Source organism: Eupeodes corollae, chromosome 2 (genome assembly GCF_945859685.1).
Source record: "Eupeodes corollae chromosome 2, idEupCoro1.1, whole genome shotgun sequence".
NCBI lineage: Eukaryota > Metazoa > Arthropoda > Insecta > Diptera > Syrphidae > Eupeodes > Eupeodes corollae.
The window spans coordinates 43,605,837-43,666,046 of record NC_079148.1 but is presented as its reverse complement, the minus strand read 5'-3'; the positions used below and the strand labels follow the sequence as shown (position 1 = coordinate 43,666,046).

The window sequence follows — 60,210 nt, the reverse complement described above, 5'->3', positions numbered from 1 at the left end:
TTTGCAAGAGTTATTCTTCGTTTGATTTCAGCGCTGTTGTCGTTGTCTGTGTTAATAGCGGTGCCTAGGTAGACAAAGTCCTTAACTGCCTCAAAGTTATAGCTGTCCAAGGTGACGTTTTGTCCAAGGCGTCGTTGTTCTGTCCTTTTTCGATGACAGCATATACTTCGTATTGACCTCATTGACCACTAAACCCATCTTCTTCGCTTTCGTCGCAATGCTCAGAAACGCTCCACTAACATCACGCTTTGATCTTCCAACTATGTCAATATTATCTGTGTATCCGAGTAATTGGATGGACCTTTGGAAGATTGTGCCTTTAGTGTTGACGGTTGAGTTTTGCACAATTCTTTCCAGAAGGATGTTGAAGAAGTCGCATGACAGTGCATCGCCTTGTCTAAAACCTTTTTTGACATCAAATGCATCGGTGAGATCTTTTTCGACCTACACAAACGGATAAGTTTGACAGGGATGCCAAAACTTGACATTGCTCGGAAGAGCTCTTTCCTATAGATGCTGTCATACGCGGCTTTAAAATCGATAAAGAGATGGTGGGTATCGATTTGAAGTTTCTGGGTTTTTTCCAAGATCTGCTGTAGTGTGAATATTTGATCGATAGTGGACTTTCCTGGTCTGAAGCCACACTGATAAGGACCAATCAGGTTGTTGACGAACGGCTTTAGACGTTCACATAATACGGCAAAGAATGCTGAGATTCCACTCATCGGGCATGCTTTCATCCGACCATATTTTGCAAGTGAGTTGGTGCAAGCTCTCTACCAAGCCATTGCCTGCTGCTTTGAATAGTTCGGCAGCGATGCCGTCAGCCCCAGCAGCTTTGTTTGACTTCAGTTTAGATATAGCTATCTTCACTTTGTTGAGGTCCGGTAGACGGATTTGTTGATCTGCGTCGCCTTGGTTGAGTGGTTCTAACTCCCTTACAGCGGAATTCGGTTTGTCATCGCCGTTATATAATTTCGAGAAGTGGTCTTTAAATATTCTCAACATAGACTGCGGTTCTACTACGATGTTCCCCTGATCGTCTTTACAGGATTTGGTTCGTGGCTGGTACTCTTGGGAGGTTTTTTTTACCGCGCTTCTCATGCTCTCTTTTTGCCCATCTAAGAAGCCGATGTTCCTCTCTCCTCTTCTGCTCGTAGAGCTCGCTGCGTGCGCTTGCCGGCATTCGTCGTCAAAACAAGTCTTTCGGTGTGGTGGCCGTGTGAAATCTAGCACTTCAGAGGCAGCATTTCTGATGGCCTGCAAGGCAATGTTGCGACTTGTTTTCAATGCTTATTGCAGGCAGCATATTACTCCTTAAGAGGTTATTAGAGACTCGTTCGGAAAAGGACATGGCAATCTCTTGCGATTGTAGCCAATTACGTCGAAACTTCTCACAGTACTTCCTTGTTTTGGCTTGGATCGGGATGTCCGTAGCCGTATCTTGGCTAAAACGAGGTAGTGGTCTTAGCAAACTGATCTATTAAAAATGTGTTTTCTATTTAGCAGGATGGAGAATATTAAATTAACAGAAAACGTTTTCGCAAAACATTTGCGCACCATGGGCTGAAATATAAAAAAATAAAGCTAGATACTCTCTAAACCTTTTAAAACATCAACTAAAAACCAAAGGCCCTAGTTATTCTTTAATAAGTTTTTAAGCAACCATTACTTTTAATTTTTAAGTACTTAAAGAAAATAAGTAAGAAAAAAAATGTCTACAATTTATAGAGAAAAAAGCATTCCATTTTTATTCAATGTATTTATAGCACAAATATATTTTTTTAGGGTTTTTTTGTTATCGTCTTTGCAGAAAAGATTTAATATTTTTCTTATAACTTTTCATCGTTTTTTCTAATGCGTTATTTTTTCTTTAGTATATATATATTAAACCTATAACATTTATATTCTTAACAAATTACGTTTTTTTTCTTTTCTTTAGTATTTCACCTTTTTTTTGTATTTTTCAAATAATAGTTTTTTTTTAATTTTTCTTCAATATAATTTAAAACTTATATTTAAAGCTTGAAATTTTTTGATAAAAACAAAGATAGTTATATAAGATAGAGCACAGCAAAATATATATATATAGTTATATGTAAAATTTTTATCAGAAGTATCTATTAATGCATATTTAAATATGCAAAACCGTTTTGTTTTGTGTTTTTATTTTATGTTTTATTAAATACAAATTAGCTTTCATTTATTTTTATGCCTTATAAGAGTATACACGCCCATCAAAAATATTTTGATTATTTATTTTTCTTCATTTTTAATTTATTTAAGAGAATAGGTATATGATATTTCTTTTTTTGCTTATAATGATTGATGTATATTTTATGTTATGAAATTTTAATAAGGTGTTTATTGTTTTATAAGCAAATAAATAGATTTTTGTTTTAGTTTTTTTATATTATACTGATGTATAATTTATTTAAATAAGTAAGCTTAGTATTTATTGTTAACATTTAAGGTTGATTCCATCATTAGTGTTTGGATTTGCATATCATACAATATATTTGGTTTGTTTCATCAAATTATCAAAGATTATAATGGCTTGAAATTTAAGAGATACAAGTACCTACGTTATGGGAGAGCCTAAAAAAATGTTGGTTTAAGGAATTTGTTTGTCACGTCTACACTTTTTCAATATTTAAAGATCAGCTTTACGCCTCAATACTCTTAGAAACACTTATTCAAATTTTTTTAAAGACAAGCCTAAATTAAAATTTCAATCATCTTAGCTCGGAATCGTTAATTATTTTAAAATACCATAACTTTCTTCTCTTCTTCCTCGGGGTTTTTTTCTTATCCGTCCCTTTCCCACAAACAAAAAGCATGAATTAGAAATATTCATTCGCTTAATCTTGTACTAAAATTCGAAGATAATATGACTTATAAAGTAGATATTCTCTTTACAGCCGCACATCAATAATGTGAATTTCTTATGCTAGTCAGTTTTTTGTTTTTAAAGTTCACAACTTTAATATCGTTCCTTATTTTTCTACCACTGGTTTTGACACTGTGTTCAAACGTTGAATATATCAAAGTCATAATCTCTTAAGTTTGATCCACCAAAAATAACATTTTGTGTTTATAGACAATTTTTTCTTTGGTGAAAATGTTAACCCTCCTTTTTGGACAATTCCGATATTGGAACTTTTCTTAGTTCTAGACTTAAGGCAATGGTCATACCTAGTTCCATTATACGCAGCAGCTTTCTAGATTGCTCAATATTTGAATCATATATAAGCATATTCTTACAATCCACTTGATAATATAGCTGGACTAAAAAAAGCTTAATCACGTCCATTTCGAGCCTTTCAGATGAGTTTTTCAGTTATTATTAAAATATTTACTGAGACATGTAAAAGTTAAAAATTCTACATAAATACATATTTTTGAATCCCTTTCAAGTCTTTGCATTCTTATACAACTTCTTAAAGTATAATTAATGGTTGTTGTAAAATTTTAAGTTCCATCTTCAAGAATCAAGACTTTTATGAATTGCAGCCATTTTATTAGCAATATAAAAGAATGCAATAATGGAAGATTGCATTCTTTTGCGAAACATCTGCATTATTTAATAACCCTGGTATTTTATATTGATGCGTGCACAGTTTTAAAGGGACCACATTATAAACATTTCTTCAATAACTTAGTAAAATCACCATCTATAAGACACTCATCATCCCGGTTCTCATTTATGGCGCTGAGGCCTGGACCCTGTCAAAGAAAGATGAGAGCGTCTTAGGATGCTTCGAGAGAAAAATTCTTCGGATGATTTTTGGTCCCGTACGCATAGATGGAGAATGGAGGAGAAGATATAACGACGAACTGTACGGGCTGTACAGCGACACTGACCTAGTTAGCAGAATTAAAGTCCAACGGCTTATATGGCTAGGTCATGTAGAGCAGATGGACATCAACGCTCCAGCCCGGAAGGTCTTCGAATCCAATCCCGAGGGACGGCGCAGTAGAGGAAGACCGCGACTCAGGTGGCGCACCCAGGTGGGAGAGGACCTCAACCAACTTGGCGTATACGAAAAAGGAGACAGCTAGCTAGGGACCGAGCTGGCTGGAGACGCTTGTTGGTTGAGGCCCAGGTCCGCCCCGGACTGTAGCGCCACCTTAAGTAAGTAAGTAAGTCAATAACTTAGTTTTTGAAATTTCTTACTGTAAAATCTTCAAATCTTCTTAATTTTAGAATTTTTTCAAACAGTTGTTGAAAATTCGAAAAAATTGATGAAGAATTTGGTAAGTACTTGTATAAGAAAAATGTTAACAATAAAGTTCAACATTTACCGTGAAATATCATCCAATCTAACAACCAATCAGAAATCATCTGAAGCACAAAGTTCACTATGCCAAACGATTCTAGGAAAGATTTTGATAAAAGCTAAAGTAAGTTTCAAAGTTACCAAAAAAAAAACTGCTCCAATTTAGAAAAATATTTTGATTTAAAACTAATCTCTTACTAACTTATTCTCAACTCTTCACAAGACTATATAAGAAATACTTTTTTTTGTATATAGAAATTATGTGTTAAACACAAATATTACACAAATATAACACATATCATATATTATTACATTATTATATATTTTATACTCTTATTTCCTCGATCTTTCATTTTACATACATTATTTTTTATTTATTTTTTGTCTGTATTTGTATTCTAAAGCCTCGCTTTAAAATTGATTAACCTTAAGCTCATTACCCTGCAATTGAACTAAACGAAAAGCTTCACGTATTGTCGGTGTCATAAGAAGTTTCAAATTCTCCTCTGCCTCACCGGGCAATGATCTTAACAATTCCATAGAAGCAACAACAAGTTGTGCCAGAGCGGCCCGTTTGTAATTTGAGTCCTTGAAGATGCTTGTGGCCCGCTGTTGTTCGATTTCAGGTGAAATTTGTTCGGACTCCAATTTTTGGGGACGATTAGTGTCGAATGGATTTGTTCGTGATTTTGGTTGGAATTCACTGATTAAAGTTGTCATGGTCACACTGTCCTCCTCGGGCGACTTAATAGGTGAACTCTCAGCGGTTTCAGAGCGACTAGACGAACTTCCAGGATCGGCATCGTTCAGAGAGCTCTGTCGGGTGAGGAAAGGATTGAGAGACTTGGTTCGTTTCTCTTCCTTGAGACTTCCATTTTCGACATCATGCATTGTTGAGTTATTCAGATACAACTCACAGACCAGGTTCCAGGCGTCTTGTAGACAAAACAGATACCGCACAAAGTTCTCCTTCTTTTTGACGGTTGTTGTGTTGAGTCGGGAACACGACTCAAGTATAAAGTGCAAATCATCGGGTCCTAAATTATAGACCACAATATCGTTCAGATATGAATCGACTAATGCAATGTAATAGATCATCCACGAAGAGGTCATTTGTTTGTAAAGATTCGCAGCAAATTCAATGTTGGAAACCTTTTGCATAAGAAACTTTAGGCCAGGTCTTGAGTCGAACTCTAGGGAACTGGTCAAATACTGCTTAACGCAACGCAATAAAATTTCCTTAGAACGGAAATCCAAATCGTACTCAGAATTCGACGTTGTCGTTGAGTAATTGTCAAAGATGCAAGTTGATACGGCTTGAGGAACGCACTTTAATCGCGATAAAAGCAGCTTAGCGACTAACTGGAGAAGCATTTGGTTTGCCAAAAGGCCTACAACTAGATTCTTAAACGGTATTCGTATGACGAAATTATCGAGATTTGAATTGAAGCCATTGTTAAGTGGATAAAGGAGGAACGAGTAACTTCTGTCATCGGTTAGGTGCTTGTCCAGGTGAGTGCTGCCACGGGCTGATCCGGGCTCCCTTTGGTTATCGGACAGAAAAACTTGCTGTGCTAGAGAGTAGATCCTTGAGAGTTCATCAAGAGTGCTGTCTCGTCTTGCGGCTACTTTGACGTTGGCGCAGTCACCGTAGAAACTATTGGACTTCTCATGGAATGCAAAAGAAAGTTGCCTTAAGGGGGCGATGGTTACTGTGCAGGCTCTATGGATAGCTGAACAGGCTATCATCCACTGTGATTCATTAAAGAGAGTTCCGGTGGATAGGATTATGTGTTTTAAGCAAGAAACTCCCACCCTCGCTATGGTCTCTTGTGCTTGTGCTGAACACTCGATCAGAACTAGAAGCAACTGCTTCAGCGCTAACGTTGCTGACCCTGATATCTTCGTGGGAAAATCGTTCATGTTGCTTTCCTCACTCGACGAGTTTCCGCCCGCCTGATTTGGAGACCCATCTCCGTCACTAACCAACTTCAATTGCGAATACTTGAGATTATCAACCGGAAGAATCAGCGAAGTTACTCTTGTCTTCGGTACTCCACCTGTTTTCGTTTCTGATTTCTCAATGAACTCGACCACCAGATCTGTGGTCATGCAACAACAGTGCTTGAAGTTCTTTTCAATTGCCAGCCAGCTGGCTCCAGTCTTATTTATGTAACGTAACCAATCCTGAATCATCGGAATCAGCAGATGATTGATGCAATAGAAACCGAAGTCAATTCCAGGGCTTGTGGTTAGATTCTTGAAGAGTTTGAAGATCGTTTGCAAAATCGGTGCTTGGTGTGAATTCGGACAGACAATTAGTGAGTTTGTCAAGCCATCCAGCAGCAGGAACCACACCTTCAGAACTCCACTAGATTTATCCATTTCATCAATTTTCGTAATTGCATCCTTGTCAATGTGCAAGGATCTGTACGAAATCATATGTTGTTCGTTCTTCGTTTGCAGATAGTCATTCCCGAAGTATGTAAAGTTCTCCATGGAATTTGGTATATTAGCGTCTATGATGTGTGTATAAGAGATTCCCTTGATCTTATAAGTTGAATGGAAATTCGGACATTTTGGCATATTATACATGAAACCAAGAATCGAGGAACAGCGTTCGAGGAAGCGAAGAGTTTCGTGAAGGAATTCTATTGGGCGGAAATTGTTATCGTTGTCATCATTCGAATTATTGCTACCTCCGGAGATTTCTAAATACGAAAGGAGACATAGGATACAGTCTAGGCCAGCATTGGCGAAAACCAAAGTGTTGTCACTGTCGAGGAAAACACGGAATATATCGATGATGTTGCCCATGTTCAGCATACGGCTGCGGGCATTGCGGAGCGTTCCGAAGAGTGGGCGCCAGCCAGAACGGATTTCGGTACGATGAGCCTCAACAATCTCATAGAGACAAGCTACAATCTGGTCCTAAATGGAAAAAAAACAGTTATAAAAATAGTGCCCATATGACAAAAGTTGATTGACTTACCTGGACATCAACGTCACATGTGTCCATGCTTAAGAGATTTTCAAAGGGCTTCAATAGAGCCTCATTGAAATGAAAATGTGGCAATTCCGATTGCTCTACAAGCAAAGCTGTGATAATATCGTGAATATATTCAATGGATCGCTTGGAAATAACTCGGTCCTTGTGGCAAGCAGCCTAAAAACACAAACAATTACTCAGATATTTTTTGAGCCCTGTCGTCTCTACACTTACCTCCATCAAGTGCGGTCCCGTGATAGCCCAAACCTTCAGAATGTGCAACAACGGCCTTGAACTTCTAAAAACCTTTAACGTTACATCTCCAACTCTATGGAGCAGAAGTGACATGGGCAAGGAATCGATTTTCTTCCAGCCTTTGCTTGGCCACCAAACTCTACTGCCCTTACGAGTAGCTGTACTTTTGTAAAGCTGCTCCCTTGAAGCTCTACATAAGTTTTTCAAAAACTGACATAACGAAGGTAGACTTAATCGTTCTGCAGCGTCGCCAAAAAGATTTTCAGCTTGATGAGAAAGAGCACATAGAACTTTTGATGTATCCGATTGGCTAAGGAGAACTGTTTCGTTGGTCCCCGAGTAGACTTTCAAAATCGAAGTTACATTAGTATTGGGGCTCTGGAGGGGAGCTTGAAGGAAACTATAAACATCAACGCTGAAAGAAGAGAAGACAAATGTAATAAAACAATCCAAAGCGTTGAGAATTTAAACTACAAACCAAGTCTCATCATCGTCAATTGGAATTGAGGACAAATTTAATTTATCACTTCCAGGGGGAGGTGCCAGTTTCTCACCAGTCTCCATGTCTCTCCGGCTGGTGCCTGGAGATGTTGTTAATGGCGGATTCTGAAGACTGAATATGTCATGTTCTAGTTGGCTAACATGACGGCAAACCGCAAATACAGAGTGCCAGCAGTCAGGGCTGTAGGAGCCCAAGTTGAGACCACCAGTTAAGACAACATCCATGGACATGGCTTGACTGGCAGAAATTCGGGGACCCGATGTATGACACACATTCGAAGCCAGAAGATTAAGAATCTTTCCAGCTAAATGCTGAAGATTGAGTGAATTACTTAAAGTTGCAGCCTAGAAGAGAGAAAAAACCTTTAGCTTAAATTTCAAATACATTCTTTCAAAATGTATCTTACCGAATGAAGACCATCCAAGCACATAGCGTACAACGCCTCACCATTGCTTTTGTTTGTTTTATTGATCTTCACCCTCAAGGTTCGCTTTGATAGGGCCATAAGCTTGCTGGCGCTAGTTCCAGTTAAATCACCCAAACCCGAGCTCAGAACGATCACCATTGAGTCCCAACAACACGTCAGAAGCCTCCTGCAAAGCTTCTTCGCAGCTTCACGTCTATCATTTTGCTGTTCTTCATTATACTTCGACACTGATTGTAATCTCTGCCATTCAGACATCATTTGCGTTGAGCCCATGCCTCCAGCATCGCACAACATATCTACTAAAGCGCATCGAGTGCTCTCCAACTCATGTCGCTCTAAAGATTCCAAAGGATTCAACACAATAACCGACTGGTATAATTCACACAGCCAGGGGGTTGATAAATAAACTAAGACACCTGTATTCTGGACGGATGTGGCAAATTGTTGCTCTGACATTGGAATCAGGATCTCCTTTTCCAAATCATCATAGTGGCCAGCTCGAGTGAGCTGAAGACTCAACAAGAGAGCCGAGTATATTGCTAGATAAATTCCATCAGCATTGATTGCGGTCAAATTGTATTCAAAATCTGAATAGTTCATGCTGTTCTCCTGACAAACTGTTGAAGCAAATTCCTGCATAGCTTCGTCAACTTCAACACACGAACGCAAACGCAGGAGCTTCGGAACAAGATCTACTCGTAGAGCCTTGGCGAAATCACGGGCATGCTGACGATCGTTGTCAGTATCTCCACGAACTGGCATTACTGGAGCTTCCAAATGGGAGTACGGCCAACGGTTTTCAATTTTCGAGGAATTTTCGTCGCTCGACGATGAAGGTATATCGTCCTCGGGTCCTTCGGTGTCGCCGGAGCCATTTGAGACTGCGTCGTTTTCGGCATTATGTTCGTTGTCACTTTCCGAACCGGAAGAGTTTTCAAAAATCGTTTGCCGAAACTCAGCTATAGCATCACGATATTGTGCAGGGAGACGAGCCATTGACTGATAAGTCAGAGGACCTGAGTAGTCTGCGTCACGTAGATTCGGATGGCGGTTGTTAACTGTGTCAACGATCTGTTGAAAAAGTAGAATATCATGGGTTATAATTTGTTGAGCATGTGGAAAAGATTGTTAAAAAGATTCGTTTGAGAAAACTCAACTAAATAAACAGAGTAAAATTGAAACCAAAGTCAACTACAAAATAAAATTCCGAAATCACCTAACTCGTTCAAATTTAACCCACTAATGTTATGTTTAAACTAAATAATCTTTATATTTCAATTTTATTTTTGTATGGTTAAGCCATAACTCACCTGGTCACTGATTATATTTTCATTGATATCTCCAGAGCAAAGAGTTTGTAGACTGTCCAAAAGAGCTACCATGCATTCCACACTCGCTTGTAAACTTGCTTCTACTCCAGTTCCAGTGTGAGCCGCAAAGGCACATTCTTCCATTGCATCGATAATCCTTTAAAAATTATACAAATATTAAAAGAACTCCTTAACAAAAATTACTTTATAAATATTTGTAAAAAAGTAACAGAAACTTAGAAAAGTTCGATAATTACCGCCCTTAAGCACCTAGGATATTTTAACCGAATATTTTTTGAAAAATTTAATTATTTCCACTTACAATCTAAAAAGTGCCATTTCATCGCTACATCCTTGAGCTGTGTTCTTATCGAAATAAAGTATAACTGCTAAGTCAATCAAACGTTCAGGACTCTTGAAAATCTCCCTCACACACTTTAAAGGTTCAGTTCGATTCTGAGGAGCTGGCAAAAGTAACATTCTATGAAACAAAGCTTCCAACATTGGCCTTAAGGAGCCATGAGCTCCGGCAATTCGCAGTAACTGAATTCCGGTAAGATAAACACATCTAGCTTGTGGTCCATCAAGCCCTGGCCCGGTGAAAAATCCTCTTGCCTCATTTTCAATCAGATGAAGTGCATCTCTGTTAACGAAACATACATTATTGATTTATCAAGATCTTATTTAATACGAAATGAATTACTTATAAGTAAACTTTTTATCCAAATTTACTCTTCCCGGTGAGCCTAGAGCTGCGGCTAAAGTTGGACAAAACTTTTGCCATAGGAACGACGTAAAATGTGGATTTGCATGCACATTCCTTGGAAGGGCGGAACTCAATGTTAGAATACACTCTGTAAGGTATAGCGAGCCGCAAGCTTCATTCTTTTTCGGACTGCCAACACGAGGTTCAATAATTCGGCTACACAGCCATTGCATAACCGGTATAACCTCGTTATAAACAGCCGAAGCCTGTGAAATAGTCATAAGCCCAGCTGGAGCGGTTTTCTTAACCTCTTCGGCTTCGTCAATCAGAAACGCACAAAACGTCCGCAGACACTGGCTTGCGGCGGCTAGAGAAGCTGCCCTAATCGCTCTAGATCCAGCTTCCCAGCATTCGCCACACCTCGAGAGAATTTCTATCAGAAGCCGCCCATTAAGGGTGCACGTTGGTGAACAGGCCATCGCCAGAAACAGACGCAGGACATTAACCACCGTGTCCTCATTATTAACCCCGGGAGTGATGCTTGCTGTAGCTCGCAGAAGTTGAGCCGGCAACCAAACGCTGTCATCTTCAGGCTCAAGACCTATGTAGAATCTTTCATCTTTGATAATTCGCTGTGATGGAAAAGGGAGAAAGGATTCCATGAAATTAGGACATAAATGTAAGATCTAAGGAACATACATGCAATCCATTGAGACCCATTGTGATAAATTTAGGTCGTTTCGTATCCAGTGCCATCTGGAGTGCAGTGAAGCACACGGAACGCAGCTCATGTGATGGGTCTCGGTGTATGCCATGTTGGCGATACAATTTATCTAGAAAAAAAGGAAAGAATAAAATTAAGAACATTTTTACACTGCTGATGCCGTGCTGGCCGGATTAATCCCTTTTGTGTGTGTCCGGCCCTCAGAGAGTCCTTACCATAAGCTATCTGAGCCGTTTGCTTTAAAGTGTTATGTTTCGTCCCAGTTGATTCCTTGATTATCAGGAGGAATAAGTCCTCCATATTGCTTAGGATTATGTCCTCGTTCCTGCCTCCTTCTTCCTTCTGTGTCCTCTTAACGGGTTCTGGTTCTGCTTCCACTTCTGCGATGTCGAAGTGATGGGCTCTTTAGTTTGCGTTATACTGACTTGTTAACTATGTATTTCTTCAGTTTGTACTTATTCTACTCGTACTTTAAGGTAGCTATTTTGGTTCTTCCTAGGATTAGTTCATCTTCTGGAAAGGGTAAAGGGAACAAAGAAAGGATTAGTTAATGGTGGAAGATGATAGGCATAATGCGGATTGTTTTGTGGCTTCCATCTATCCCTCAGAGGCTCAGAGCTAACAACTGTATCTATGGTTGGTGGTTTCAATTTTCTACTTTATTTTTATTTTGTGTGGAATTTCTTAGAATATAAAGTACTAGTACAGTCTATAAGGTATAGGCAAAGATATTGTAGTTTCCAGGCCATGTAGCAGTAGAAGTTGTAGCAGCCGCAGATAGAATGACATCAAATCACACAATTTCATGGATGGTGGTGATGTTAATTAGCCTCAGCCCGATACCATAAGATGGAGATTGAGATTGAGATGGTGAGGAAAGATGTCGCCCAAGATGATGATGTAGTTTAGTTTATACATATATTCCTTCAAGGAAAAGAGCCTTACTCACTGTGATGATGATTCTGTGTGGGATGGATGGATAATCTCTCGTGGATTTTAATTAAAACCAACAAAAAAAAAAAAGACAAAAAACTTCTACAAGATGATGAAACAGTTTTAATGCGGTTTTAGGAGAAAAGTTGTAAGAGAGTGTTCCGGTCTTGGCTTCGAGGAATTTTGCGTGTTTTGCGGCATTGTATAAAAGCAGTAATTGAATTTAATGCATTACAAAGTTTCTCGCAAAAAGTATTTTATTTTAGGGAATGGTAAAATATATCTATCTATTCAAACTTATATTTCCTACAGCATTCAAGTGCGAAAGAACGATAAAACATTCGCTAATGGATATTTGAAATTTATTTGATTTAGGTAAAGAATAAGTTAGGGAATGGCTATGGTGGGAGGTTTCGGAGTAGGATATGGTTTAAGGTTTATTCATCAGATATACATAAATTGTTTTTGCTCGTTAAATACTATTGAGACGATAAATCTCATCTGCCGTCGTCACTGAAACATAGAAACTTGATTATTTAAGCGAATCAAAAATAAAGGAAAACTGAGTATAAAAAGTCTATGTCTAGACATTATGCCAGGTAATATCAAAATATTTTGTTTTATAATTTAATTAAAAGAAGTATGTTTGGATGTACTAAGATATCTATTCAACAAAATAAATTTAATTGGAGCATTTTTTATGTAAAAAAATAGAACTTAATGTGGATCTTTGAGTCTGGTTTTTGTATGAAAGGTCAAAGTGGGGATGATGTTTTTGTTTTTAGAAAAAGATTGTTTTTTCTTCTAAAAATAGATAGTAAGAACAACAAGTAGCACGAGTAAGAGATTCAATCTACCAATTCTACCCACACATTTCTTTTGACAGAAGCCAAAATGATATACCTAAATCACTATTTTTACATCTTTAAGGTTTTAAATTTCTTAGTTCTAAAAAATGACAAATGAAAATGGTCTTATTTCATTTTTAAGGTTAACGAAAGTTGCCTTAGTGGTGGTTATTTAAAATTAAATGTTGAAAGTCTTTTCATTAAATTATGCCTACTTACTGTTTTGTTTAAGGGCATTTTTAAGGGTGTGGTTTTTAAGAAAAAATAAAACACATATAATATAATGTTTGACATTTTATTTCAAAACGATTTTGGGCTAGCATCAATAAATTCCAACCAGGAGGCCCAATTTCCGACCCCTTTTTTCGTATGTTGCCACTTTCAGACCGTTTTCGATGTTTTACGAACTTGTCAAGGCATCGACTGTAGATATATTTTTTGAATGAATTTCAAAAAAATTAGTTTGGTGGTGTTTTTATAATATTAATTTAAAAAAAAGTAAAAGATTTGGTTGGCCCTTCTCTCGAACCAAAAAAAAACAATAAAACTATTTTTTTGTATACAAAATATTTTAAAATTAGTTTAAAGTTTTATAGAAATCCAATAGTTGGTTTTTAAGAATCTACACAAAATTTTTAAAAACTGGGGTTCGATTACGTTGGCTTTAAAATTATTTAATTCTTTGCTAAATATCGTTTACGTAAAATAATGTACTTAGAAAAATACAAATTTTTAACGTCCCTTAGGAAGTTATTGTGAACGGTCAGATTTTTCGAATTAAAAATGTTGACAATTCTTGACTTTTCAATAAATAAGAAAATTCATTTTTTTTCCAGAGAAGAACGTAATTATCCACGGAATTATCTTGTGAGGTACTACAGGCAAATATTTTAAATGTACTACAAGAAAATCACCCGGGAATGAGCCTTATGAAGTCCTTGGCACGAAGCTGAACAGGCGGTACGAGTTTGTAGTCAATGTCAATTTAATCGACTAAATCCTCCAAATGCTCCTCGACAGTTTATTCAAGAAGAAACTCTACATCTAGGTCTTATAAAGGCCACACATTTTTAATTGTCGTTAATGCGATGTCCAAATGGCTTGAGGTGAAGATAGTTAAATTAGTTAAGAAAAAATGATGCTTGCGATCCACGGGCTTCCCAAGAAAGTCATAACGAATAACAGTTCTGCATGTCTCTGAAGAGTTGAAAGCGTTTTATAGAAACAATGGAATACAATTCAATACAACAGCCCCTTATCACCTTCTGAGCAATGGCCAAACCGAACGAATAGCGCGGTATACACAGTCATCACTTTCAAAATTATCAGAAGAGGACATTAATGGGCAAAGAGTGGAATATCGAATTGAAATTGAACTTCCAGTCGTAGTTGAAAAAAAACTTCTCGCCACTGATCAAATCAAAAACCGAAGAAACCAATCATCGACCTGTTTCACCTAAAGAAACAACAAGATCCCCCACATACAATGAAGACTCACAAATTCCAACAAATACTACTAACGACTCAAAATCAGAAGCATCGTCGAACCAGCTTCTCCAATTCACTTGGAATCCTCACTATCCGCGTTTCCAGTAATCAACAAGTAACGAGATATGGTAGATTTTAAAGTGGCAACTTGCTAAATGGGTCTGAACACAAACTTTGTCGATATGTCAAGATATCATGATGACAGATGGAAAAATAATTTTTATTTTTCGATACCCAATTACAAAACAAGTGAATGATTTTAACTTCGAATAGAGAATTATAAAACATTGATATACTAAAAAGTATTTTATTTAAAATCGATCTACATTAGGTCCCTAGATTCTAAATGAAAGATTTTTAGAGAGATGTCGTACGTTCGTACGCTTGGGAAGCATTTTTCGTCGTCCATATCTCAAGAACCCTTAGAGATATCGACTTCAAATAAATATTGTTATACAGATAATGATGCAGAAAGATGCAGAAAGGACTTTCAAAAAAATTAACTGTGTGTTTTTTATACCATAGGAATAAAAAAAGTAAACAATTTGTTAAACTAGATAAGCATTAAGCAATAATGTTAGCGCCTTGAAACCGATAATGAAGGGTTTTTCTTATAAATCGAAAGAAATTGAAATGACAATTGTATACAAAAAATAAAAATATATAAAAAAACATTGCTAAAACTCGGTAAAAATGTATTTTCTTACCAAATATCTTTTCGAACATTAAAAAAACTGTGTTTGCAAACTAATTCCATCTTATAGAAAATATTGTCTTCGACTCAATAATTTTTGTATAAAAATCCAATAGTCAGTTTTTTCATAAAAATTAAAAACTTACAAAAATTAATACGCAAAAATGGTAAAAATTGATATTCGTTTCTCGATATCTCGTCAATAAATGAAGGCATTGACTTCATAATGATCTAATTCTGTGCTAAATTGTCAAAGTAAGAAATAATATTTATTTGTTTATATATGAAATGAAAACTTTTAGAAAATTCTATCAAAATTGATAAAAATTGGGTTTCGACTTCATTATATCCAAAATATTTGTATTTGTATCTAATTTTTTAGAAAAAAAAACTTTTGTAACAAAAAATGAAAACCAACAAAAACAACGCAAAAACTCATTAGAAATGGTTTTCGCCTCAAATATTATGAGAACAAGGAAAGATATTTACTAAAGATTTGTTTATCTGTCACAAAATATTGTGTCCAATATTTAGTTGAGCTTTTAGAAAAATCAACAGACGACCAAGTTATCAGTGTGGGTCACATCCAAGCCTCTTTTTGGTAATTGTTTTGAATCCGTATATGTACAAATATTAATATTTATGGTGAGAAAAATAAAAGCTCATATGAAGCTTCTTGATTAAAAAAGCTTTTTTCAAAATAATGTTTTTGATAGGACTATTTACAAAAATTTGCTTTTTTTTAATTCTATTAGAATTTGAAAAATCAGTTTTGAGTAACAAAAATTAATCTAGTAAAAGAATTTATTTAATTTTGTTTAAATGTTAAAAGCCAATATTATTGCTAAGAACTGAATGGGAAAAAATTCAAAATTAGTAACAATTTGGATGCTCATATTTTAAAAATCTACTTAATCCATTAGAGATTGAAGAACCAATATAATTCGCTGAAAATATCATAATCGTTGACTCTTTAGATGGGGATATCCCCTAAGAAGAAATTCACAGTGTTTTACATACTCGTAAAGCTAAGAATATCAAAGCCCCAGGGTATGATTAAGTTCCTTATGAATTTTTCAAAAACGCCCCAAACGATTTTTGGAAATTAGAGATTGAAGAACCAATACAATTCGCTGAAAATATCATAATCGTTGACTCTTTAGATGGTGATATCCCCTAAGAAGAAATTCACAGTGTTTTACATACTCGTAAAGCTAAGAATATCAAAGCCCCAGGGTATGATTAAGTTCCTTATGAATTTTTCAAAAACGCCCCAAACGATTTTTGGAAAATTTAGTAAGGACATATTCAAATATATTGCACACGGCTCAAATATCTGAAACTTTTAGAAAGTCAATTGTATTTCCAATCCACAAAAAAAGGGGACATAAGTAATTTGGAAAATTATAAGGGCATATCTTTCCTAAATGTGATTTCGAAGATATTTACAGAAATTATACTGAAAAGACTTGAGTTTTGGGTTAATGAAAACAAATTGTTGAACGAATTTCAAGCAGGTTTAGAGCAGGTTATTCAACAACGGATCACATTTTCTCCATCCAAAATATCGTAGATTATTACGCAGAAAATGGGAAAGAGCTGTATTCAATATTAATTGATTTCAAAGTTGCTTTCGATAGGATTGATCGAGGAGTATTGTTTTATAAATTAAATCTACTGGGGTTATCCTCTAAGATTTCTAAAGTACTAAGAAAACTTTACGAGAACATAATCTGCTGTATTTGACGGTGAACAAATATCAGAATGGTTTGAAACTAAAAGTGGAGTACGTCAAGGTTGTCTTTTATCCCCACTGTTGTTTGCTCTTTTAAAGTTATTATGTTTATAACAGGTCGTGGACAACACAGTAGAAATGAAAGGTGGTTTTTAAATGGTGAAAATATTGAAGTTGTGAATGAGTTTACTTACTTGGGAATGATTCTCACACCCCAACTCAACCCTAAGAAACTTGTTTAATAACACCAATTTTGCACATTGTGTCAAATTTAGAGTGTTTTATGCGGCTCTGAGAACTATAATGACATATGGATGTCAGGTATGGGGATATCAGCAGTATGATGAGGTTGAAAAACTGCAACGGCTCTTCTTAAAAAAACTATTTAGATCACCAAAATCAACACCTAATTACATGCTGCTGCTTGAAACAGGTTTTCCTCTAATTTTTATTTTCACCTTGAAAATGTACTTTCATTATGTAGCCAAAATACTTTCTTATGATGAAGTATACAAAAAAATATAAGTTGGTTCAGGAAATGGGAGGACATAACCAATAATATGGAAGTATGAGAGAAAAGATCAATTGTATTCTCGAAAAGCTAGATGACAAAATAAGACTGGAACTAATTGAGGAAGCAAACGGCTCCTCACGTAGATCTCTATATCCAAAGCTCAATTATAATCTGAATGAGCTCAACTATTTTACAGACAAAATGAGCTTATTTGAAATTTCTATCATTTGTCGCATTAAGGGAGAGCTTCTTGACTTAAATTACAAACCTTGTTTTAATGACCAATCAACTTTTTGGACTCTCTGTAATTTGCAAGAACAAGAACACTCTTATCACTTTTTATCAGTGTTCCCTATTCTAAAAGAAATAAGAATTGTATACTTAAAAAAGTCAATAATAAGCGAATCAAACTCTATAAGTATCTTAAATGGAAGCAACTGGAAACTTCTTGCCCAATATTGCATTGAAGCCCTAAATTACAGAAAAGATTTTATAGATTACTAAAAGAGTTAAATCCAAAAATGTACCTATTAAGTATTTTGGCGTACATATTGTACAAAATAAAACCCATTTTTGTATTGCAATTTATTAACTTCCCATAGGAAGTTATTGTAATGGGTCCGATTTGTCAAATTGATAATTTTGACATTTCTCGACGTTTCAAGGTCAATAGAGTCGAAATAAAAGATTTTTAGAAAGATGTCTGTGCGTGCGTGTGTACGTACGTTCGTACGTCCGTACGTCCGTACGTTCGCGACGTTTTTTTCCATAGCTCAAGAACCAGAAGAGATATCGACTCCAAATAAATTTTGTTATACAGATAATAAGGCAGAAAGATGCAGAAAGGGCTCTCAAGAAAATTGCGTGGGTGGTTTTTTTACCATAGTAGTTTAAAAAAAAGGTGAAAATTTTGGTTAACCCTAAATATCTTACGAACCAAAAACGTTAGAGACTTGAAGTAAATTTTATATAATAAACTGTAACGTGATCTCAAAGAAGTATATTTTTTGAAAAAAATCTATCTTACGGTTTTATTTAAAAATCCAAAAAACTGAAAAAAAAAAATTTGTCACCTCCAAAATTTTACGACTAAAATATAATTTCATCTCCAAAGCAATTTTGAGCAACGGAGAACAATGTTTTTGAAATCTGATAAAATTTTGAGAAAAATCGAATTGAAAGTTTTTTTTATAAAAAATAAAAATCTAAAAAAACATTACTCAAAGTTGGTAAAAATTGAATATCGATTCAAATATCTTTTCGAAACTTGAAATTTAGGCTTTAAACTTATTTTATCTTATAAGAAATATTGTTTTCAACATTCGATAAAATTTTGAAAAAAATCGAAATGACAGTTTTTTTACAAAAAAATAAAAACCTAAAAAAAAAAATAATAAAAATTATTAAAAATTCATTTTCGACTCAAAAATCTTTTCAAAACTTTGAGATATTGGCTTAAATTTACTTTTATCTTTTAAAAACTATTGTTGTCAACATTCAGTAAAATTTTGAATAAAATCGAATTGACAGTTTTTTTACAAAAAATTAAAAACCGAAAAAAAATAACAAAAGTTGGTAAAAATTGAATATCGACTCAAATATCTTTTCAAAACTTTGAGATATTGGCTTTAATTTACTTTTATCTTTCAAAAAATATTGTTGTCATCATTCAGTAAAATTTTGAATAAAATCGAATTTACAGTTTTTTTACAAAAAAATTAAAAACCGAAAAAAAATTAACAAAAGTTGGTAAAAATTGAATATCGACTCAAATATCTTTTCAAAACTTTGAGATATTGGCTTTAATTTACTTTTATCTTTAAAAAAATCTTGTTGTCAATATTCAGTTAAAGTTTGAAAAAAATCGAATTGACAGTTTTTCTACCAAAAATTTAAAACCGAAAAAAAATTAACAAAACTTGGTAAAAATTGAATATCGACTCAAATATTTTTTCAAAACTTTGAGATATTGGCTTTAATTTACTTTTATCTTTCAAAAAATATTGTTGTCAACATTCAGTAAAGTTTTGAATAAAATCGAATTGACAGTTTTTTTTACAAAAAATTAAAAACCGAAAAAAAAAATTAAAAAAACTTGGTAAAAATTGAATATCGACTCAAATATCTTTTCAAAACTTTAAGATATTGGCTTTAATTTACTTTTATCTTTCAAAAAATATTGTTGTCATCATTCAGTAAAATTTTGAATAAAATCGAATTGTCAGTTTTTTTACAAAAAATTAAAAACCGAAAAAAAAATTAACAAAAGTTGGTAAAAATTGAATATCGACTCAAATATCTTTTCAAAACTTTGAGATATTGGCTTTAATTTACTTTTATCTTTCAAAAAATCTTGTTGTCAACATTCAGTTAAAGTTTGAAAAAAATTACAAAAAATAAAAACCGAAAAAAAATTAACAAAACCTGGTAAAGAATGATTTTCTACTCAAATATCTTTTGAAAACTTTGAGATAATAGCTTCTAACTAATTTTTATAAGAAATATTGAATATTTTGAGAAAAATCGAATTGACAGTTTTTTTTGCAAAAAATAAAAACCTACAAAAAAAACAATACTAAAAATTGGTAAAAATTTACTTTCGGCTCAAATAGCTTTTCAAAAACTAAAAATATTGGCTTCAAACTTATTTTATTTCACAGAAAATATTGTTTTCAATATTCAGTAATTTTTATATAAAAATCCAACAGTCGGTTTTTTCATAAAAAATAAAATCTGCAAAAAATAGTACGCAAATTTGGTAAAAATTGATACGAGTACATATAGACAAACTTTTAAGCAAGACAAATCGACAGACGGGATGGGAAGTTATCAGTGTGGGTCGCATCCCAGCCTCTTTTTTAATTTTATGTTTATATCTTTTTCTTTCATTAATAAAAAAAAATTACTAATTGATTAATGAACAATGTAAAAATAATAGCAAAAAACACCAAAAAGCTTACTTGAATTAGTAATATGAAAAACATATTTTGTAATTTTTAACAGTAAAAATAGAGATGGCATCTGGCAGACGGTTTCAAACCAAGGCCATCATTTTATTTATCATTATGTTGAATTGTAAAAATTTGTTTAAGGTTCAATAAATAAAGCTATTATTATTATTACTATTATTATATTATTATTAGTAAGAAGTTACCCTCCTGAAAATTTTTGATGAACATGTTTTCCACCCACTTATTGGGTGCCAAATAAATTGTTATCAATAATTTTGTATTTGATCAAATAATAAATATTTCGTGGGTTATGCTTCCAATTTGTTTTCATTTTTCGATTGATTATTATGTGCATAATTAAATAAATCTATTTCACCTACACAAATACATACTATATTCTGCCTATATCTACATGTATTTTTCTATACAATAGCATTAGTATACGTCAATCTAAACAAAAGATTCAATTTCGCAATCAATTTTCAAGGACTTTTCATTTTACCTTGGTTAAGAGTGAATCGTTCAACCTGATGGATATTTTAATTAATACAATAAACCACCTTTCTCATATCCCAAAGAGATCCTCTTTCCCGCCCTGTTTCACTTAAAATTCTATCTAATTTATGGATGAGTATAACTGCACTTCAATATTGCCTATATAGCTCTAACCCAACTACATGCGGGCTATATATTGACTAATTGGATATATTGTGGCTGTATCCTTTTTTTCTGCAGGTGCAAAGATAATACCCCTAAACAGGTAAGTAAAAAAGGTAACCCAAAGTTTGACTGTGAAAAATTTCAAAAGCTATTTCTTAATACACAGCAGAAAAAATATTTCCTTTTATTTTGCAAACATTGACTATGTGGTTGAATTCTAATACCTTCCAAAATCCATCACTGAGATGTTTAAAATGAAAAAAAAATGGGCGACGCACAGCAGTGAACGTGTGGCTTAGATAAACATTATTTGCGCCCCTTGTAACTTCGTATAAGCTCCCAAAGGCTTTTCAAAATACCCCCCTACGGTTCATTTTTAACAAATAGAGCTACTGTTGCTTACAATCGACCTTGTTCAAAAGAGAGTTTCTTATTGGTGATGTTGGGAGTGTTGTTTTCTATGATCCACCATAACAAACACTTTTGTGAATTCCCATTTGTCTATATATGCAGAAGTTTATCTTTAAAGGTCCTTTCTTTTTCCTCTGTGTATTTCATTACACCTAATCCGGTATTTATAAGCAAATTCAAATTTAAGGACGAAACGGCAGCCAAATAAACAAACTTGGTACTTTTTTTGTGTTAAAAATGAAAATAAAAACATATCAAACATGTCGTAGTGAATATGCTTGAATACAGTAGAACCCTGAAAATTCAAACGAAAATACTATACAATAAAGTGACTAAAAAGTTATTCGCATAGTTAACTGTAAAAGTTAAAAATACTGTTGAGTGAATATACACAGTTTTCCAATAATAGGCTGCAAATCGCGTTCCTGTGAAGGCCCCGAATTTGAAGATTTGGTATTGTAGTTTTATTGTTGAAGAGTAAGTTTGTTGAGCGTCTTATCTCAAGAAATGGAACAGTAGGTTGTAGCCCTCGTTCGTGCCCATTAGCCTATGCCAAAAAGCAGAATACTTGACGCACGTAGGAATAACTCAGAGCCACCATTGAACGAGAAACAAACGTAGCAGCGGTGGCCATATAAACGAAGTTAAGTAAAATAAATTAGGCAGCGCAACAGTCTGTTGAGAACTAGGGCCTAGTGACTTACGACTCTCTACCATTAATGTGTGCGACTAATGTTGTCAGGAATGGCGGGGACCTACAGTTTTAATCCAAATCCGGCTAATTTGAAAAATCACTTTTTAGGACAAGAATCACTATTAGTGGATTTGTCATTTCCTATCAAGACCCATTAGCTGTGAAAAAAAACTTTAGACGGCAAAGGCAGCGATCGAACCCGGGACCTCTAGCATAGCAGGACACGGGTACGAAGTTAAGTACCACTCTTTAATGCTCTTACTATACTTAATGACGATTTTAAAGATTTTGCAATATCTTTGGAATTGTAAGGAAAAAGTTTTTTCTATCAACAATAAACAAAGAAATATGCAGAAAGGGCAGTTTTTTTACCATAGCAGTTTAAAAAAGGTGATCATTTTGGTTAACCCTAAATATCTCACGAACCAATGACGCTAGAGACTTGAATTAAATTGTATATTATATATTGTAACGTGATACGAAACCAATATATTTTTGCAAAAAAATCCAATTAACGGGTTTTTTATAAATCGAAAAAAATGAAAAAAAAAATGTCAAAATTTTACGAATACAAAATGAATTCACCTCCAAAACAATTTTGTGCAACAAAAAAATAACGTTTTTTAACATCTGCTAAAATTTTGAGAAAAATCAAATTGACAGTTTTTTTATAAAAATAATAACATAGAAAAAGCATTACTCAAAGTTGGTAAAATTTGAATTTCGGCTCAAATATCTTTTCAAAAACTTGAGATTATGGCTTCAAACTTATTTTAACTTAGCAGAAATATTGTTTTCAACATTACGAAATATTTTTAGAAAAATCGAGTTGTTTTTACAAAAACTTATAAGAAAATTTAACTAAAGTTCGTAAAATTGTATTTCTTTTCAAAAATTTGAGATTATGGCTTCAAACTATTTTTAACTAATAAGGAATATTGTTTTCAACATTCGGAAAAATTTCGATAAAATCGAATTGACAGTTTTTTTACAAAAAAATAAAAACCTAAACAAAAAAATTAATAAAAGTTGGTAAAAATTGATTTTCGACTCAAATTTCTTTTCAAAACTTTGCGATATTGGCTTTAAACTCCTTTTATCTTTTAAATATATTTTTGTCAATATTCAGTAAAATTTTGAGAAAAATCGAATAGAAAGTTTTCTTACAAAAAATAAAAGCAAAAACAACAAACTTGTAAAAAAAGTTAAAGTCTGTTTTTTTCATAAAAAAACTAAAATCTACAAAGACTAGTCCGCAAATTTGGTAAAAATTGATGTTCGGTTCTTGATATCTATCAAATTAATTTCATTCATCCAATTAATAAAACTTTAAGAAATGCTGCTAAAATTAGTTAACATTTGTTTTCTACTAATAATCTATTTAAAAAACTAGATTTTCAAACTTAACTATTTCTTGATGTAAAACACATTGTTGGTAATTTTAAATTTTTAAAAATAATTCAACTGACAACTTTTTTAACCCAACACGAAAACCTACAAACTTTTAAACTTTCGTCAAATCGACGGACGGGATGGGAAGTTATCAGTGTGGGTTGCATCCTAGCCCTTTTTGCAAAATTGCAAAAAAAAATATAAATGTTTTATCATCAAATATTATGTAAACAATATAAGAATTTGTATATTTGGAGATTTTATAGCGAGGATACCCTTCTGGAGCAATAGAAATACATACATATACATATTTTATATTGAACGAAACCAAGTTAAGAGCATACATTTTAGATAAAATTGCATAAAAAATCTATCTTGCTGTTTTTAAGATTAATAATTACTCCAATTTAAATAAACGAAAATTTGTGTGTTTTCGGTTTAAAAAAAAAAAACCTAACGCTGATTTGCCTAAAACCTCAATTTAAAAGTTTGATCTAAAGTTTGAAATTGTAGGAAAGAGGACAGATACACGGACAGTCATATTTCACCAAATAATAGTCATATTATTTTAATATGGCAATTATCGTGACTCTACTGTATATTTATTCAATGCTGTCATTATTGCTGTCTATGTCTATCTTGGTTCAAAGGATTAAAGCGACTTAAGGATTTTGTGTGCAATGTCTATGCTATAGTATATTAACGCTACGACAGGAGAGTTGGAGTATAGAGTTTGCTTTTAGTACTTTCTTTTTCATCTATTTTGTTTGCAAAATGTTTACACTCTTCTTAAACCATTCTTAAAACCTACCCCACCTAAAAAATAAAAGAAAAACAAATACCGCATTGTGTGTTGTGTATCGTGTCGCATTAAAGCCCAAACCAAAATTGCCCTTGACTTAAAGGGGAGTACCTACCCCAGGCCCATCCAAAGCGTCAGCCCAACTCATATAAAGTTAGCATTTACGCCAGAACACACATAAATGTCAAAAGAAAGACAAGGGAGGTTCGGATTCGTGCCTGCGATCAAAGCTGTCAAACGCTCTCCTTTTTCCTAATAAACATTGATTCGTTTTTCTGATTGCATTTAAATTGAATTAAAATTCAGAGCCAGAATACAATATTGAGAGAGAATCGATATATTTGTTTTTCTTTTTTTCGGGAGAAGATGGCACAGATAAGTCACACAAATCTGATGGAACCGATTTGTAAATTTATTCATCTCAGTTCAAAAGTGTATCTTTACGAAAACACACTTCACACGACTAAGGAAAACATATGTTTGTACATATAGTATAAACTTTTATATTTATAAACGAGGAAGCAATTCAATGAAAACAATAGGTAGGTTAGGTTTAAAAGGTCGCATCAGAAAGAGGCACATCATACAATAAGGATAAAAGCATAATGTATATCAATTGCTCGTTTAATGATGGTTTATGGTGCTTTTCCTGACGATGACGATAAAATGTATGTATGTGCGGGCCTTTGCCATATACTCGTAGAATCGTTACTCTCCTCTATCTTCATCCTTTCTATTTCAGGAAAACTAAATTTATAAGGTAAGCACCTAACTTATACCTACCGACGACGACGACGACACAAAAGGTAGATATACTTTTGTATCTTTAAGCTGCTTAAGATCCTTAAGATTATGTATGGCTGGGTTAAATAAACTTAAAGTGATTGAGTTCATAAATATTTTCGTTCTTCCTTTTTTTAGTGAAAGATAAAGAATGTTGGGACTGGAAGGGCGATGTTTCCAAGAAACAACACGTGTGTCTTCAAAAAGTTATACAAAACCTATATATAATTTTTATTTATAGTCTTATGAGAGATAAGGTATAAATTCTTACTTCCGAAAAAATAAAAAAAAAATAATAAAAGTTATGCTTACATCAACAAAATTTTGCCATGATTGCTTTTCGTTTGATTTTACCAAAATATATGTGTGGGAGTCGGTATCAAAGAATATTTTATTTAAATTAAAGGTCCTTCTGATGGTCTTTTTTCAACCTTCTTATAGTCGAATTTGGTGTTCAAATACAAAAACAAGGGTTTTATTTAGTAGATACATAATATATGCTTACCCGCTTCATGGTTTTTAAATGACAAAGTTTTTGCAATGATGACAAATTTGTAACAATTTTAATTTCATTTTTCAATATCAAGCTGTTACAGAAAAGCCACGTGGTAAAGGATTATGTTCATAATTTAGGATTCAAAAGATGAAAGGTACAAATTTACATGATTTGTTTTTGGGTAGAGATATGACAAAGTTTATATTTTGTTTCCTTTACCCTTTTCTTCTTATTTTAAAGTCGTGCTTGACAAAATAGAATAATATATTGGTTAAAAGTAAAAAAATCAAAAATAAGTTTTTTTTAGAAAAACAATTCAATATTTTGATAGGCAAAATTTTAATAATTCTTTATATAATACATTTCTGACTATCTACACCATTCAAAAAATCAATTTAGCGTTTTATAAAACCAAGCATAGAGATTGCCGGCCAGCTCTTGAAAAGATCACTAACTGCAGCCCTAGAAAGAGCGAACCCCTTTCATATATTCGTGAAAGAATTGGCACTCGAAAGGGCACTGCGTTTATTACAGTGCAATAAATGGAAAAAAGCTGCTTTGGGTCATACAAACATTAACAGACTATTTTCAGCATATTTTAACCCAGTATCCCTATCCGAAATGCCTTCTAGGAAAGAAAACAAATTATGTATCGGTTTTACCGGCGGGTCCAAAACGGAGAAGGGAGTAGGGTCTGGTATCATATAAACCTCCCCTAAAAAGATCAAGAAAAAGTGCTCGCAGTATATGAAGCTGCTTAAGACCTTCCTACAATTTAATAAAAAAAAACATATGTAGATATTTTTAACTTCCCATAGGAAGTTATTGTAATGGATCCGATTTGTCAAATTGATAATTTTGACATTTGTCGAAATAAAACATTTTTAGAAAGATGTCTGTCCGTGCCTGTGTACGTACGTTGGTACGTCCGTACGTTCGCCACGTTTTTTTCGTCGTCTATATTTCAAGAACCAGAATAGATATCAATTTCAAATAAAATTTTTTATACAGATAATAAGGCAGAAAGATGCTGAAAGGGCTCCCAAGAAAATTGAGTGGGTGGTTTTTTTACCATAGAAGTTTGAAAAAAAGGTGAAAATTTTGGTTAACTCTAAATATCTTACGAACCAAAACCGCAAGAGACTTGAATTAAATTTTATATAATGTATTGTAACCTGATTTAAAAAAAAGTATATTTTTTGAAAAAAATCCATATAACAGTTTTTTTTTTTATAAATCAAAAAAACTGAAAAAAATGTGTCACCTCCTAAAATATGATTTCATCTCCCAAACAATTTTTTGCAACGAAAACTAATGTTTTTGACATCTGATAAAATTTTAAGAAAAATCAAATTGACAGGTTTTTTATAAAAAATAAAAATCTAAAAAAAAACATTACTCAAAGTTGGTAAAAATTGAATATCGCTTCAAATATCTTTTCAAAAACCCAAAATTTAGGCTTCAAACTTATTTTATCTTATAAGAAATATTGTTTTCAACATTCTGAAATATGTTGAGAAAAATCGAATTGACAGTTTTCTTACAAAAAATAAAAACTTAAAAAAAAATTAATAAAAGTTGGTAAAAATTGATTTTCGACTTAAATATCTTTTCAAAACTTTGAGATATTGACTTTAATTTACTTTAATCTTTTAAAAAATATTGTTATCAACATTCATTAAAATTTTGAAAAAATCGAATTGACAGTTTTTGTACAAAAAATTAAAAACCGAAAAAAATTAACAAAATTTAGTAAAAATGATTTCGACTCAAATATCTTTTCAAAAATTTGAGATAATAGCTTCTTACTAATTTTTACTTATAAGAAATATTGTTTTCAACGTAAGGACAAATTTTAAGAAAAATCGAATTGACAGCTTTTTTTATAAAAAATAAAAATCTAAAAAAAAATTTACTTTCGACTCAAATAGCTTTTCAAAAATTAAAAACATTGGATTCAAACTTATTTTATTTCACGGAAAATTTTGTTTTTGATATTCAGTAATTTTTATATAAAAATACAACAGTCCGTTTTTTCATAAAAAATAAAATCTACAAAAAATAGTACGCAAATTTGGTAAAAATTGATACGAGTACATATAGACAAACTTTTAAGCAAGACAAATCGATAGACGGGATGGGAAGTTATCAGTGTGGGTCGCATCCCAGCCTCTTTTTTTATAGGTAGCCAAGCGGCCATCAAAGCCATATCAACTACTATCACAAATTCAAAACTGGTAAAACAGTGCAGAAGGAAGCTACATTCGCTTGCCGAGGTCAACATGGTTATGGAGAACCTGTAGAGATATTGACTTTAAATAAATTTTGTTAAATATATTATAATGCAGAAAGAACTCTCAAAAAATTGAGTTTACGGTTTTTAGCAGAACCAGTAACGCTTACTTACTTACTTACTTAAGGTGGCGCTACAGTCCTGTGTGAACTAGGGCCTCACCCAACAAACTTCTCCATCTTTCCTTAGCTAGATGTCTTCAGTTTCGCGCTCCAAGTTGGGTGAGGTCACCTTCCACTTGTGCGCGCCACCTGATCCGCGGTCTTCCTCTACTGCGCTGTCCTGTGGGTGCGGATTCGAAGACTTTCCGGCCGGAGCATTGGTTTCCATGCGCTCTACGTGACCCAGCCATCTTAGTCGTTGAACCCTTCTGGCTAAGTCTACGTCGCTGTACAGCCCGTACAGTTCGTCGTTCCATCTTCTCCTCCACTCCCCTTCGTTGCATACGGGACCGTAGATCACACGAAGAACTTTTCTCTCGAAGCGACCCAAGGTGCTTTCATCCGCTTTTGTCATGGTCCATGCTTTTGAACCGTATAGCAGGACGGGGATGATAAGGGTCTTATATAGCAACACTTTGGTCCCTCGAGAGAGGACATTACCACTCAATTGCTTTCTTAGTCCAAAGAAACAGCGGTTAGCAAGAGTTATTTTGCGTTTGATCTCAGCGATGGTGTTATTTTCTGCGTTTACAGCGGAGAATAGGTAGACGAAGTCCTTGACTACCTCAAAGTTACGTCTGTCGATTGTGACGTTTTGACCAAAACGTCGGTGTTGTATGTCCTTTCTAGACGACAGCATGAACTTTGTTTTGGCTTCATTAACCGTTAGACCCATTTTTGCCGCCTCTTCCTCAATACTCACAAAAGCCCCATTGACATCTCGCTGAGTTCTTCCGATTATGTCAATGTCATCAGCAAATGCAAGTAATTGGACAGACTTTTGAAAGATAGTGCCACTAGTGTTGACGTGTGAGGTCTGCAATTTTCTTTCAAGCACGATGTTAAAAAAATCGCATGACAGCGCATCACCATGTCTAAAACCTTTTTTGACATTGAAAGGTTCTGTTAAGTTGTTTCCAACCTTTATGGAGCAGATTGAATTCTCCATGGTCATCCTGTAGAATGCCAAAACTAGACATGGCTCTATATGGCTCGTCCCTGTAGAAGCTGTCATATGTGGCCTTGAAATCGATTAAAAGATGGTGGGTGTCAATTTGGTGTTCTTGGGGTTTTTCCAGAATCTGCCGTGATGTGAATATTTGATCAACGGTGGACTTTCCTGGTCTAAACCACACTGATAAGGTTGTTGACGATGGGCTTTAGACATTCACATATTACGGCAGTGAAGATTTTATATAGGCGATGTTAAGAAGACTGATTGCTCTATAGTTGGTGCAGCTTAGAGGGTCTCCTTTTTTCAGGATCGGGCAAACAATACTGAGGTTCCATTCATTGGGCATGCTTTCTTCCGACCATATCTTACAGATAAGTTGGTGCGCATGCTCCTAATTACTTCATCTCCAGCTGCTTTAAAGAGCTCGGCATTCAAGCCATCCGCTCCGTTATTAGACTTCAACTTAGATATGGTAATCTTTACTTCGTCTAAGTCGGTATATTGAATGGATCATCCTGCCTGACAGAGGAATTCAGTTCTTCTTCGCCGTTATACAGTCTGCAGAAGTGGTCCTTCCATATCCTCAGCATTGACTGCGGCTCCACTTTCGTCTTTGCAGCCTTCGGTTCTAGGTTTATGTACCTGTGAATTTCGTTTCACCTGCTCATAAAACTTTCGAAACCATTAACGCTAGCGACTTGAAAAATTTTGAAAAAAAAATAACTAATGGTTTTTTGTTTTATATTCAAAATAACTTCATGTATCAAAGAATAACGTTTTTGATACCTGGTAAAATTTTGAGAAAAATCGAATTGACAATGTTTTTGCAAAAAAAAAATAAAGCGTTGTTAAAAAATTATTTTCCAATCAAATATCTTTTCAAAAAATAAAGAAAATTAATTTCATCTTATAAAAAATATTTTGTTCGGTGTTCAGCAGTTTTTATAAAAAATTCGGCATCATAAACAAAAATGAGAGTCTCACTTGAGCCCAAACATGTCGTTAATAGACAGGATGAACAGAAAAGGTCCAAAACCGTGAGGTGGTATCCAACTTTGTTTTGCCCAAAATGAAAGAGCTTGACTTTGCATGACATGTGATTTCAACAAGACGGTGCCACAATCCACATCGCAAGCGCAATAATGGATTAATTGAAAGGCGAGTTCGGTGAACATTTTATTTCACGTTCCGGACCGCCCTAGATCGGGTGATTTAACACCTGTAGTCTATTTTTTGTGGAGCTATGTTAAAGCTCATGTCTTTACGCCCGCTTCAATTTAAGTATTGGAAGACAACATTGACAACATTTATTCGTGAGATATCGGCCAGAATTGGACTAAGCAGATGAATCGTTTGAGGCGCAGTCAAGGTCAATATTTGCATGAAATAATCTTTAAACATTAAATAATTTGGACCGTACTATCGATTCAAATAAAGATTTCATGTATTTTTTTGTTTAACTTTTCTATAGCTTATCAAAAATCACCCTGTATATGTATGTATAATGCTGCAACGTAACCGTGACATCGGCATACCTTTTTTTTCTAAATGAAATAAATATACATTGCTTTCTCTTGTAAAATATTCGTTTCAATTCGTTCGTTTTAAATAATCCACGCATTGTAAAACACAAATAACAATTTACAAATTCAATTGAATACTAGAAATAACAATTTCAGTGTTAAAAAATAAAGTCTCCTTAAATCCAATGAAGCTTACTTACAAACCCTACCTTTACCTTTTTCCATTACCAAAATAATCTATCTTATCTTTACATTTTATAAAATAGTCTCCACTATGAAATTGTAAGTTGAAAGTTTCTTAAGATTCAATTACTATAAAGGAATGTTAAAATGGATCTGCAGAAATACAGTTTAATATATACCCATAAAGATTTAAGAGAAACAGAAAAGGAAATTGTATTTGACCATTTTTATTTAATATAAATAAATGTGCACAAAATATAAAACAACATTAAACCCACGAGGGGTTTGTGTGCGATACACGCAGGTACTTTTACTCTTAAAATAAATTCACCAACAAAACCCATTAAATGTAAGGAAAGTATTAAATAAATAACAGGATTATCTTCATTTATATTTATATATGTAGTACATGTATATTTATTCTCTTGAGAATGATTTCCATGAGGGTTAATCTTCAAAAGTTAATCGTTCAAACTCCATCAATTACATGCGGAAGACCAAGTATGTAATTATATTTTATTCATTTGGATTCAAGTAGGTTTTCCTTTTTGCGGGTTAAATTCAATGTTTTTTTTTTTTTGTAAAAAATGTTCAACAGAGATATTTCAAATACATAAATTAAAGGTCTTGAAATATAAACACAATTGCAACCAATTTGTATTATTGTTTGAAATCCCTTTTTTTGGAATTATAAAAGGATGAAATATCCAAAGCATAAACTTATTTCTTATCAATATTATTTGTAACCAGGCCAACGTAAGGTTTTGAAAATCAATTTTATATTTTCCATGAAATATAAAATTGTAGCTGGAAGCTATATAAATGATCCATATTATGTCCATGTATAATCAACTTTAAAGATTAAATTTAAAATACGAAAAAGATACTTTTTAAAATTAATTTTCAAATTCAAGCTCAAAATGGGATATTTTTACTTGCGATTACGGTTACTTCAAGAAGATAGATGGGTTTAGATTTGTGAAACATAAAATAAACTGAACTAAACGTAGGAAAGATAATACTTGTGATATATGTATGTAATAAAGCTTTGCTAAAGGAATCGAAGTTTTTAAATGGTGATACAAATGTATCTAAAGATATAAAACTTACAATCCCACAACCTGCATTGCATCATATTTTTAAAATGTTTGTATATTGCTTTAAGGCAGAATTTTGAAGATATAAACTGCAAGAGGTACATGAAACATGGTATTATTTGATATCTGAAGGCAATTTTTTTTTTCAGAATTATAATGATGAATGTAGATATAGAGACTGCAAAATACACAACAGCCTAAAGCTTTAATGTTCACAAATGAGAATGCTTTATGCAGTTATTTCATTTATCAACGATTGTGAAGTTTCCCAAGTGCATTTTTATACTCTGATTTAAGATTGTTACAAATTAAAGGGTGCATTAAATAGATTTTTAGTCGGAAACAAATGTTTACCAATTTTAATAACATTTCTTAAATTTTTACAAATTTGATGAATGAAATTTGAGAGATATCAAATTTGCGTACTATTTTTTGTAGATTTTATTTTTTGTATGAAAAAACGGACTGTTGGATTATTATAAAAAAAGTTTGAAGACAATACTTTATATTTGTCTCGAAAGTAAATTTGTACCAAGTTTTAGTATTAGGTTTATATTTTTTTAATTTAAAAATTGTTTTATATTTAACTTTTTTTATCTTTTCTGGTTGTTGAGCTATGGACGACGAAAAAAACGTAGTGAACGTATGGACTTAGGGACGTTATTGAAAATTTTGACATTTCTCAACGTTTCAAGGTGCCTAGAGTCTAAATAAAAGATTTTTAGAGATTTTTGTCTTTTGTGTTAACGTGTACGTCCGTACGTTCGTCGTCTATAGAAAAAATAGAAGACATATTGACTTCAAATAAATTTTCTCATACAGATAAAAATGCAGAAAGGACACTCAAGAATATTGAGTGGGTGGTTTTTTACCATAGAAATTAAAAGCAATATGTAGGTTAAACCTAACTATCCCACGAACCAATAACGCTAGCGACTTAAATTAAATTTAAAGTTGTATTCTTGTGAATTATAAACTGTGTTCTGGAATTTTGAGAAAACAAATCAAATATCGATTTTTTTTATAAATCAACCATCTGATACAATTTTAAGAAAATCGAATGGACAGTTTTCTTACAAAAAATTAAACCTTAAGAAAAACCTACCAAACTAATTTAATTTTTTTTAAATTTAACAGTAATTTTTTTCATACAAATTAAGATCTACAAAAAAATACTACACAAAATTGGTAAAAAAATTTTCGATTATCGATATCTCGTGAATGAATAAAGTCAAATTGTGTTGTTAACGTAATTTAATAGAAAAATCAAATCTGTATTTTTGTATGTAGCAAATAAAAACTTCTAAAAAATGCTACTAAAATTGATAAAAACTGGAATTGCACTCATAATATTGGTAACTAAAATAGTTCTAGGAATCAAGCTTATTTTTTAGTAGGCAAAATAATCTTATTAACGTTTGGTTAATGTTTTTGAAAAATTTAATTTAAAACTTTTTTAACAAAACATGAAAATCTACACAAACAACAACTTCATTGCATATAAAATGTTGTTATTAATATTTTGTTAAACTTTTAGACAAATCGACAGACGTTCACGCGTGGGAACATATGGGTCGCATCCCACCCTCTTTTTTTATAGTATTTCTTGACGTTTTAAAGCCCCTGCATTTGAAATTTAACGTTATACGGACTTACATACATTATTTCGTTCACCATATTTAAAGAACGAGATATTGAAAAATGACAATATCAAAATTAGAAGAATGGGCTTTCAAAAAAAATCCATGACTGTTTTCTTTTTAATATCACAATCAAAAAAAATCAAACTGAAAGATTTGGTTTTTCACAAATATCTCGTTAAAGAACTAAGGTAGGCAACGGCCTGGTCACTGATAAAGCTTAGGTTCTCATCGATCACCGAAATCAAACATCAGTGAGTGGTTAGTAGAAAGATGGGGGACCGTCTCGAAACCTACTGCGTGCTGTTGTCATGTGTTCTTTCTTTCTGTTGTTCTTTCTCTTCTGTCCTTAATGTCTTATGTTTTTATCACCTTACATAGTCTAGTCAAGGTGCTGTGTTCTCTACTCTGTACAACTAAGGTACTAAGGTATTAAGTTAAATTAAATTTTACATAACACATTTTACCTCTATACATAAAAGATATTAATTAAAAAAATTAAATGATTTTTTTTTTAATAAATAACACCACTTAAATAAATATTGTTTTTTAACTGGCCCTTTTTCCCACCATGGCCTCGCCATATGCATTAGGAATGACGTTGCTTATCAGCTTTTACCACAATATGGTCTTTGGACCAATTCTTTTTCTAATTAATCATGCACTATTTCTTCCTTAATCGAAGCCCTAATTTAGACAGAGTATCAACTTCTGGTGAATTTCATGCTTTTTTCTTATTCCATTCAAAGAATTGTTTTGTCCTAGTCTCGCACTTAAATCGTTGATGATCGATTTCAATGTGCACAATTTTTCGTGGCTTTACAATTCGGCCCAGACGACACCTAAAGGAGTGTGTGCTGAGATCTTCGCTGATTTGAAGCACCTTACTCAGCTTGTCAACGAACCCACTCAAATATCGGACGTGGTAGGTCGAGCAGAAAAGACTCTTGACTTGGTGAGTAAACTATTAGTGTTAATCTTCTCTAGGGGCATGCTACCAGTGTGTTATATCAGCAAATTTCTTGTATCAAAACTCTTCAGTTAAAGAAAGAGCTTCTAAGAGAACTGTTTGGCAATGCCACTGGAAAGGTCTCAATAATTACTTCAGGATTTTTTACTAGTCACTATATGCTTTCTCGATAGTGATTTCGATGCCAGCGCTGCTATTATCACAAGTCTGATTCTCTTCGGAATGAGACCTTTTATCCCGAACAAGGTTAAGAGCATCAGACCTAAGGAAAACGCATGGTTTGATTGGAGCTGTAAAGAGGTTATTAGGTTTAAGGGGGTAAATTTCCGTTGTTTTAAAGTCGATTGAACTGTGGAAAACCGGAATAAAGTGAAACAAGCCAGGAAGGCCATATTCGACGGACCAAATTTTTACATGACCAAAAATGACGGCAAAAAATACTGCAAGTCTCAAAGGAAGTCAAAATTGTTTGTCATTCGTAAAAAACAAGAGGAATTCTTTTCCTTCCTCTGTTCCCACGCTCGTTGTCAATGATACTCCATTTGTTAGCTCTCTCGAGAAAGCTAATCGATTTGCAACGCTGGCAGTGAGTGTTGCGTTAGTGATTCTATAGGGCCAATCTTTTTTCGCACTACGGTGAGAGTCGTAAAAGATCTTTAAAAACATAAATCTACTGGTCCGGATGGTATCCCTACTATTGTTCTGAAGAGGTGTTCTTCAACGCTGGCAAAACCACTGCGTAAACTTTTTCATCTGTCCTACTTCTCAGGTCTCGTTCTGAGTGGATGGAAAACCGTATTTGTCCAGCCTATTCGCAAAAAAGGCGAATGTTCCTCATCGTTTAATTACCGACCGATTGCACTTACGTGCCCTTTTTCCAAGGCCATGGAAACGCTGATTAATTATCAGCTCAAGAAATATCTCGAAGATCGAAAGCTTCTCAATGACCGACAATACGGCTTTGGTAGCAATAGGTCCACTGGTGATCTCATAATTCATCTCACTGAACAGCGGAGCAAATCTTTACATCGTTTTGGAGAAAGTAAGATTATTGCACTTGATATTTCAAAAGCATTTGATAGAATTTGGTATCAGGCTTTCTTGTTGAAAACGCGAGCTTTCGGTTTTCATGAATCCTTCTTTCATTGAAATAGTAATTACCTTTCAAAACGTTTAATACAAGTTGTATTGGATGGGTTTGAGTCTGAAAACTACAAAATAAATGTTGGTGTGCCTCAGGGCTCTGTTCTATCTCCAACACTCTTTCTTATTTTCATGATCACCTGTCTGCAAGTTCTAATCCAAATTAAACTCCAACTTAAACATCATTATACAATGGAGAATAAAAAACCGTGGAATTTAATGCGTCTCCTGTTTGTAAACAGCTGAAAGTTGTTATTGTTTTTATAGCATAATAATAATAATTATAATAATAATTTATAGCAGGATAATCTACCCGCCACGAGACTGAACGCAGCCGTTATGACACTTTAAATGGCAACCGATGTGTCAAATGCAAGTGCTACTAACTTTAGAATCACTAAACCAAATCACCAAACATAAATTTAATAAAACTAAACTCTTACGTTGAATAATTGAAAACTGTTAAAAATCTGTCTTGAATTTAAATTAAAAGTCCAACAAACTGATGCATTTTTGATTTTTGAATGAATTAAAAAAGCAGATTTAAACAACTGTTGTAATATAAATACTTTCAAAAATAATGACAATTTAAACTCTTTTTTAGACAACAGCTACCTAGACAAGTTCGTAGCTGTGCAAGAAGATATCTTTGTCTGGTAAGGAAAAAAAACTACTTAAAATGCAAAAGATTTAACTGAATTTCTAATTACGCAGTTAGTTTGTCACTTTATCTCCAAAATGAAAATACCTCTCACTATATTTTAAACAAAAAATACAATCAAGTCTGCTCAACCCAGTCGTGCATTTTATTTTCTATCTATTGTGTCCTTTATCAAAAAGAATAAAGTGTCTGAAACTTTTTGCTTCAAGTTAAAAAAAAATAATCCATTGACTCTTTGTGAACCCTTGCTTCCTTTTATGACAGAACAGTATATTTTAAAGAAGGGAGAATCCCTTTGGGGGGAATTGAGTGGGTATACATTGAACAATCGTTTTCTTTATCGAAGTTTGTTTTTCTTTTATGAACATTTTATCACGTAGAGTATGTGTATGATAGCAAATGTTTGAATTGATACTCAAATTTATGACAAAATCGAAAATAAGTTGAAGATTCCGGTTCATTATTATAGTATGAGGAGTAATATCTGCTAAGGGACAATATAGTCTGCGACTATAGAATATTTTAGAAGACCGTAATATATTAGCAGATTAGCACTCTTTCTCCGGTGATTGATTTATTTTTAAAACTGAATTAACGAACCATGAACTTAGGGGATTGATCCCCCTAATAATACAGTGTCCAGTGAAGTTCGGAATTATTATCGAACAAAAAATGGGTAACACAGACTATTGAGTAAACATCTTTTAAATAAATGGTAATGTATTTTGAAAAAAGTCTCAATAGGATCATCAGTACAAGGGACGAGCAACAATTTTACGACTTTTATTAAAAATGTAGTCCTTTTTTATATTCTTTATGTTTGTATGTTTCAATAATGAGGAGTATTGGTCGTTGATAAAATTTATTTTTTATGGAAATAAATTATAAAAATGAGGATTTGTTCAGACATTTCACTAAATTTGTGTCGGAATTTAATGTATCAATATTTTTGGTTCTACAAGTTGTAAGCTCTTTTTTTATAGGTTAAGTTATCATTTTTTTAATATTTGGACATTAAATTAAAATGAAAATTAAGTTAAAATTAACATTAAAATACGTAACAACAATATTTTTTTGAAATATTCTATCTGGGGATTTAAAGATATTTCATCTGAAATTAGAATCTACAAAAAGAAGGAGAGACATTAATACATTTTCCCAAAAAAGCTGAAAAGTTCATTTATAATCTTCAAGACATAGTCCAGGTGGGAACATGAATTTTTAATATGTTGTTTATTTAAAATGAGCGCATCATGACCATACGGATCAAGGCTAAATTCGGCAACATTATAGACTGATATGCGCGCATGCCCCCACTAGCAGTGCCCTAGCTATGATATTAAAATAGTCCTGAGCGATTTTAATGCCAAGCTAGGAAGGGAAGACATCTTTGGTGGAATAATCAGGAAGAATAGTCTGCACGACAACACTTCCGACAACGGATTCAGGCTCATAGATTTTGCTGCGGGGCAAATCGTCATGGTAGCCAGTACGAGTTTTCCACACCTTAACATCCACAAAGGAATTTGGACTTCTCCAGATCAATCTACCGTCAACCAGATTGCCCATATTGCGATCGACGCTAGACACGCTTCCAGCATTATGGATGTACGAACTTTCCGAGGAGCTAACATCCACTCGGACCACTACCTCGTTGTAGCCAAGGTAGCACTTCGGATTTCCAGACCCAAAGCAAAACAGGAAGGTTCTGGGAGAAGGTACAACGTCGAACGGCAACAATCGCCAGAGATCGCCAAATGCTTTTCCGACCGAGTTACAAGTAACCTCTCTCGAAGTTCTCTGCCGCCAACACAATGTATCGAAAACCAGTGGCAACATTGCCAAGATGCAATCAGAGAAGCCGCCTCTGATGTGCTGGGTTTCAAACAGCCACCAAAAAGGAACCTCTGGTTTGATGAGGAATGTCGGCAGGCAAATGCAGCCAAACAACAGGCACTCAAAGCGGCGCTGCATAAAAGGACGAGAGCTGCTCATGAGCTCTATGAGCAGAAGAGGCGAGAGGAACGCCGACTTCTCAGAAGGAAAAAGAGAGGGCATGAGAAGCGTGCGATCGAAGATGTTGAGAGGTTTAAAAGCAGGAATGAAGTTCAAAAGTTTTATGAACAGGTGAAACGAAATTCACAGGTACATAAACCTAGAACCGAAGGCTGCAAAGACGAAAGTGGAAACATCATAGTGGAACCGCAGTCAATGCTGAGGATATGGAAGGACCATTTCTGCAGACTGTATAACGGCGACGACGAACTGAATTCCGCTGTCAGGCAGGATGATCCATTCAACATAGACACTGAAAGCCAACAATCCCGTCCTCCCGACTTAGACGAAGTAAAGATTGCCATATCTAAGCTGAAGTCTAATAAAGCCGGTGGAGCGGATGGCTTGAATGCCGAGCTCTTTAAAGCAGCTGGCGATGAATTGGTTAGGAGCATGCACCAACCGAAAGAAAACATGCCCGATGAATGGAACCTCAGTATTGTTTGCCCGATCCTAAAAAAAGGAGACCCTCTAAACTGCACCAATTTTAGAGGAATCAGTCTACTTAACATCGCCTATAAAATCTTCTCTGCCGTAATATGTGAACGTCTTAAGCCCATCGTCAACAACCTAATAGGTCCTTATCAGTGTGGTTTTAAACCAGGAAAGTCCACAGTTGATCAAATATTCACATTACGGCAGATCCTGGAAAAAACCCCAGAACACCAAATCGACACCCACCATCTTTTCATCGATTTCAATACCGCATGTGACAGCATATACAGGGACGAGCTGTAAATAGCCATGTTTAGTTTTAGCATCCCCGCCAAACTAGTCCGTTTGTGCAGGATGACCATTTATAATTCACACTGCTCCATAAAGAGTGGAAACAACATAACAGAACCTTTCGATGTCAAAAAAGGTTTTAGACAAGGTTATGACCTGTCATGTGATTTTTTTAACATCGTACTTAAAAGAATAGTGCAAAGCTCACACGTCAACACTAGAGGCACTATCTTTCAAAAGTCTGTCCAATTACTGGCATATGCTGATGGCATTGACATAATCGGAAGAACTCAGCGTGATGTCAATGGGGCTTTTGTGTGTATTGAGGCAGAGGCGGCAAAAATGGGTTTAACGGTTAATGAAACCAAAACAAAGTACATGCTGTCGTCAAGAAAGGACATACAACACCGATGTTTTGGTCAAAACGTCACAATCGACAGACGTAACTTTGAGGTAGTCAAGTACTTCGTCTACCTAGACTCCGCTGTAAACGCAGAAAACAACACCAGCGCTGAGATCAAACGCAGAATAACTCTTGCTAACCGCTGTTTCTTTGGACTAAGAAAGCAATTGAGTGGTAAGGTCCTCTCTCGAGGGACCAAAGTGTTGCTATATAAGACCCTTATCATCCCCGTCCTGCTATACGGTGCAGAAGCATGGACTATGACAAAAGCGGATGAAAGCACCTTGGGTCGCTTCGAGAGAAAAGTGGAGGAGAAGATGGAATGACGAGCTGTACGGGCTGTACAGCGACGTAGACTTAGCCAGTAGGGTAAAAGTCCAACGACTTAGATGGCTAGGTCACGTAGAGCGCATGGAAACCAATGCTCCGGCCCGGAAAGTCTTCGAATCCGCACCCACAGGACAGCGCAGTAGAGGAAGACCGCGGATCAGGTGGCGCGCACAAGTGGAAGGTGACCTCATCCAACTTGGAGCGCGAAACTGGAGACATCTAGCTAGGGACCGAGCTAGATGAAGAAGTTTGTTGGGTGAGGCCCTAGTTTACACAATACTTTAGCGCCACATTGTCAAACATATGTTTAACACTTTTCAAAAAATTGTACATAAATAACAGTGGTTTTAGAGGCTTGAACGGTTTTTCACCGGCATTTTTTTTTATTTCAGAAACTTTAGCTATATAATTTTCTTTCATTGGGTGAATTGAATTTGTTAGGTCAAAGAATTTATTCAAGTGTCATTTTTACGAATTGTTGGAATGTTGTTAAAATTGGTTAAGAGCGACTGTTGTTTGGAATTATTTATATGCATACATGTCAACAATAACCAAAATTTAATATTTAAATAGTTTTATAACTACAAATTGCAAAATCAACAAAGCTGCTAAGAAATTTTATAATAAGTATTTTTTTTTATTATATAGTTCTAAATGAAAAATTTGTACTGTCAAACTCAAGATTGTGTTGCGATCACGGTTAAAGAGGGCGAACAGTTCTGAGTGAACTGAAGTCAACAAATATCAAGAGTTTGAAATGAGGAAAAAATATCAACAAATCTAAGAAGTCAAACTTTTTGATAAATAATGATTTGAATATTTCAAATGAACAAACTGAACGACCATATTTTGAATCTACAAATTTAAACATTTGCTAGCCAGTGCATCAAGTGCATTTTTAATAAAAATCTAAGTGTTTAGACAAAGTTGAAAGTGGACATCAGAGTGTAAAACATGATCAGTTCATAATTCAGAGCTTTGAACAGGAAAAGAAAAACGTCTAATGAAGCTTATGGGGTAGGAAATGTATTTATATTTTATTGCTTATTTGTAAGCAAACCTATTAAATTTGATAGCACAACACTTTCAACTTCCTACGGTCTTTTTCTTAACTATCATCATAAGCTTAATATACACGATTAGAAGATCTTCTAATATTGTCAAATTTTTAGAAAAGCATTTTAACCAATTTTCTATCAACTATGTAAACACACAATTTTATCTGTGTTTTTAAATAATTAGATATTGGAAGACGTTCTTTTGAAATAATATCATCCAATTTTTACTTGGAAGAATGTTTTTGATAAGGAAACGACAAGAGCTTCCAGATTAGAAGAATTTACAAGTCACCGTTTGGCAAAATAACAAGAAATTATACAAAAAAGTTTAACATTCAAATCAAATTTCTGAAAAAAAAAACGTAAAACTCGAAATCCCTTAAAAACTAGTTTTGTAGTAAAGCTTTGAAGAAACTCAATTACGAGTATATGTATGTTTGTGCGTTAAAGCTGTCCCTAGACACTCAATATTATTGTACAATATTAGATATTGCGAAATAATATTGAGCATCTAGGGATAGTATTGCAAGGTGTATATTTATTGCACAATATATTTCTTCATTGAATTTGGAAATTTGAAGACCTCCGCGAGTGAAACTGAGGTTGAAAGAAGACTTATTTTTGAATGTATCGACGTGTTTACGACTATGCCGGATTTGTGAAATATAAAGACCAAATACTATCTATCGAATTTCAAAAAATCAAAATCAATGACATTTTTGATCATCAAATATTATTGAGACAACTTCAATTTGAAGTCAATCGACCGAACGGTTTGGGCATTTACGAATGCAATACTTGCCATATAATTCCTATAGGAAAAATTACTTTCAAAATGAAGGGAAAGAGAAGCTGATAAACAGCAAGTAATACAGAAATGTAATTCCTTGCGCACCAATTATGGAAAAGAATTTAAACAAAATTCAGGTTCTAAAAAAAAGTTTGGCAGTTGACGTAGTGTTATTTTGACGCGAAACTTGGGGGAACCATTTACGCTGCAAAGCAGCACCTTGTCTACACGACACAAGTTTAAGCTTTCAAATCGTCTGAAACGGATAGCCAATAATATTGTGCAATATTTTGCACAATAATTGGTATTTAGCGTCTAGGGACCGCTAAGACTTTCATAACAGCTGTTGTTGATTTTACATATTCCTCAGCACTTACTCTGAAGACCTATTTCGTTTAATTTTGTGCGTTAAATCGCCATTCCTACAAAATTGGATGCCAACAGCAGCTTTTAGTAAAAAATTGTGGATCATAATCAATTTTAAATTTAAAAATAAGCTGTTATGCACCTCACTGATAACTTCCCATCCAGCCTGTCGATTTGTCTTCCTTAAAAGGTTTGTAGGTTTTCGTGTTTTGTTAAAAAAGTTGTCAGCTTATTTAAAAAATAATAACAATATTTTGCATATAATGAAATACATAGTTTGATTTCGAAATCTATTTTTGTTAAGGAGAATTTAGTCAAAAACCTATTTTCTATATAAACAAATACAAATTGGATGAATACAATTAATTTAAAGTCAATATCTTCTATTGTTAACGAGATATCGAGAACCGAACATCAATTGTTAACAATTTTGCGTACTGTTTTTTGTAGATTTTAAATTTTATGAAAAAAACTGTCTGTTGGATTTTTTGTAAATATTTACTGGGTGTCGAAAACAATATTTTCTGTGGGATAAAATTATTTTGGAGCCAATATTTTTTATATCTTTTTATGAAAATTGGATCTCAGGCTAGGTTGCCTTGAGATCGCCTTTTCTGCCTTGGGCACAAAATTTTACGTATTTCCATCTCACTGAATGCTTTAATTATATTGAATGATCCTACAACATGATAAAGTCAAATTAACTGATATTACAAAAATAATTAAAGTGGACCAAGTTGTTTTTCACTGCTGCTGTTTCCATCAAAATTTCAAAAACAAAACTAAGTACCAAATCATTAACAAACAACTTTTTAAGTATTTCAGTGCGTCTACAAAGAAATCTCTTCACCATTGTATCCTTTAGTAATAGTTAATTAGGTCATTTTGGTGTTAAAACAACTCACCGTAAAATTTTATTTAACAAAAATATTGTTTGTCACTGTACCTCAAAGGATTTTGTTAAACCTCTTGTATTTTAAGTACGTAAGGAAACTTATAGGTACCTCTAAATAAAATTACTCAGGCTTAAATGCAAAAGCTAACATTATTTATAATTTTTGCATCAAGTACTATACTAAAACTCACGAATTTTCTTACCATAAATTTACAAGGCGCGTGTATTAACACCGTTTGATTCTATAATATTTAGTTTCGTTCTTTAAACATATATGACGTTTTTAATACTCGTATATTCAAAAAGTCAACAAACCGCGAAAACAAGTACGTACTTCTTAAGTTTTTCAGCCGTTTCCTCTACGTCGTCGTGTCGTTTTCGAATATATAACATAATTTATGTGTGTCCCGTAACATTCGTTCCTCTATATACTTGAGTTTTGTACCACCTTTTTGGATAATTTTTTTCTTTTTCACTCAACATCCTTGACAAGGACTTTTTTTTAATTTTATGCAGAAAAAACAACCATTCACGGTGAAAACAAACTGACTACTTGTTTTTGTTTTTTGGAAAAGCACAAACGCATTGGATTTCTGTGTGGGTGCACTATTTTAATTACCACATTTTCACTGATGTCCTTAAAAACTAAAAATAAAAGAGAAAAAAAAACAAAAAAGGATTCTTAATGAAAAATATAAGAAGAAACAAAAAGAACGGAATGGAGGACACACATTTACTATTATATGAAAAATCAACTCAACCCCCACATTTTCCCTTCTATAAAATAGATAACCTTTGAATTTTCAGAACTTAAATGCATAAAAGTAACAAAATTTCTATGAAATAAGGACGAACATTTAAATAACGCCCCGTGGATGCCAAGAGTAAGTTATTGTAATAAGCTAACATATGGTAGGTAGTGGTATAGTGTCGCAGATAAAAGAGGAACGCCAACGGCCTTAAAAGGATGTATAAAGATGTGATGTTATATGCTTACTCTATGCATCATCATCAGAGGAATAAAAAGGAATTCTTTGCCCATGACTAGCTGCAACCACCATCCCATAAATAAAGAGCTCTATAGTGTCCTTAAACTGAAAGCTACTCGAGTTCTTGACTTTTTGAAAGGTGTTAAGTATGATTTTTTCTATACAGTTCCTATTCTCCTCACACTCTGGTGGAAAAAACGAGAAGAATGCAACAAATTTCAGCGATCAAAGAGAAGATAATCGTGTCCTTTATTCTTTTAAACAAATCCCCACCAAACCGTACTTCCCGAATCCCGTCTGCTGTCCGCAAGTAAGTGTATTCTGTGAAGTTAAGCGAGCAAAGTACCCCCGGGGATAAAAGAAGATAGACCAAACCAAACCAAGCACCATATAAAAGCGACGACAAATCGATAGTTAATCAACAACATTGTGTAAGGCTGCAAGGATACTTAGGTATATACTTCCTGATAGGAACTCTGATTCATCACTTCCATTCCATCATCATAGCATAGCAGCCATTATTTTACCGTTAGAGAGGTAGGATTTGGACGGTTTTTTATACTTTAATGTATTTGCACTAGGGTCCCTTTCCTTTTATACCTACATATGAAGGTAAACCATGCGAATGACGCATTAGCTCCGCAGGGCTTATATGGCTAGGATATGTGTTAGGCTCAATCAAGCGTTTTAGGTACATCAGGAGTGAAATTTTTGACCTTACCAATTTTTTCCTTCTGTGTTTTATTTTTCTTCTTCCCTTCGAATGTTGCTCCTATTTGGTTTTTGTTTTTTTTTGATGAAGGTGTTACTCTTCAAATTTATTTATCTAACAAATGAAAATAAAATCACTATTTTTCACTTCGCATCAACACCCGTTTGTGGAAAAATCAAAACAACCGAAAAAGGAAGGTTTTTTTGTTGAGGAAAAACTTCAAAACTAAAAAAGAATTTTCTCAGATTCTGATTTTTCGCGAACGACAATCACCGACCACGGCCATATTGTTAGAGAATTTAACTGTATATGCCCGTGACAAATTTTCGATAGAGTCTTTGAGCCAGATAGTCGACATTCGACAACAAACTTGTGGTTTTTCTTTGTTTTGACATTCTTAAAAATGCTGGAAACGGAAGTGCGCAGGTCCTGGAAAAATCAATATGGCAGCTTCAATTGGCAACCGTTGCAGCAGCCATATTGAATTTTGTTGTTTTGTCTTCTTTTTCTTGTAACATGTGGTTTGAGGGTGTTTTTCTCTCACAGATGGAACACAGAGGGGTTGTTTTTAGTTTGTATGGAAATAACAGCTAAATAGAAGGTAGGTACGAGTATTATTAGCACGGTGTTATGGCACGTGTAGTGGGAAGCAGAGACGGAAGCGAGGAGTGTCGAGGGACGCACAGGCATACGTTTACGTATAGCTTCTGTCAAAACATCCTCCTTGTCAGTTTTGTTTATGCTGTTCCGTTTTGAATCTCTAGATTTTGATGACTCTGACTCACTCTTTGGGGCCATTCATGAGGCAGCCACATCAGAGAGGCAGTTTTATGAATGCGCTATATGCTTCTGTGCGCAACGCCACTGTCGCTGTCATTACCACACACTGCCATACAGTTATAGAGCGCCGTGCCATGTCGTGGCGTCAGAAGGGCTCCTAGGTCGGACGGTCGGTCCTTGGTCTTACGTTTTACGTCGCTTTGTGTAGGTATGGTATGCGACTGGAAAGACTCATAGATACGTATACTATGGATTATTAGGGGCTTTAGGGAGAGAATCCGAAAAAATGCCAACAGGTGGTTGTAGTAAAATCGATTTTGACGATATTAAAACCGTCATAAAATATACGTCTTGTTTTTGTTGATACATTAGGTAGTGGGGAGTGGATTGTGGGTGGTTGTTGTAGGGGAGGTAGGTGTTGCGAGTTCGTTTACGTCTGGGTTGCAAGCGACGTATACTCGTCATCACTTCCCTGATGTTGTAGCCGGCGAGCTCAAATTACATCTTGTTTATTTTCTTTTTTTTCCTAACATGGTTTGTCCTTTTTATCATCACCATGATGGTCTTTCAAGCAATAATTTTATGGGAGGTAGGTTTGTAGAGGCGGATAAATATGAATAAAAATGTAGGTACGAAGAAATAGTGAGAAGTTTTGCTTATGGTCTTATTTAAATCTGAATGTGACAATGACTGGAATAATGCATTTTTTTAGATAACTAGATTCATATACCTATGTACATGGTGTTTCCTACATTTCTTTTATATTTAAGTGTATATATGATATTTTGTTTTAGCACTTTTTTTAAAGAACTTTTCTATTTACAATAGAAGACGACAACGTGTGTGGGATGAGGTTGCGCGAAATGCATATAGAAGGGTATTGTTAGTGAAGCTGTTGACCTTTTAAGTATGTACATAAGAAAAGAAACATTTTTTTCAAATCTAAAGAACAAGGACGACAAAGAATTATGTTAAAATAATGCATACATTATAGTATGAGTCGCTTTATATGAAACTGCGTAGTAGAAATGGATTTTTCACTCATGACTTGTTTAATTCAGAGAATTCTTAAACGTACGTACGTCATTCTTCTGAGTGTTAAGATTTCAATATTTTTAGGTTTTGTGTATATGTATACATTTTAAACTGAATGAAGAGTGCTTTTGTACCTTGGTTTTGGGTAAGGGGTACGGAATAAGAGACACTTGTTTGAAACAAATTAAAAATGTAATAGGTTACATTTTGCTAAGTAATTTTTTTAAATTATATTCAACCTGATCGCCGAAGTACTTACTTGGTGAGAGGTTCTTAAAATGCAGTAAATAAAAGAAACTGGTATGTTTTCAATTAACTAAGCTTTATAAACTACCTCTGCTGTGGCACTCCAATCGCGCAAGATTTTTGTACATGGTCTCAGCCTGTCTAAGTGCTTCAAACGTTTCGGGATTTTTGACATTACATAGACCCCCTACAGTTCCCCACAAAAAACCATCAAGAAGTCACAACTCCGAGGCGTTCAATTGACAGTACTATTTGGGAATTTGTTTAGTAAAAAAAGTGGATTTGTGGTATGTGGCATGGTGCGCCATCTTGCACGAACCAGAGGTTATCCAAATCCATGTCATTAATTTTAGTTAACAAAAAAAATTGGTAAACGTGAATCTGTAACACCCAGTGTTGACTTAAAAGTTGCCCACTTCTAAATTGACAGTACTATTTGGGAATTTGTTTAGTAAAAAAAGTGGATTTGTGGTATGTGGCATGGTGCGCCATCTTGCACGAACCAGAGGTTATCCAAATCCATGTCATTAATTTTAGTTAACAAAAAAAATTGGTAAACGTGAATCTGTAACACCCAGTGTTGACTTAAAAGTTGCCCACTTCTAAATTTCCAAAAAAAAAAGTGGTCCAAAGATGATGATCATTCCATAATTCGCACCTAACTGTAGCTATCAGTAAATGCATTAGATCGACCATAATTGCTGGTATTTCGAGGTCCAGATGCTTTACTCATAGTACTCGTGGCATGATGGTTAGTGCGTTGAACAACTTGGAAGTTAGGACACTGAAGTTGTCAATAAAAAATGTCAATGTGTTGGAGAACTACAGGTTATCAATTAACAAGTACTGGGACCGTAAGATCCGGTCAGTTAAATCCAGTGACCCTAGTAAGTTCCCTAAGATCAACAAAATATTCAGAAAATAGAACGATAATGACCTCCGTGTCTGAAACTCCAAAGAACTGAAGAGAACAGAGACGTACTCAGGACAGCGCAAATAGATCGCGGTTTCATGCGGTTCAATGACGATTCCTTGGCAAATGCCATAATCACCGAGCAAACCTGAGCAAGTCCCCTGTTAGTGACGAAGGTTGATCTTCAGCTCATCTTCAATTTACACCACCCTCTTCAACAATGCACTGGAAGACCGATGTGGTACATCCTCTCAAGATCATCAATAGGGCTGCGGACAACAAAATAATTCCGGATAAACAGTTCGGGTTCAAGGCGGGTCATGATACGATTCATGCTGCGTCTAAACTCGTTTCTGATATCCAATGGAATAAATCAAAACAACAATGCACAGGTGCTGTTCTGGTTGATTTGGAAAAGGCCTTTGACACTGTATGGTTAGAGGGTTTTTACCCTAAACTGAGCAGGTTGGCATAAGCAAGCCATTGTTGTATATACTTTATGATATGCTTAACGGTAGAAAGTTTGTCGTCAAAAGTGGCAATGTAACTTCTAACACAACATTCTCAATTAAAAATGGTCTTCAACAGGGAGCGGTGAATTCGCCGATTCTCTTCAGCATTTACACCAGCGATCTGATAGGTAGTCTTACAAAGGCAATTGCGTACGCCGACGATCTAATTGCGTACAGAACGGCCCGAAAGGTTGAGGTTATTAGAATTCTCTTGCAGCGTGATTTCGACAAAACTCAGCGATATTGAGACGACTAAAAAACTGAAAATAAATGTCCAGAAGTCGGAGACAATTCTGTTTAGGACTCCGTTGGCTAGGGCCACGAGGGATACGTGCAAGAATCGGCGCAAGATGGTCATCGTTGATCTTCACGGGCAGCCATTAGCGAGCAAAAGTGTAGTGAAGTACCTCGGTATCTGGTTAGATCAGTATTTATATTTCGACAGACATATAAATGCAGCTCTGACTAGTGCCAGAGGAGCCTTCGCTCTGACGAAACGGCTGTTTTTTAGCAGTCGGCTTGACCCCAGAGTGAAGGTAATGGCCCTCATACGGCCAATGATTCTTTATGGTTGTCCTGTGTGGTTCAACGTTGCCCCTTCCCAGATGGAGAAGTTTCGGGTGTTGGAGCGGCAGTGTTTACGACGCTGTACCGTCTTATATCGAACAGCCGAATCTTCTTACGTGCATTACTATTCAAACGAGGTCCTATACAACAGGGCTCGAATCAACAGAATTGACAATTTCGTGATAAAACTCGTTCGAGGCCACATTGCAAGAGCTATGTCTTCGACCAACACTTTAAGTTTTGGGGCGATCTATCCGAACGGCGAGTATTTTGAAAGTGCACGCTTGAGCGGCTTCATTCCACCAGAGGCATTCCTCTGATACAGAATAGATTGGCAGTTCCGCTAATCTACCACGTCAGACGACGAACAGTGCATAGGCCACTTCTGTACAATCGGGACGTCAAGGCACAAGGCGGAGCAGAGCTTCTTCGGGTCAGTAGGGCTGTGTCCGAACGGGACTGAACTGATAGGGTGAAGCAAGTGGTTCGTGGTTTCAATCGGCACTTGAAAGTGGGTAGTCGGGATGGGGTTTAAAGCCTTGGCCGGCTTACATACTTGTTTTATGGTTTTAGGGTTTAGTTTTAAGTAGAATAGGCATGGTGGCCCAAAAAAAATACAAACAAAAAATAAAAAATAAAAAAAATAAAAAAAACATTGAATATAAAAAAAGGAAAACAAATTAAAAAAACATAAAAAAAGACAATAAAATATAGAAACAAAAAACGTTAAATTTGCTGTTCTAAGTTATAAGTAGTTTATAGGTAGAATAGGTAGTTTAAGTTATATATTAATGACCTTATTTTAAGTAGTTTTTAAGTAAAAATAAAAAAGGATCTTAATATTAGTTTTTTTCAAAATTTTCTAATAAATACGAAAATAAATGAAATTTAAATTGAAGTAAAATAGATCTTAGGGCCGAAAGGCATTAGTAATTACTGTTATAGTTTAACTTAGAGTGTCCGCATGGGACCATTAAGTTGTTATGGATAATTAGGCTAGTGTTATGAATTTTTGTCTAGCTTTAAGATAGGTTTAAGAATGAATTAATAAAAAAGAATTAAAAAAAAAAAAAACTGAGTGGGACTGTCATGCTAGAGGTATAAGGTTCAATCCTTATATGTGGTACCTACATTTTGTTCATAGGCACTGCCTCTTGCGAGGAATGCGAATATCCTTCAAGAGTAATTCTTTTCATGAAAAGTGCTTTCACAAGTTAGCCGTCGGGTTTCGGCAAACAAATGTATTTAGGTCCCCTTCATTCCTGATATGACTCTCACACATAAATGGTTAAGAGTTTTAAATCACTAGGCCTTAGTTCTCAACCCACTGTTCGTCACCTAATTTATTTATATTTATGTATATCCAAAAACAAGAATAGTTAGGACATGATTTAGAAAACCAGGAGGGTCTGGATGCCCCAAATGAGTGCCTTTGAATCCCTCATTTCTGAAATCACAGAGCGCAGCATCTATTTTAACGATTACAAAACATCAATGTATTAAATATAATTCCTGTGTAACAATAGGCAATAGTATAGGCAATGCAGCTTCATCACTTCGGTTTTAAATCATTTTCTTACTGTGATTGCATTTGATAAAATGATAAAAGACACGGTTTAGATTAAAGAAGTAAGTAAACTAATTTTGTCATTATTGATTTAATTTGAAAAAATGTTGAGGGGTGAGCTTTTCCTGAACATTTTAAAAAATTATTGAGAAACAAACAAACCATTACTTTTAAAAAAGAATTAAGTTGTCGTCAATAGGAATCTCGTCTTTAATTTTTCTATTCATACGTTTTTTTTTTTAAAGGCACACAAATAATAGTCAATATTTGGCTTAAAAGATTTTTAGAGTTTTGATAGGCCTCGAATTCAATGCTTTAATATTTTTATAAAATACGTTTCCGAGTTAATTTTTAGCACGGTTTTTGAATCTGGTCAGATCTTAAAGATGCCTGTTTTCAGCATTTGTTTAAATATGTCTTCAATATATTTAAAAAACTTTGTGTAGTAGCAAAAGCATTATAGATTTGAGAAACAATAATGAATTTAAATATAACAACTACTTCATAAATTTAGACAACCTGTAAAGCCCTATATAATTTTCGAATTAAAAAAAATAATATCTCAATACCCTGAAGTCGAATTGTATTTAAAGCTATAAAAACCCATAGGCAAAGTACACTTTGATTGTCAATAATTATTTATTTATTCAGCTTAATACAAGCTATCATAACTTAACTTAACTTAACACTAGCTTAAAATGCTTTGTTTTTTTTTTTTCGGGCTCAAATAGTGAAAAAGTAGAGGGTATCTTTCAGATGGGATTTGGAAATGTTGAAATCGAAGACTACCATAGCAGCGTTGCAGTGACGAAGAATTCTGGACATTGGTTCAAAGTACCCGTAATTAGTGCGGTGATGAGGGATATAGAAAAGGGAAACAGATCGCATATTTCGAGGGTTGGTGTTAAGATGAATATCACTCAGGAGTGCCGGGGAATATATATTGCCCATTAACAATTGGTGAGCAAATAATATATCAGCGTTTTTGCGTCTAATATATAAGGGGTGCGAACCTATCAGTTTTAGTCGATCGGCAAAAATAGGCAAGTTGGATGTATCATCCCAGGGGAGGCCACGTAAGGCAAATCGAACGAAACGTCTTTGAACATTTTCAATTCTGAGTGAATGGTTTTCATAAAAGGGAGACCATACTTGGCATGCATATTCAGATGAGGACGAACTAGGGAAATGTAAAGCGCTTTAGTTACATAGGGGTTGAAAAATTCTTTTGACCATCTCTTAATAAAACCGAGAGATCTATTAGCTTTATTAATAATTTGGTCAAAATGGTAATGGAAATTCATGTGTTTGTCCCACATAATACCAAGATCTCTAATAGAATCGACTACGTTGACGGCGTCATTAAGGAAGTAGTATACTCTATGAGATCGGATTTGTTTGCGCGAAAAGGTCATTCTCATTCGTTTACATTTACCTACATTTGACTCTAGGCAATTATGCATGCACCAAGCAAAAAAGATATTAAGATCATTTTGTAAAAGTAAGGAATCAGTTTTAGTAGAGATAATCTTAAACATTTTTTTATCATCCGCAAACATAAGGATATCCGAATTTTTTAATTTAAGACAGACATCGTTTACAGATAAGACGAAGAGAAGGGGGCCAAGGTGACTACCTTGTGGGACTCCAGAAGTTGCATGTATAGGATTGGAGACTGAGTTAAGGAAAAGGACTCTATAAGGCCTATTCGCAAGGAGCTTATCCAGTAATAAATATAGATGGAAAGCCTAGAGCTCTTAGTTTGAGATAAATTATGTTATGGATATTTTATCAAAAGCTTTGCTGTAATCAGTGTATACAACATCAACTTCTTTGCCGTTTTCAAGGGCTGACAAAACTTTGGATATAAATTCAATTAAGTTAGTCGTAGTGGATCTACCTTTAAGAAAACCATGTTGAGCGGAGGAGAATAAAGGCTTGCAATGGAAATAAACGGAATCGTAAACTAAGCTTTCAAAAAGTTTTGGAATGCATAAAAGTTTAGCAATAGTTCTATAATTGTTAATTTCAGTCTTATTGCCTTGTTTATGAATGGGAAATATAAATGAATCTTTCCATATATGAGGAGTAAAGTTAGAGGCTTTGACAGAGAATGCATACATTTTTTTAAAATAACTGATGGGACGCCATCAGGACCAGGGTTAAAGTTTTTTTTTTTAGGTTTACGATTTTGGCAAGTACCCTTTCTTCAGTTATTATAAACGATGACAGAGAGGCTTGAGTGCAACCATCTAAATAACTAAAGTAGTGTGAATCAGGATCATGCAGATGTTCAGTATACGATTTGCTAAAGTAATTAGCAAATAGATTTGATATGGTTGTTGGATCAAAGGAGATTATGTTGGAGAAACTCATTGAAGCTGGAAACCCATCAGATTTTCGTTTGAATTTTATAAACTTCAAATTAGGTTATTTTCCATTTGGTTGAGGTATTGGTTATAAAGGGATTCCCTTAGTTCAGAGAAAGAATTATAGGCGAGAAGATAGTTGTTGCGATCAGTATCAGATTTGGACTGTAAACAAATCTTCCAAAGCTTGTTACGGGTATTTCTAAGGCTACGGAGCTCTCTGTTGTACCAAGGGGGAGCAGAGGTGAAATCTTTTTTACGAGAGGACGGTACTGATTCTTCAATAGAGTACGAAAAAATCAAATAAAACCAATTCGTAAATGACTCAACTGTTAAGTAGAGGGATCTTAATTCAAAGTCGGCTGAGCTAAGAAGATTGTTAAGTTTGGAGAAATCAGCCCTACGAAAATTATAACAGTAATTCTCAATTTCAAAAAAGTTGTTTTAATTTCAATGGGGAAGGAGAGATTAAGGGGAGGATTATAGCGATCCAAGGTTGAGAGAAGGTGAAGGCTCGCATAGACAACACAGTTATCGCAATCAGTTGAGAATATATAAGATCGAGGTGTCTCCCCATAATGTTTGCTACTCCATTTAGTTGAAAAAGACCACAATCAGACAGACGATCAATGAACAGCGTCAAGCACATAATAAAAATGGACTGAAAATTCACCTTAAAATAAATATTCAAATATGTTTAAATATAAACTCCATTCCATTTTTTGTCGACTTTTGTTTAACAATAATTCCAAACTGCAAACTAACATTGCACGAGTTTGAGTTCAATTTTATTTTCTTAAAGAAATCCAAAATCCAAGACCGTACAAAAATAATAATGCAGAATTTATGATTTACTTTATGTATGACAAAAATCAGTATACAAATATTTTCATTCTGTTCTCAGTACAGGAATTCGTTTAAATCAAATTTTGTTCGTATTTTTCGTTCAATTTTTGGCTTTCAAGCCCCAAGCATGAACATGGCTAAAAAAAGTTTAAATGTTTGTATTCCTGTTGGATTTTACACACTTTTGATTCCTTAGATAGATATACGAGCAGTACATGGTCGTATAGAAATAAAACAAAAGGCATATTGTGATTTTAAATTCCTTGATTTAATTTTTTTTTCAAATTATTTTGTGATAATACCGGTACTGAAGTTACAAAACTAGAAGCAGCACCAATTTCCTTAAAAAAAATGTTTCAGCTCTAATTTGACAGTTTATCTTTTTTCAATATCTTAATTTTGTTTCCAAACTTTTTATTCGTGACGATGATATTCTCAATCTCTAATTAATACCTTCATCGATTAGTTTTAGTAGAATCAGAATATCTTGCATAAACATTAATTAAATTCTGAACAATACGTTAAAATTTTAACAGAAAAATGCAAAAAGCTTTAAGAGAATTTTTGTGTTTTCATTCTTCATTTTCCGAAATACGTAATATCAAACAAACATAATAAATGCATAGAAAAAACCATGAAACATTTCAGGTATTTCAATGATTCATATAATATGAAGTAACTAATGAAATTGAACGAGATAATAAAATGATTTTAATTAATTTTTTGTGACCAGTGAAATCAGCAGTCACTCAAAACTTCATGTTTCCACAGCATCAAAATTGGCAGAATTTTATGTCTTTGATTCTTAATTTGTACTTGCCCTGTCAAAAATCCATGATAAAAAAGAAAATAGTTGGAAAATACGTTTTTTTACAGCAAATTGAATCTGAAGAACTGCTTTGGTCCTTGCTTGATTTTTGTTTTCTATCATTTCGTAACCATCCCGACAAAACCAACCAATTCATTTTTTATGCCCACAAAAATGAAAATTATAGAAAAGAGGAAAAACAATCATTGCACAATAAAATAAAAGAATATTTTCACTTTAAAAAGAAGTTATTATTTTTTTTTGTTTTTTTTTTTTAAGTCCATAGAAATGCAGGAATCTTATCATCGTTTAATATTCGTCTACTTGAGCGGTTTCATCTTCCAAAGACCATCGTTCAGATAATGGCAGTTTTCTACTCCGACTCCTTTGTTAATTTTAGCACTGTAAAGAACACAATTTCTTCAGTGCACAAATTCTGAATGAGTGTTAAGTCCATTTCGACTTACATATCGGCAGTGGAAAGAGTTGTGATTCCGATGGCTAATGCGTGCTCCTTGCCCTCGGCCATGATGGCCACAACAGTGCCCTTCTCCGCAGGCGTCATGCATGCCCCTGGAGACGTGAGACCTGGACACATAATATTCGCTCCACTCAACACAAAACGAATGGCTCCCTTGTCTACCTGCTGCATCGTCACAAAGAATGGGAACTTATGAAGAAGTTTTAACGTTGGCATCCACTGACCATCACGATGACGGAAGAACACCTGATCTCCAATGCCATTGAGTAGTACCTCGATATGGTCATGACTATTTATGAAACCAAAAAAAAAAACAAAGACTTCTGGTGAGATGACTTCAATCAAATTGAATTCAATTAACATACCATTTCGCAATCCTAAAGGAATCCTTCTTGGGAAGAATCTGATCAATGTGCGATTCGAGTTGCGGATAAGATTCCAAGAGTTTTGTGCGTATTCCCTTTTGTACCGATGATTTGAGTTGTTGGATGGACGACACACTTTCTTTTTCCTCGAATCTAGAAAAATTTTGTAATTAAGAAAATTTGTTGTAGATATTTTTATAATGGTTTTGAAAACGATGGGAATTTTTCATACTTTTTGAACATCTTAACTAATCTAAAATTATCAAATTTACACTAAGATTTAAATAAAAAAATTGTAATTAATTTAACTTTATAGAATTATTCAAGGGATGTGGATGGGATTCGGTAGAGCACGCAAATTTTCTTGTGGGTAATTGACAGATAGGTGACAACTGACAAGTTGACAGGTTTGAGCTGTCATTTCGCCGGTGCTCACATTAGGTGCGTCCCAGGGAAAAATGGTTTTTAGAATTTGTCTCTGTCTACATTAAAATCTTTTAAGGGAACTCACTGCGATGGTTCGTCACGTCATCAAGGGGCCCGTTAAAGTTATCATTGAAATGAAATAGGAAAAACTGTTGAATGGATATTTATCTTTGTTTCGGTTTGACTAGATTATGAAAATTATATACTGATCGATCGGAAATAACACAAATATTTTTTTTTTGAGAAAAATTGTTTAATTCAACAGTAAATAAATATAAATATTACTTGGCAGAAATCAACTGTTAAAAAAATGTATTCGAAAAGTGAAATGATCGAAGTCATTGAGGTGGAAAGGTTATTTCTGACATTAATGCTAGCGACGTTTTCAAATTAAAGTTAAAATTGGAAGAAGCAAACACATCATGCCTCAGTAAATATGAAAAATAAAACTCACTTTAATATCTATATGGTCTTTAAATAAGAACCATTTCAATAGTCGGTTAAGTTTTATTGTTGAGAAACTCATGTATTCTCATCACGGTTACATATAATTCAACTGTTTACACTGTAATTTTGACAAATCACAAAATAAAAACAAAACTGTCAGGTTTTTGGTAGCAATGTTTTATAAAAAAAAACTAAGTTAACTTAAATTAATTAATATAAATGTCCATCATTTCAAAAATGGCTGAAAACAAAAATTGAAAATGGAATGGATTGACAAATTGGACTACGGCAATAAAGGAGCCGTAGCCTAATATAATTGGTTGTAAGACACTAAGACTTCGAATCCGCACCCACAGGACAGCGCAGTAGAGGAAGACCGCGGATCAGGTGGCGCGCACAAGTGGAAGGTGACCTCACCCAACTTGGAGCGCAAAACTGGAGACATCTTGCTAGGGACCGAGCTAGATGGAGAAGTTTGTTGGGTGAGGTCCTAGTTCACACAGGACTGTAGCGCCACCTTAAGTAAGTAAGACACTAAAATCAGAAGCAGCAGCCTGGAAAAATATTGCACTGAAATTTGTTGCCCACTTCTTCCAAGTTGTTTAAATATTCAATAATTGAATCCTCCGAATCCATTTCGAAACTTAATGTTTTTCAAATAAATATTGTTAAATGTAATAGAAGGCTAATTGGTAACTTGGGGTTTCAATTGAAAATATCCGATGACAGGACTATTGGCCTATCAGATAATCCATTAGACACCATCCAGTCCATGATCCGGTTATCGCAGTTTGGATATTTCGAGTGGATCGAAATCCTGTCATCAAATTTGACGTATGTGTTATTTGTAGTAGTGAGCGTCCATTTTGCACAGTATTTATGAAATTAAAATTTCATTTTCTTTAAATTGTCGTCGAGTGTGGTCATACCTACATATTTTGCATATTAAGTAAGTAAAATTAATTAAAGAAAAGTGAAAAATATTTAATTTCCTATACTGTTAGTGTTTGCTACATATTACTTACCTGTTTCAGTTACAATGAACGATTGGCGACTAACCACCGGTGTAAGAAATTCTAAGGATTTGTATACGAATAACCAATCCAATGTATCTTAACGATATGGCGTAATGCATTTTTGTATATATTTTTTTATATCAGGTTCAACATGTTAACAATTTTTTAAAATATTTATGTACCTAAATTCATTAATTTAAAACTATCTTTACTAGGCACCAAACAACTTTAAAGTTATCGACCGACATCATACAAAAATTGTTATAGTCTGCACCGTCCTCCCTTGAGTAGGTGCCCCTCCAAATCATGAAGCTCCCTGACTTCGAGAAATGGATTCACCCAAAACCTGTGTTTTCTTTTATCCTCTTGAATAATTAGCTGTAGTTCCTCCAGCTTCTTCATCAACTTTATTTTTAAAAGGTCTATTTTTTGTTTAGCCAAAGGCATTTTTTTAATATAACTTGTTTGAAACTTAATTTTATAAAAAAAACTACAACTACAGACACAAAAGGTAAATTAACAAAAAAGTAAGCAACAGATTAACCGTTGTGTCAAATGTGACATTTGAGGTTGCTCTTCGCAAGACATAATATTCAAAGTCAAAAAAAACACTGGATTACGGATGAGATTTGGGAAGAGAAGTTGGATTGGATTTTACTCATGTGGAGCCTCAGCTTAAAAGACGTATTCATTTTGGTTATTAGTATACTCACAACTTAACTCGCTGTTGTATGCACAAAAGTGTAAATACAACATACATTTTAGTTCTAGTTGCAAAGAACGCTTTTATTTGTCTGTCCCTACATACCATTGCAAATTTCTCGACTCAATATAATGTTTTTTTTTCATATTTTTAAACTACAATCTTAGCAATTAGTATCACATGTTGATCTAAAGCAAGCAACTAGTTTATCAAAAACAATATTAAGTAAACAACTCTCAAGATCCATGGCGTTGAAGTGTAGACAACTTAACAACTTCTAAAATGAAATTTTTTAAATTACATTGTATTTTTCATCGTAATCGTCGTAATTTCTTATTACTTAGCTAGCTTATATGGCAGTTTTAAGTTACAGGGAGATGGTCGTAGAACTATGTTGCAGGCAACTTTGAACAACTTTTTATTGCTTGCCTCAACTCGCTCAGAGATACTTGAATATTATAACTTTCGGGAGAAATACATACCAATGTTATTTTTTTGTATTATCACGGCCAACGAAGATGTTTAAATGGCTCTTTAACCCGTACAACACTACACTCAATTTTTTAAAATAATTTTGTCAATGGAAACGTTACCTTAAAAAGATTAAAATTCTAATATGGCAATACTGCAAGAACTTCCAACTGTCAAAAATAAAATGCCTTCTAATCACTTTCTCTCTTATACATGACATTTGCCAAACTTTTCTACCGAAATTTTGTTTGTAAAGGATCAATTTTCAATTTGATTTCAAATATTCTAAAATCAAACTTTTAAATATAAATAAAGTGACATAAAACTGCAAAACTCCTCAAATTATGAGTCAAGACTCAACAATAAATGGCCTATTAACTCGTGATGATATAACAAGCATCCTAAACGAAGTAAATTTGTTATATTTTTCCATGGTGATAATCCAAACAAGTTTTTGTTTTTGTTTCTCTTTTAGCGGCATCTTAAAATACCAAACATTGAATTTATGGGCTATGAAGAACTCCTTCGAATCTATGAAACATTTGCACAGCCCTTGGAAAAGCGACACTCAAAACAGCGATGTTCTGCACCGGAAAATGTTATTCAAGTTCAACCATATCCACCGGCACCCGAGCAACCGCTTGCACATGACTTTCATACAAAAATATCACTCAATGAGGACTTTCAGATGTCCCGGGTTGTTCCTACAATAACCCCATGTTCGTATGACCTCCATCCTACAAAATACATAAAACTATCATTCAACACTCTTCCGAGTGTTGCTAAAAAACGATCAAATGGCATCACAATAAACGCAGCTCAAGAAGCAACTCCTTCGAAAAGAAAACCCATAACTTGGCCATGAAGGGCGCAATTTAAGATTTTATGTAATTTATGTATTTTTCAATATGATTTCATTGGTGTTTTTTGTGTTTTCTTTTTAAACTCAAAAGAAAACTATGTGCAGGAATTAAATTAATTTTAGGCGTCTCTAAAAATAAACTAGGGACTTATTAGTTTGTTTTAATAAAACGTAAATAATTGTAATTTTAGTGGAATCGGTTGTTCAAAAAACAAAGTATTAAACTTACTTACAAATTGTACACAATCGGTTAATTTTCTAATGATAAAGACACATTTTATACTTTATATGTTTTCTATTTTATTTAAATAAAATAACAAATTTGTTTGCTGTCAGTTCTCCTTTTCTGTAAACTGGCTTTGGCTATGGTTACAGGTGTCTACCCAAACTTAAGGAGTGTGCGCGGTTGTTAAATTGGATGGTCAGGATGATGTTTAAACTTAAGAATATCTCGGAAAAAGGTGTCCGAGGAATGAATTTATATAAGTAATGTTTAATTAAGGATAACTGCTTTTAATCCTTTCGGGACACAAGGAGTGCGCTTAAATATAAATATTCTTTGTTATCTACAACTAATTCTACCAAAACTTGATGATACACGCTCAAAGTAACTCATTTCTGTTGGTAGGTGGCACATTACCTTCGTTTTAGGTGCACTGAGAAGACATTGCATGAATTTCGACCTGGAGCTCCTGGAAATGATGGGATCACAAAGTCGACGACCCCACTTTCATATGATTTATAATAAACCTTCAAATGGTTTGAAATCCTTAGTTCGAATATAGTATCACAAAGGTCCGATTACTTGCCTAATGTGTTGCCTTTTGCAGCCTACAGCCAGTTTAAGTCAAACATTTGCTTATCGAAAGAGTTCAAGCGGCATTTCCAACGTGGAATTGAAAATAATTGTATTTTAAACTTTGCCTTGCATTCAAGTTAAATGAATAGTTAATAATTAAGATAAACAGTTATGTTGACTGATGCGAATTTGTATTAAGAGAGATTATTGAAACCAAATTTGAACAATCAATTTAATTTAATAATTTCTGATGAAAACAATGTCGACTACATCACAACAAATTGAGATATGTATTAAAGTTTCGGTTAGTCAGGGTATGGAAGAAGGTTGGTTATAAGGGGCATGCCAAATGAAGAAAATACGTTCCATAAATTTGATGAAATCGGGGACATACTTGGGAGGTGGGGATTTAACTTTAAATTTGAGTTCTAATGCGATATTAGTGAACAAGAT

The 60,210-nt window shown here is 34.1% G+C and overlaps 3 protein-coding genes across 3 annotated transcripts; 1 reads left to right on the top strand and 2 right to left on the bottom strand.

Annotated features, from left to right (window-relative positions):
• Nucleotides 1–4,148: 4,148 nt before the first annotated feature.
• Nucleotides 4,149–44,891, bottom strand: LOC129945751 (brefeldin A-inhibited guanine nucleotide-exchange protein 3). The gene is made up of 11 exons (XM_056055652.1): nt 44,554–44,891; nt 11,409–11,706; nt 11,169–11,302; nt 10,467–11,101; nt 10,086–10,406; nt 9,764–9,920; nt 8,433–9,524; nt 8,003–8,370; nt 7,504–7,939; nt 7,273–7,446; nt 4,149–7,211 (listed from the first exon to the last, which is right to left on the bottom strand). The coding sequence occupies exons 2-11, from the start codon at nt 11,491–11,493 to the stop codon at nt 4,692–4,694; spliced, it is 5,922 nt and encodes a 1,973-aa protein (XP_055911627.1). The 5' UTR covers nt 11,494–11,706; nt 44,554–44,891; the 3' UTR covers nt 4,149–4,691.
• Nucleotides 44,892–54,417: 9,526 nt separating this feature from the next.
• Nucleotides 54,418–55,425, bottom strand: LOC129946183 (malignant T-cell-amplified sequence 1 homolog). Its single transcript, XM_056056269.1, has 4 exons — nt 55,266–55,425; nt 55,034–55,186; nt 54,655–54,957; nt 54,418–54,589 (listed from the first exon to the last, which is right to left on the bottom strand). Exons 1-4 carry the CDS (start codon nt 55,274–55,276, stop codon nt 54,508–54,510), a joined length of 549 nt encoding a protein of 182 aa, XP_055912244.1. The 5' UTR covers nt 55,277–55,425; the 3' UTR covers nt 54,418–54,507.
• Nucleotides 55,426–58,308: 2,883 nt separating this feature from the next.
• Nucleotides 58,309–59,245, top strand: LOC129946286 (uncharacterized). Its single transcript, XM_056056420.1, has 2 exons — nt 58,309–58,506; nt 58,572–59,245. The coding sequence occupies exons 1-2, from the start codon at nt 58,441–58,443 to the stop codon at nt 58,959–58,961; spliced, it is 456 nt and encodes a 151-aa protein (XP_055912395.1). The 5' UTR covers nt 58,309–58,440; the 3' UTR covers nt 58,962–59,245.
• The last annotated feature ends 965 nt before the right edge of the window (nt 59,246–60,210 follow it).

Coding starts and splice junctions, on each gene's coding strand:
- LOC129946286 (XM_056056420.1), top strand. CDS start 58,441: ATGAGTCAAGACTCAACAATAAATGGCCTATTAACTCGTGATGATATA. Junction 58,507..58,571: donor TAACAAGCATCCTAAACGAA/GTAAATTTGTTA, acceptor TTTCTCTTTTAG/CGGCATCTTAAAATACCAAA.
- LOC129946183 (XM_056056269.1), bottom strand. Junction 54,958..55,033: donor TCCTTTAGGATTGCGAAATG/GTATGTTAATTG, acceptor TTTCATAAATAG/TCATGACCATATCGAGGTAC. Junction 54,590..54,654: donor ACTCTTTCCACTGCCGATAT/GTAAGTCGAAAT, acceptor TGTTCTTTACAG/TGCTAAAATTAACAAAGGAG.
- LOC129945751 (XM_056055652.1), bottom strand. CDS start 11,493: ATGGAGGACTTATTCCTCCTGATAATCAAGGAATCAACTGGGACGAAA. Junction 7,940..8,002: donor ATTGACGATGATGAGACTTG/GTTTGTAGTTTA, acceptor CTCTTCTTTCAG/CGTTGATGTTTATAGTTTCC. Junction 7,212..7,272: donor CATGTGACGTTGATGTCCAG/GTAAGTCAATCA, acceptor TTTTCCATTTAG/GACCAGATTGTAGCTTGTCT.